Source organism: Hakea prostrata, chromosome 3, assembly GCF_041222555.1.
Source record: "Hakea prostrata isolate BN-2017 chromosome 3, UWA_Hpros_2, whole genome shotgun sequence".
NCBI lineage: Eukaryota > Viridiplantae > Streptophyta > Magnoliopsida > Proteales > Proteaceae > Hakea > Hakea prostrata.
The window spans coordinates 47,505,208-47,577,296 of NC_142602.1; the positions used below are offsets into that span (position 1 = coordinate 47,505,208).

Here is a 72,089-nt window from a genome sequence, read left to right on the forward strand (position 1 = left end):
TGCAACATGGCAAGGTCGTAGCCTATGCTTCTCGGCAATTGAAGGATTATGAGCGGAATTACCCCACTCACGATCTAGAACTTGCCGCCGTTGTCTTTGCTTTGAAGATTTGGAGACATTACCTTTACGGTGAGAAGATTGCCATTTTCACGGATCATAAGAGTTTGAAATACTTCTTTACCCAAAAGGAGTTGAACATGAGACAAAGGAGATGGTTGGAACTAGTCTCCGATTATGATTGTGATATTCAGTATCACCACGGGAAAGCAAATGTTGTTGCTGATGCTCTTAGTAGGAAGAACGAGAAGAAGACTTTGGATTTGAATGCTTTGAGTTTACCATTGTGGTCTTCTATTGAGAGTTTTGATTTGGAAATCGTCCACGAGAATTCTGATTTTATTCTTTACGCCATGACGGCAAGATCTGGTCTTAGAGATAAGATTGTTGCTCTGCGCAGAGTTCGATCAAGAGTTTTTGATCAAAGTTGAGAAGATTTCTTCGAATCCTGAGTCGGACCCCGACTTTGGTATATCCATGGATGGTGCTTTGTTGTTTAGAGGAAGGCTGTGCGTGCACTGCAAGCGAAGAAGTTAAGAAAGAAATATTGAAGGAAGCACACCAGTCGGTCTTTACTATACACCGGGAAGCACCAAGATGTACAAAGACTTGAAGGAACATTTTTGGTGGATTGGTCTAAAGGCGGATGTTGATGATTTTGTTGCCAAGTGTGAGACTTGCCAACGTGTGAAAGCCGTTCGACAACCTCCATCTGGATTACTTCGACCTCTTCCTATTCCTAGTTGGAAGTGGGAGGATATCTCCATGGACTTTGTGACTAGCTTGCCTCGGACAAGTAAAGGCAATGACACTTGTGTGGGTGATTGTTGATAGGTTGACCAAATCAGCCCATTTCATTCCTATGAAGATCACTCATACTACTGGATAAGCTAGCAAGGCTTTATGTGGATAATGTGGTTCGTCTGCATGGTGTGCCATTGAGTATTGTTTCGGATCGTGATCCTAGGTTCACCTCAAGGTTTTGGAATAGTTTGCGAGAAGGCCTTGGGAACCCAATTGAACTTGAGTACAGCTCATCATCCACGGTCGATGGACAATACGAGCGGACAATTCGGACATTGGAAGACATGCTCGAGATCTTGTGTGGTGGATATGGGTGGTAATTGGGATGAACACCTAGCTTTGGTTGAGTTTGCCTATAACAACGGTTATCAAGCAACAATAGGCATGGCTCCATTCAAGGCTTTGTATGGCGGTACTTGTAGGACACCTTTGTCTTTGGGTAGAGGCAGGTGAAAGAAAAGTCTTAGGTCTGAGATGATTGAAGCTACAAGTGCTATGGTAGATATGAAAAGAGAAAGGATTAAGTCCGCTTGATCGAGACGGAAATCTTATCTTGATAAGAGAAGGACCGATTTGGAATTTCAAGTTGGAGAGAAAGTCTTTCTGAAGGTCTCACCAATGAAGGGTGTGATGAGATTCAATGTTAAGGGAAAGCTTAGCCCTCGTTACATTGGACCTTTCGAGATTTTGGAAAAGGTTGGACCTGTTGCGTATCGATTAGCATTACCTCCGCCTCTTGCTGGTGTTCACAATGTGTTTCATATTTCGATGCTCCGAAAATACATAGAGAATCCGGAACACATTTTGCAGCAAGCACCTGAAGGACTTAGTGCTGATTTGACCTATGATGAAGAACCGGCCGAAATCTTGGATAGGAAGGACAAGCAGCTGCGGAATCGCACCATTCCTTTGGTGAAGATTCGGTGGAAGAACCATACCCCTGAAGAAGCTTCTTGGGAGAAGGAAGAAGATATGAAGGAGAAGTTTCCTTACCTCTTTGGAAGCACAGGTACGCTTTCAATTTCGGGGACGAAATTTCTTTAAGGGGGGGAGAATGTAAAACCCAGCCCTAACCTTGACCCGGAAACCTTGTTATTTGTAGGTCCGATGACCCGAAGTAAAGTAAGAAGTCAGCTTTGGGCCATCCCAGTGGAGGACTTGGTGTCTGGCTTTGAATCCATGAAAGTTGATGATGAGGTTCTATTTTTGGAAACTGAATCTGATGAAGATCTGATTAGTTGATGGACTTGGAGTGCTCTCTATCTTGGTTTGAAGGCATTTCTACCTATTAGGTAAGTCACTTGACTTGTGTGCAAAACCCCTTTAGGATTGGATTTGATCTGGACCTTCAATTCCCTGTTTTGGTCTTCTTTGTCGGCATTGGTCGTTGATTGGTCGTTGGGCCGATCGACCAATCCACTCGACCAATGAGTGCTTGTCTTTGGCAATTAGGTTGTTCTTGCTCTATTTAAGTCCAATCTCGAGTCCACTTCGTATTTGCTGCCTCCAAACTCTCTGGAGCAGACCAAAGACCTCTGCAAGTCATCTCTCTTGCATCCTTGGTGTTTTCTTGACGGATCTTCGTCGAAACTCTTCTTTTTGCATCAAAAGGTATGTCTACTCTCTCTTCTTCTCCTCCATCTTTGTTTTTCTTTCCTTTTTGAGTTGAGACAGTAGAAGAGATGCTGCATTCTCTGTTGCAAACATCTCTGAACATGTTCTCATGATCATCCTAAGGATTTGAGGCTAGAACAATGATCTTAACCATGATCATTGCAAGCTTTTGAAGGAATCATGATCAAACCATGATCTAATCTTTGTTAAACTTCTAATCTGAATTCTGATCTCTTTGGATCTTCTATGTTGATCATGTTAGTAGTTAATTACTGTGTTTTCCTTCCATGATCCATAATCTATAGATCTCTAGTGTTCTCTTCTACCTTACTATGTGTTCTTCATGATGCATGGTAGTTACATATATGGTAGGTTTTATTTCCTTATTTAGATTTATGCTTCTAAGCCTTGTTCCTTGAAGATCTAAGTATGTTTTCATGATACCTTTACCTGAAGCAATGATCCATCCTCCTATTGTTCTTGTCTTTGTTTTCTATTTCAAATTCATCAAGATCCATGGTTGATTTAATTATGGTAACTTTTTGTTTCCTAATTTGGATCTTGATATCTTGATTTGATTGGTGTTTTGAGGTCCCCTATATGTTAGAATACTACTGATGTAGTCTACCCCTTGATTAGTACCCTTTTGAACCACCAAATTCGGATTTCATATCTTAAAACTTTGATTTTATAGGCTCTATCTGCATTGGTCGATGATTGGTCGTTGGACCGATCGACCAATCCACTCGACCAATGAGTACAGCAACTCCGGAATTGGTCTATGTTGGATGTTTTGGTATCTTTTCTGTTAGGGATCTTTCCTAATATGTTGTATATACTTGTTTAGGACCTTCTTCTCAAGTTTGCCGAGATCTTACTTGACTTCTTAGGATTCCTTTGCGAGTTATAAAAGGTAAGGATGGTTATTTCCTTAATTACATAGATAGCATGAATCTAGTTTCTATATTTGAATATCATAGATATGATTCCTAAATTAGATTCTTACAATGATATACTACTGTTGCATAACTTTGATTACGGTAGCATTACTTATTCATATTAAATTGATTCATGTATGATTTACTTACCAATGTTATAAAAGTGATTGTAATTATTGATTTCTTTCCATATATGAAGTTACCATATATGTGATGGTATGAATTGATGCATGTGTATGCTTAAGTATGGTTTGGAAAGGAGAGGTGTCCTTTTGACACTTCTGTTCTTGGACTACTACGGGAATATTATGGGATGTTTCCGGAGATGCCCTCTGGACACCTTCCTAAACTGTTGGATGACATATCTAGGATTGTCTAGTAGTGTTTGGCTAGGATGTCTTGTTATGTCGGACCCTAATCGGAGGGGTATTGAGACCGAACGACCCGTGGTAGCAATGGGGATTCATGGGCGCTCAAGACCGGTAACCAACCCGTGAGAGGACAGGGAATCACATTGTGGGGGCCATTTATTGGTAGGGTTGCATATGGTTAGACTTGGGCTCACGGGCGCTTAAGACCGGTAACCAACCCGTGAGAGGACGTGAGAGCTTCCCGTTTACCATATGTGGATGATCAATAGGGTTGATGAGTCCGTAGTCAGGGACTATGAGGACTCTAGTGTGAAGGATACCGGAAAGGATCGTCGGGGGACGAGGAATGGAAGTATCTGGATCTGACTTGATGTAACTAAGTAGAAGACTTGCATTTGGCTAGGTTTTACCACGACATGCGCCAGTACTTATACCAAATGGTTGTGAGAGAGTGTGTTGACTTAACCCCCTGCCATGGTTTGTCTGAGGGATGAAGGACCCATTACCAATCGGCTGCTCAAGACCGGTGAAATGATCCGTGAGAGAATCCAAGATATCTTAAATGGTTGAGGATGTGAGTGGACCTTCCTAAAGAAGTACGGTGCTATGACTTAAAGCATGTCTGCCAATAGAGACCAGCATACATAGAGTTAGATTCATTCATTCATTGCTTGTCTCATATCATATTGCATTTATGTTTGTTCGGAATCCTGCCATTTATGTTATTATGGATTTTTAAGCGCCTTCTTGAGTTTCTTTGAAACTCATTCCTTTATTGTACAATGTTGTTAGACTATCCTGCAGTCTTGAGTACTATGACGGTCCCTATGAAGAAGCGCAAGGCGAAGAGGCATATCTCCGAGGAAGGTGATTGCGGTTACCACAATTACTACGAAGATCCCGCAGTGGTTATGCTCCGTACGATGCTTAGTCCGACCATTGAGTGGAAGCGTCCTTGTGCCATTTATGAGATTTACACTTACAAGGATGTTGTCTATAAAGTGGAGAACAATTTAGTTACCCAATGTACTAGCTACTGGGATTAGATTTTATTTAGTTTATTCTCTTTAGAGCTACTTTTCCGCTGGTTGTAAAGTGGGATTTTTGCCTCACTTTACTTATCTGTTTGATACTCTGATTATATCTATTATTCTGATTCATTTATGATTCATTCTTTCTTTATTGGATCTATGATTTATCTTCCGCACTTTTATTATGATTGTTCATGATTATGTTATTGTTTATGTGGGAGGTTGATCACTCGATACCTGATCTTCGGGCTGTGGATCACACTCTCGGGTATGCCAGATAGGGTACCGGCTGGGAGGGCGTGACAATGGGGGCCTCACGGCAAGACTAGGTTGTGGTCCAAGGCCCAACTAGTCAAGTTGCAGCAGTTGGTGATCCCTTCCCACCTAACTAAATTGGATTAAGTAAAATTATCTCTACACGAAAACCTAGGCATTCCACATGTCACATCCTCCCAGCCGGTACCCTATCTGGCATACCCGAGAGTGTGATCCACAGCCCGAAGATCAGGTAGCGAGTAATCAACCTCCCACATAAACAATAACATAATCATGAACAACAATAATCGATGTGCGAAAGATAAACCATAGATCCAAATAAGGAAAGAATGAATCATATATAAATCAGAGTACTAAATATAATCAGAGTATCTAAATCAGATAAGTAAAGTGAGGCGAAATCCCACTCTACAACCAGCGGAAAAGTAGTTCAAAAAGAGAATAAACAGGATAGAATCTAATCCCAATAGCAGGTACAATAGGTAACTAAATTGTTCTCAATCTTATAGACAATATCCCTATAAGTATAGATCTCATAAATGGCACAAGGGCGCTTCCACTCTATGGTCGGACTAAGCATCGTACGGAGCATAACCACTCGCGGGATCTTCAGTGTAATTGTCATAACTGCAATCACCTTCCTGGAGATATGCCTCTTCTCCTTGCGCTTCTTCATACGAGCAGTCATGATACTCAGAACCTGTAGAATAGTCTAACAAACATTGTACAATAAAGGAATGAGTTTCAAAGAAACTTAGTAAGGCAGTTAAATCCATAATAACATAAATGGCAGGATTACAAAACAAACATAAATGCAATATGGTATGAGACAAACAATGAATGTATGAATCTAACTCTATATATGCTGGTCTCTATTGGCAGACATGCTTTAAGTCATAGCACCGTACTTCTTTAGGAAAGTCTCAATCACTCATCGTCAGTTGGTAATGGGTCCGACATCCCTCGGGACATTCCATGGTTGGGGGTATAGGTCACCACTCTCTCACATAACCATTGGTCTAAGTACCGGCGCATGTCAGGGTAAAGCCTAGCCAAATGCAAGTAATCTACTTAGTTACATCAAGTCAGATCCAGATACGTCCATTCCTCGTCCCTGACAATCCTTTCCGGTATCCTTCACACTAGAGTCCTCATAGTCCCTGACTACGGACTCATCAACCCTATTGATCATCCACATATGGTAAATGGGAAGCTCTCACGTCCTCTCACGGGTTGGTTACCGGTCTTGAATGCCCGTGAGCCCAAGTCTATCCATATGCAACCCTACCAATAAATGGCCCCCACAATGTGATTCCTGTCCTCTCACGGGTTGGTTACCGGTCTTGAGCGCCCATGAATCCCCATTGCTACCACGGGTTGTTCGGTCTCAATACCCCTCCGATTAGGGTCTGACATAACGGGACATCCTAGCCAAACACTACTAGACAGTCCTAGATATGTCATCCAACAGTTTAGGAAGGTGTCCAGAGGGCATCTTCGGAAACATCCCATAATATTCCTGTAGTAGTCCAAGGACAGAAGTGTCAAAAGGACACCTCTCCTTTCCAAACCATACTTAAGCATACACAAGCATCAATTCATAACATCACATATATGGTAACTTCATATATGGAAAGAAATCAATAATTACAATCAACTTGTATATAACTGGTAAGTAAATCATACATGAGTCAATTCAATATAAATAAGTAATGCTACTGATATCAAGACAGTACCACAGTAGTATAACATTATAAGAATCTAATTAAAGAAATAAATTAACAAGATTCAAATATAGAAACTAAGATATGCAATTTATGTTGTTAAAGAAGTAACCATCCTTACCTTTTATAACTTGCAAAGGAATCCTAAGAAATCAAGTAAGATCTTGACAAACTTGAGAAGAAGGTCCTAAACAAGTGTATACAACATATTAGGAAAGATCCCTAACAGAAAAGATATCAAAACATCCAAAACAGACCAAATCTGGAGTTGCTGTACTCATTGGTCGATTGGATTGGTCGTCTATCGCCTCAATCGACCAATGAAGACAGTGGCCTACAAAATCAGAGTTTTAAGAAATAAGATCCGAATTTGGTGGTTCAAAAGGGTACTAAACAAGGGGTAAACTACATTGGTAGTATCCTAACATATAGAGGACCTCAAAACACTAATCGAATCAAGTCTTCAAGTTACAAATTAGGAAACAAAAAAGTTACCATAATTAGATCAATCATGGTTCTTGAAGAATTCAAGATAGAAATCATAGACAAGAACAATAGGAGAATGAATCATTGATTTAGATAAAGATATCATGGAAGGCATACTTAGATCTTCAAGAAAATAGACCTAAGAGCATAAATCTAAATAAGGAAACAAAACCTACCATAGATGTAACTATCATGATTCATGAAGAAAGCATGGTATGGTAGAAGAGAAACAACTAGAGATTGATAGATCATGGATCACGTAAAGAAAACACAACAATTGACTACTAACATGATCAATATAGTAGATCTAAGAAGATCAGAATTTAAATCAAAAGATGAACAAAGACAAGATCATGATTTGATCATGATTCCTTCAAAAGCTTGCAGTGATCATGGTTAAGATCATTGCATTAGCCATTAATCCTTAGGAAGATCATGAGAGACAAGTCCAGAGATGTTTGCAACAGAGAATGCAGCATCCCCTCTACTGTCTCAACTCAAAAAGGAAAGAAAAACAGAGATGGAGGAGAAGAAGAGAGTGTAGACATACCTTTGATGCAAGAGGAAGAGTTTTGACGAAGATTCGTCAAGAAAAAAACACCAAGGATGCAAGGGAGATGACTTGCAGAGGTCTTTGGTTCGTTCCAAAGAGTTTGGAGGCAGAAAATACGAAGTAGACTCGAGATTGGACTTAAATAGAGCAAGCAAGACCTAATTACCAAAGACAGAACCCATTGGTCGAGTGGATTGGTCGACTGGTCCAGTCGACCAATCAGTCGACCAATCAGTTCGGCAACTCCTAAACAGGGAATTGAAGACCCAGATCAAATCCAATCCTAAAGGGGTTTTGCACACATATCAAGTGACTTACCTAATAGGTAGAAATGCCTTCAAACCATGATAGAGAGCACTCCAAGTCCATCAACTAATCCGATCTTCATCAAGATTTAGTTTCCATAAATAGAACCTCATCATCAACTCTCATGGATTCAAAGCCAGACACCAAGTCCTCCACTGGGATGGCCCAAAGCTGACTTCTTACCTTACTTCGGGTCACTGGACCTACAAATAACAAGGTTTCCGGGTCAAGGTTAGGGCTGGGTTTCACACCACAACTAGGAGAATATAGACAGAACATATGATTCACCAGAAAAAAAAATAGTATGACAAGTGACGATATCAGGGGAACCTTTAAATATCCCAATAGCTTAATTGGCATTCAAAACTTGGAGTGCAGATCGTCTCCCCTCATCTGTGCTCCCCTGACGGTTTTCAACCACAGAATACAGGGGCCCCCACAAGGTGATGCGTTCTAGTTTTTAAAATTTTTATTTTATTATTTTTCACTTGTTGGCTCCCATGTATTTGTGGTTATAAAGCCGTCAAAGGAGCACTCAATGCTCCCCGTCAGGGGAGATGATCCACACTCTACAACGTGATGCATGTCAATTAGGGTAGTTGTCATATAATTATTGAGCACTTATGAATAGTGGCTTGAGAGAATCCCATTGCCCCCCTTTTTTCTTTGTTGCCAGGGGTAATGAATCCCATTGGACCTCACAAACCCCAAGCTCGCTCTATCAAGATCCTTACCTAATACCTCGAAAATATGAAATTTACAAATTCGTAACTTCAATGACCAATGCTATTTTAGGCTCAAATTTAACATCCGATGCCTCATTAGCTCATGCTGCTCCTGAAAGAATACCTTTGATTAAAAGGATAAACCCTAGACAAATAGCATGATAACTTCAATAATCTAATTGCTGAATCAATTTGTTCAATTAATACATGTGAAAATTAAGAAGTATTTTTTAAAATACTTTCTTTGATTCCTGCATTGATCTCACTAACGGAAAATAACGTAGTTAGTAAAAGATTGTTTTGGCATGACCTAATAGAGTTCGTCTCACCTCTCCATCAAGGGAGAGAGGCACGTCCTCCTCTGATGCTTTTCTACTGCACAATGGGGATAGGACCCATATCTAAATAACAAAACAAATCACAAGTGAAAGCTTTAGTAAATTCTACATTAGTTCGATCCCTATTGTATTGTTGAGAAGCATATAGCTCGCCCTAGGATGGTGATGCAGACTCGCCAGACACCCCATCCTTCAGTGGCCAAATTTGGGAGAAAACGACAACAACAATTTATTTTGTTTCGAAAGAGGCATGTGTCATGTGGGAAATTCAGAGTTTTTACAGGCTATTGAGCTCCTGAAACAAGTTGTTTTTCCCTACCCCTTTTCATTGTATACAACTCTTATCTTACCTCCAAAAGAGTTAGCATGGAGAGTTTAATTTAAATTTTCCTTTTGCCAAAAAGAAAAAAGACAAACCGTTTAGTGTGCCAAAAACAAACCTTAACATCATTTCAAAGGTGTTAACGTCTTAGAAGAAATGACCATTATACCTAGGGTTTCAAAGCCCACGGAGCGGTAAGGAAAGTAGCCGCAAGAGAGGAAGCCAAACCGGCCTGTTGAGGGAAACCTTGATTATATGCGCTGGAGAAAGCGAAGGCAAGCTCTATTTGGCCTGAAGAATTGGTTTCCCATAATGAATAGACTAGCTGGAAGAAAAAAATTGCCTATTGAGTACTTGATTAGGTACCCCAGTACCTCAGAAGCGCCTCAAGGTGCATTTAGCTGCTTACATGATTGTCTAGATATTCCCCACTCCATGTCATGACACCTTCGCTCAACAAATTTTCCTGCCCATTCAGATGCATCGCCCTTTCTATTGTCATCTACTATCCCTACTGGAATTTAGAATTATACCCCATATCCTCTCCTCAAAGAACCATACATGTTGGTAAAGAGGGAAATCACCAATGTTGATTGTTCAGCGGAAACCACCCGAGAGAGAGGGGGGGGGGGAAGCAAATATCCTTGAGGTATTTGTAATCGATTAAGGGTAGAAGATGTAATTGATTGCAAATTTAGGAGGTCTATATGTAATTTTCCCATTTTTCTTTTAGAGGAAAAAGTCGGTAAGGAGGTTCAAAAGTGTTGTCACCTTGTAAGAAATTCAGAGAAGTCGATATTGGGTTTACGCTCCGAAGATGTGAGGTGCTTCCCTCAAAACCTAATGTCTTGGATTGGATTCAATTTGGACACATTTCCCTTCTAGTTTTCCTTTACTTTCCCAGCCTTGAGGAGCTTAAAGATTGTGGAATTTTTCTTTTAGGTAACTTATTCACAAAGAAACATGGTGTAATTTGAGTAGAAGAGGATGCAGGCGCTTTATTGCAGTATTTCTTGAATTATCCAGAGGAAACTAAGAAAAATTTAGAAGAAATTTTCCGATCATGGTCATCATATGAAGGGTTACTGCATACTTAAAGTTCGGGACCATAAATCTAGGTCTTGGAAGAGAATCTGGAAACAGTTCCCCAACAAGATGAAGGGGGAAAAATCGATGAGGTATTCCTCTTCTCATAATCTCTCTTAATCTGTGTCTTCCAAACTTCTTTTGAACTCTCGTCTACTCCATCCCTATTAACTCTTGTGGGCTGTATTTTTTGCCTCATCATTTTGAAGTTTTGCTTCCGTTTCATTTTATTTATTTTGTCTAGATCGTTATGGTTTGACAACTGAGAAACCAAGGACTGGTGAAGGGCATTAGTAGCTTCAATGAGTACCATTGTCAGACTTTTGGTTTGTAGCTTTCTGGGAGATTCTTTTTGGGTCTGATGTTCATCACATCTTGATTACATCCTCAGGGAGCTTTTATAAGATCAACATAAGCTCTTTGCCCCAGTACCGAGAGATTGAGACCGAATGCTTGCATCCTTGGCAAATCTCCAACTTAGGTTCGAAAAAAAAAAGGATTTAGAATCGGGTAGAGCCTGGGGTCTCATTTTATAAATTAGCAAAATAACATAAAAAGAAAAACTTGTATTTATAGATTTTAGCCCTAAATGATCGTTCACAATTGTTAGATTTATTTGAGCACATGTGTTGAGATCATAAAAATCGTTTGAACATAAGATATGGGTATTAGAATCATTTTAAAATTTTGATTTTACTTTAACTTTATTTGAACCTTACTAGTGATCTTCTACGGTCATTAACGGAATGGCCCTTGTGGTTTCTGAAATAGTAGTGGGTTAAATAACACCATGAACAAGCCCCAACTTATGAAACTTCTTTTTCTCCTCTCTGCCCCTCACAACTATTTAAAATTTCTTCTATTTCCTTCTCGAAATTTTGAAAATTTCCACTGACCCTCTTTCATGTGTGAAATATCAAGTAGCCGCCATTGGAGAAAATTTTAAACCCTAAAGATAACGGGTAGAAAACTTTTTGTGTCGTGTGCAAAATATCGGTGCTTGGCTCTTCCGATGTTAAATCTTGGCTCCATCCCTTGGTGGAAGATATACAATTTTTACCCATGTGTCCAAAAACTTTGAACTGAACATCCCCTTCAGGCTTGTCTTGGTCTTTTTTTTATTAATTTTTTTACCCAATGTTTCATCCAATAAATTTATTAAAAAAATGTTTAGGTATCCCAAGTAGAAAAGGTTCGGGTTAACCCGTGGATTAGGTGGTTCCAAGTTTACTCCCATGCAGTTTTGGTAGCCCCCATTTCTCGGGTTGGAATCCCCTCTGCTCCTCTATTTCTCACATTTGGCAGTTATGTGCTCTTTGACATGAACATGGGACTGCTACCGGCTTCTGTCCGGTAGTGGGAAAGGATCATGAAGAGCTCCTGCTAGACTAGCTGGGCCTTGGGCCACAACCTAATTTAGCTGTGAGCCCATGGAAAACACTGGCAGGCCAACCCTGTGACTTTTAAAAAGTTAAATCATGTGAATTTGCCGTTCCAAAGCTGATTATCAAATGCAATGAGACTGAGTGAAACTCAATGATCAAATTTTAAATGGTTTTGAATAGTCATGTCGTCTCTTAGTGTGATGATTATAAATTGTCAAACAAGTTTATTTTTTTAGTATGAAAATTTTCCTTCGGTTTCCTTCAATTTTCGTTGCAACCAAATTAACCCACTGTCAAAGTTTGAACACTCACAAAGGGAATACAAAATGTCATTATATTAACCTTTGACTCAAGTCAATATCAGTAGAAACACATGTTTATACAAGGTCTCATATGCTTTTCTCCTTTCATAGTTGCAGCTTTGTTGGGGCCAGTTGAACTAGCACACCCAAATCTGTCTACCCAAGGAATCGCTCTTTGAAAGGATACACAAGCAATCAAAGACATTTGTGCAGGAGGAACAATTGAATTAGACTTTAAAGCACGAGGTTGGACTTTGAACACCAGAAGCAACACCTTTTGCATTCTTACAAATAGAAGTCACATCACCTGCCGTAGATTTCAAACTAATACCAGCGAGCTCTACTCCTTCACAAGGTACAGCTTCACTACATGAGATGCTGACTGCTTCCTTTGTGGGGGTCGTACCCTTGATGTTTCTGAACTTAATGTCTGTCAGCTTCACACGTGAAGGCTGTTGCATTGGGTAATGTCGACACATACCATTAGTAATCATGGAGACAATGTAATTACATAATCAATCTTCAACTAAAAACATGAGGTAGAGTGATCAAGATCCCTTCTTGCAAACTGATTGACCTACCTCTCTCCCACCAAACACAAAAAGGGATGGTTGTGTAAGAATACTTACACCAACCTAGCCAATGAGAGCTCTCCCACAACCAGACTTGATAGTCTTATTTGGTGGGGAGCGTCAATGTATTGATTTGATGAAATGAGGGCGGTTATGATAAGGTGCAACGTGTTAAGACTTACGAGAGAGATTGTCAAAGAGTCTATATAAGTTTAGATTGGGTAGTACTATCCCACAGGTGTGAAGTGTTATTTTTTTTTTTCTTTTTTTGGGGGCTTTTATTGAACTTACCTTAGAGTCGCATTGTGCCTTGTCACAATATTGTTGGGTGACGATGATGGGGTTTTTTACATCAGTCATGGTAATATCCTCGAATATAACATTAGAAACTGTGTTAGCTTCTGATGCTGGCCATGTTTTAATCCGAACGCCATTATCAGTACCAGTCAAGGTACAACCGGTCACCTTCAAACCATTCACTGCCTTTTCACCTGGATACCTCCCGAGGCTTCCCAAGCTACAAAAGAAAGTAAAAAAGAACATGGTTAAAGTCAAATGAAACAAGTCTCATCCTTTGTTTTTTCTTTTATTTATCTATTTCTTTTATTTTTCTTTTTTCTTTTTTTTTGGGTGGGGGGGTGTGTGGGGGCGGGGAGGAGGGGTGTGTTGGGGTGCGAGTTTGCCTAAACCTGAGCACAACCCTAGGAGGCCCTATCTAAACCCAAGCCCATCACACTGCTGCTAGGGCCAACCTTACATTTAACCCTGCCAAGCCCAAGTGTAGTAGGTTTTCCCAGCAAAATTTCGGCCTTAACTCACCTTGGTTATCATGTGCCCATTAAGTCATGGAAAATACATTGCCCATAGGACCCTACTTGGGCTAAGCCCAAGCTTTAATGCACATAATTATCATGGAAATGGAAAAGCTAGTCACGGACCATTTTATATTAAAGCCCGTATTTTAGTATATATGAAACCCAGCCCACACCTAACATCAAGTACAGGCCCGGTCCAACCCTGTTTGCTCTCAGGCGGGCTTGGGGTAGTTGGGTTTTTCCTTGACACCCCTGTATCATTTTAGATCATCTGCACAAATCAGTATGGAGTTCCACGTAAGTATTTAAGCATGATTATCTTGTAATATACCTAATGCCATGACCCGGTCCACATTTCACATTGGTGACGGCAATGTTGGAAGTTCCCGCTCCAATGGACACGCAGTCGTCACCGGTTCCAATCTCACTGTCAGTAACGGTGATGCCGGACGAATCACCAATGTGCACACCATCAGTATTTCGACTCCGTACCGGGGCTTGAATCTTGACATCACGGATGGTAAAGTCACTACATTGACTGACAACCATGTGAAATGCCTTACTATTAATACTAGTTATGCCGCTTAATGATCCACCGGTAATCGATGACAATTGCAAGCTCTGCAACAAAAGTGAAAGACAAAGGGAAATAAATATCAAGTTTCCAATTGTTCTCATGTAAAATTCCAATAACTCACAGTTTGGGCCATTTTGCAATTTGAATTGGCACTGTGAACACAACTTGTGGCCCAAGACTTTTCTCCTTGACCATTCAGAGATCCACCGGCTCCACTGATATTCAACCCACTCAAACCTCTGAATGTAATCCATGCACCATCAGATCCTGAGGCTGGCGGAGCTATTAATTTACCACTTATCTCAACATGTGGAGATTTGCTGCAAGGACCGACAAATGCGACTGTACCAACCAAGAAGTCTCCTTTTGGGACCAAAAGGGTAGATTGCGCCGAAGATTTACAAGCAGCAGCCCATGCAGCAAGGAATGCCTTACTATTATCCGTTTTTCCATCAGAGACTGCTCCATGCTTGGTGACATCAAACACTGTACCCCCTGGTCCCGATGCTGATGATGGTGATGTAGCCTGTGGTTCCGGTGCTGATGATGGTGACGTACCCTTTGGTTTCGGTGCTGACGATGGTGACGTACCCTTTGGTTCTGGAGCTGCTGATTGTTTTTTATCATTTGATTTGAGAAGCCGAAACTCAACGGTTCTGGCTTCACCCTCCCATAAAAGGAAGCATAATAAAAAAATTAACATAAGATCCGTGACTGAGCCCATTATTAATTTCCCCTCGCCAAATAAAAATAAATAAAAAAATGTGGCAAAGATAATGAGCTGGGATCAAGTAGAACCTTGGACCTTCTTTGGGACAAGAGGCTCAAGATGTCACGCCCTCCCAGCCGGACCCCGGCATACCCGAGAGTGTGATCCACAGCCCGAAGATCAGGTATCGAGTGATCAACCTCCCACATAAACAATAACATAATCATGAACAACCATAACAAGAGTGCGGAAGATAAATCATAGATCCAATAATGAAAGAATGAATCATAAACGAAACGGAATAATAGATATAATCAGAGTGTCAAACGGATAAGTAAAGTGAACAAAATCCCACTTACATCCAGCGGAAAAGTAGCTCGAAAGAATAAACTAGATAAAGCTAATCCCAGTAGCAAGTACATTGGGTAACTAAATTATTCTCCACTTTGAGACGACATCCTTGTAGGTGTAGACTCATAGATAGCACAAGGACGCCCACTCAATGGTCGGACTAAGCATCGACGGAGCATAACCACCCGTGGAATCTTCGAGTAATTGTGGTAACCGCAATCACCTCCCGGAGATATGTCCTTCGCCTTGCGCTCTCATAGGGACCGCATAGTATTCCGTCACGCAGGATAGTCTAACAACATTGTACAATAAAGGAATGAGTTTCAAAGAAACTCGGAAGCGTTAAAATCCATAATAACATAAATGGCGAGAATTCGAACAAACATAAATGCAAATGATATGAGACAAACAATGAATGAATGATTCTAACTCATGTATGCTGGTCTCTATTGGCGGACATGCTTTAAGTCATAGCACCGACTTCTTTAGGAAAGTCCACTCACATCCTCAACCATTAAGATATCTTGGATTCCCTCCAACCATTAAGATATCTCGGCGACCGATTGGTAATGGGTCCTTCATCCCTCGGGACAAACCTTGGCGGGGGTTAAGTCAACACACTCCTCACAACCATTTGGTATAAATCGGCGCATGTCGGGGTAATACCTAGCCAAATGCAAGTCTTCTACTTGGTTACATCAAATCAGATCCAGATACTTCCATTCCTCGTCCCCGACGATCCTTTCCGGTATCCTTCACACTAGAGTCCTCATAGTCCCCGACTACGGACCACCAACCCTATTGATCATCCACATATGGTAAACGGGAAGCTCTCACGTCCCTCACGGGTTGGTTACCGGCTTAAGCGCCCGTGAGCCCAAGTCAACCATATGCAACCCACCAATAAATGGCCCCCACAATGTGATTCCTGTCCTCTCACGGGTTGGTTACGGGTCTTGAGCGCCCATGAATCCCCATTGCACCACGGGCGTTCGGCTCAATACCCCTCCGATTAGGGTCGACATAACAGGACATCCAGCCAAACACACTAGACAATCCATATATGTCATCCAACAGTTAGGAAGGTGTCCGGAGGGCATCTCCGGAAACATCCCATAATATTCCCGTAGTAGTCCAAGGACGAAGTGTCAAAAGGACACCTCTCCTTTCCAAACCATACGTAAGCATACACATGCATCAATCCATATCATCACAATATGGTAACTCCATATATGGAAAGAAATCAATATTTACAATCATTTGTATAACATTGGTAAGTAAATCATACATGAATCAATTCAATATGAATAAGTAATGCTACTGTAATCAAAGTTATGCAACAGTAGAATATCATTGTAAGAATCTAATTTAGGAAACATATTAATGATATTCAAATATAGAAACTAGATTCATGCTATCTATGTAATTAAGGAAATAACCATCCTTACCTTTTATAACTCGCAAAGAATCCTAAGAAATCAAGTAAGATCTTGGCAAACTTGAGAAGAAGGTCCTAAACAAGTATATACAACATATTAAGAAAGATCCCTAACAGAAAATATAGCAAAGCATCCAAGCAGACCAATCGGAGTTCTGTACTCATTGGTCGAGTGGATTGGTCGAGTGGTCAGTCGACCAATCGCGACCAATGCGGACGATAGCAGAAAATCGAGTTTGAGATATGAAACCGAATTTGGTGGTTCAAAAGGGTACAAATCAAGGGGTAGACTACATCAGTAGTATTCTAGCATATAGGGGACCTCAAAACACTAATCAAATCAAGGTATCAAGATCCAATTTAGGAAACAAAAAGTTACCATAAATAAATCAAACATGGATCTTGATGAATTTTGAAATAGAAAACAAGGACAAGAACAATAGGAGGATGGATCATTGCTTTCGGTAATGAAAACATGAAAACATGCATAGGTCTTCATAGAATAAGGCTAGAAGCATAAATCTAAATAAGGAAATAAAACCTACCATATATGTACTATCATGCATCATGAAGAACACATAGTAAGGTAGAAGAGAACAACTAGAATTCTATGGATTATGGATCATAGAAAGAAAACACAACCATTAACCACTAACATGATCAATGAAAGAAGATCCAAAGAGATCAGAATTCAGATTAGGAAATTAACAAAGATTAAATCATGGTTTGATCATGAATCCTTCAAAAGCTTGCAATGATCATGGTTAAGATCATTGTTCTAGCCTAAATCCTTAGGATGATCATGAGAACATGTTCGGAGATGTTTGCAACAGAGGATGCAGCATCTCTCACGCTCAACTCAAAAGGAAGAAAAACAAAGATGTAGGAGAAGAAGAGAGAGTAGACATACCTTTTGATGCAAAAAGAAGAGTTCCGACGAAGATCCGCCTAGAAAACTCCAAGGATGCAAGAGAGATGACGCAGAGGCTTTGGCGTCCGAGGGTTTGGAGGCAGCAAATACGAAGTGGACTCGAGGTTAGACTTAAATAGAGCAAGAATCAACCTAATTGCCAAAGACAGCACCCATTGGCGAGTGGATTGGTCGACGGACGACCACCATAACAAGGCCAAAACGGGAATTGAAGCCCGGATCAAATCCAAACCTAAAGGGGTTTTGCACACAAGTCAAGTGACTACCTAGTAGGTGAAATGCCTTCAAACCAAGATAGAGAGCACCCAAGTCCATCAACTAATAGACTTCATCGGATCGTTTCCATAAATAGAACCTCATCATCAACCTCATGGATTCAAGCGACACCAAGTCTTCTGGGATGGCCCAAAGCTGACTTCTTACTTTACTTCGGGTCATCGGACCTACAAATAACAAGGTTTCCGGGTCAAGGTTAGGGCTGGGTTTCACACAAGCGATCCCAACTCCAATGGATATCTGGTAGACTTGATTCAAGTTGTAATGCTTGTGGAGTGATTTGAAATTTATAACATGAATTTTCATCCTAATTTTGGAAAAATTATTTCAACCCAATAATTGGGAGAGAGAATTCCCTTGAACTAACTATTGTTGTAGATTATAATTTTGCGGTTGAAAATCGACATCCAAATATGGATTGGTTGCCCTTTTCATTCGGAAGAAATAGAATAAAGTTAGGAAGAAATAGAATTAAGAAGGAAAAGGTTATATACGGTTTTATTTGGTCAATTTTTAATCTTCCATTGATAAATTGAAGGACTTGGATCCTCTACAATGCTTAGTGCTTCACCAATCCGATCGACAACTAAGACATTTCCTTGTATAGCACTACATGTAAAACAAAGATCTTGACTGTCCAATGTGTGACTTGTAATATACAACCCTATTCTAACCTTGACCCTGACCCGGATCCACTGTTGTATTCAGGTCCGAGGGCCCGAAGTGGTGGAAGAAGAGATTTATGGACCATTCTGATTGATGATCATGATTCGGAGACCGAGCCCATGGACATTGACAATGGTACCCCTTGCTTAAATGCATTGTCAGTGTTTAAGGAAAGTCTGCGCATCGGAGAAGATTAATATGGTTGATGTACCAAATGACCTCCTGTGCACAATCCGAAGGTATTCCCCGAAACTAGACTTGTTGATTGAATTGTGGAAGAAAACCTCACTCAATTTGACCTTGTATAGCCTTTCAAATCCCTACTTGAAGTTGCTGTTCTAAACCTGAGTTTTCTGCTGAAAACATTTTGGTCGATCATTTTGGTCGATACCATCGACCAAGGACCATCGACCAAAATGTCCCAGTCTACCAAGTTAATGATTCCATGGAATATTCCTTTTCTATTTAATATGACCTCGAGCCTTGAGCCTTTTGCAATCATTTTTTTCACCTGGGAACGTGGGGAGAGCTTCCCAAAGCAGCTCCTTGGTTAGTGTGAAGGGTATCTCATCAAAGACACTTAGTTTATCATTGATTCTTGCCTTCATCTTCTACACTAAGGTATGACTCTTCATTCCACTCTCTACCCTACCATTTCCTACTCTTTTCTATTGTCATCTTGCTGATGGGACATTTGGAATGGTGCTGCAACCTTGCAACCACCACTCCAAGTGCCTACTCATGCTCAATCCATGATTCCCTTAGCCATTCATTGATGCTAATGCTTATATCTCATGCCTAGCATATGTATTCCATGATTTACCTATTAACATCATACCATTTGATATCAAACTGAGCTATAGAGTATATTATGTTCATGTTTAACATTGCCATATGATTCCAATCGAATTTCTATTAGTCCCTCTAGCTATTGCATGCTATTCCTCATCAATGCAATCAATTCCAACTCATGCCATGATGTTTATCACTTGAACTTGATAGCTCAAATTGGGGCTTTTTATTTACACCATTGGATTGGGTAAATTCCTTGATTTATAGTGTCCTACTACTATTATTAAGTATGCCTCCAAGTTTCAGATTGATCCGAACACCGGAAGACTCATTTCGGACCAAAATCCCCAAAATCCACTATTCTGCCCGAGGATTATTTTGGTCGATCATTTTGGTCGATACCATCGACCAAACCATCGACCAAAACCATCGACCAAAGTTGTTGTCTGACAAACAACCTTGGTCGATTTTGACTCAAATGACATCCGATCTTCCCGACTTCTTTTCTAACTTATTATTGATGTTTGTTTAGGGCCTTAACAATTCTATTGGACTATTCTTGGTATTCTCAATTCATCATCAACTCATCCAAGGTAAGGATGGTTATACCCATAAACATATAAGTCATCAAATATTGAACTATGCTTTGTTCAAAGAATGAAATCCCTAAATTTCTTTCAATCATTATGATACTGATACATATGTGTTAGAACAGTAACATTTAAATCTTTATACATTTGCTGTGTTACTCTATCATTTTGATTTGCTTATGTTTATAATGATTCGTTTCAATATCATGATTTGAGTACTATTATGAATATGCATTGGATGCATGAGAAATGATGAGATCTGATGTGTGATTGCTTACGTATGACTTGGGATTGGAGGGTGTCCTTCTGACACTTCTGTCCTTGGGCATCGGAGGGAATAGTATGGGATGTTCTCCGATGGTGCCTATCGACACTTTCCCGAGTTATTGGATGACATATATAGGAGTGTCTAGTTGTGTGGCTAGGTTCATCCTTGTCGTGTCAGACCCGAATCGGAAGGGCATTGAGACCGAACAACCCGTGGTAGTGTATGGTTGGATGGGCGCTCTAGGCCGGTAGCCAATCCGGTAGGGGACATAAACCATGCTACGGATACCTGAAAGGGGCCATTTATTGGTAGAGTTGCATATGGATAGACTTGGGCTCACGGGCGCTCAAGACCGGTAACCAATCCGTGAGAGGACGTGAGAGCTTCCCGTTTACTATATGTGGATGACCAATAGGGTTGATGAGTCCGAAATCCGGGATTTCGCTGACTCTAGTGTGAAGGATACCGGAAAGGATCGCCGGGGGCGAGGAATGGATGTATCTGAATCTGACTTGACCGACTGAGTAGATGACTTGCATTGGGCTAGGCTTTACTGTGACATGCGCCAGTACTTGACCAAATGGTGATGTGAGAGAGCGGTGACCGATTCCCCTTACCATGGTTTTTGATGACTTTACCGATCTTCCCCGGGCATTCCCAAGATATGGAAATGGGAGAGTGACTGACGACCCAGAGAAGTACGGTGCTATGACTTAAAGCATGTCTACCTTAGAGACTAGCATTCATAGAGTTAGGCTCATATCTGCATCATATGTTCCATATCACATTGCATTATTATATGTTCTAAATGTGTATGATTTCTAATTATGGAATAACTTCCTTGCTGAGTTCTTCGAACTCATTCCTTTTGTGCAAATGTCTTAGATTACATTCCAGGTACCGAAGATTACGATGGCACCTTATATGAGGCGGACTATGATTCCACATACTACCCTACGGGTAGTGGCGTCGGTGAGGATTCGTATATTGGAGCCGAGGAGGATTATTATTCGCACCAGGGTTAGCCCCACAGTTGTGCGGGAGCGGCAGCGCTGGGTTTACTTCATCCGTACTGTTGAGGAGACTACCATTAGTATAGAAGAAACCCTAGCATAGTGCCCCATTCCCCTGGTGTATTTGTGGAACCTTGGATTTTGTAATTAACTTGTCTTTGAATTATTCCGGTGATACTTGGATATGTAACTAACTTGATTTAATACTTTTCCGCTGCTCTGAGAGGGTGACTACCATACCTTCTCACCCTTTATGATTTTGATCATACCTTATTTATTATCTATATTCCGCACTCTGATTTAGTTAATCAAGTCTTATTCATGATACTTGATATTAGCTGTTTTTACCATTGTTTATTACTGTTCATGATTGTGTTATCGTGTATGTGGGAGGCATGGACCTTAGATCATTGATCCTTGGACTTTGGATCACATCCCGGGTATTCCAAATGGGGTACTGGCTGGGTGGATGTGACATGACTGCTCAACCTTAAACATAAAAGAAGTCTTAAGCATGCTTAGTATTTTATTATTCTATTTTACTGAATATCGGTATCTTCTTTCTCTTGGTAAGAAGGAAGTCCAACACACTCTCAAAGAAACAAACAATGTTGCAAACTCTCTCGCAACGTAAGCTTTAAAGCATGGTGTTTCTTTCTTTGATACTCCCCATCCCCCTCCCCCATAAGAAAAAATAACTTTGATCATCCCTTACCGGCAAGAGCAACTAACAGGGACGCAAAGTACTGGCAACTATTGTCACGCCCTCCCAGCCGGTACCCTATCTGGCATACCCGAGAGTGTGATCCACAGCCCGAAGATCAGGTATCGAGTGATCAACCTCCCACATAAACAATAACATAATCATGAACAATCATAACATGAGTGCGGAAGATAAATCATAGATCCAATAAAGAAAGAATGAATCATAACTGAATCAGAATAATAGATATAATCAGAGTATCAAACAGATAAGTAAAGTGAAGCAAAAATCCCACTTTACATCCAGCGGAAAAGTAGCTCTAAAAGAATAAACTAGACAAAATCTAATCCCAGTAACAAGTACATTGGGTAACTAAATTATTCTCCACTTTATAGACAACATCCTTGTAGGTGTAAATCTCATAAATAGCACAAGGACGCTTCCACTCAATGGTCGGACTAAGCATCGTATGGAGCATAACCACTCGCGGGATCTTCAGAGTAATTGTGGTAACCGCAATCACCTTCCTGGAGATATGTCTCTTCGCCTTGCGCTTCTTCATAGGGACCGTCATAGTACTCAAGACTGCAGGATAGTCTAACAACATTGTACAATAAAGGAATGAGTTTCAAAGAAACTCAAGAAGGCGATTAAAATCCATAATAACATAAATGGCGGAATTCCGGAACAAACATAAATGCAATATGATATGAGACAAACAATGAATGAATGAATCTAACTCTATGTATGCTGGTCTCTATTGGCAGACATGCTTTAAGCCATAGCACCGTACTTCTTTAGGAAAGTCCACTCACATCCTCAACCATTTAAGATATCTTGGATTCTCTCACGGATCATTTCACCGGTCTTGAGCAGTCGTTTGGTAATGGGTCCTTCATCCCTCAGGACAAACCTTGGCAGGGGTTAAGTCAACACACTCTCTCACAACCATTTGGTATAAGTACTGGCGCATGTCAGGGTAAAACCTAGCCAAATGCAAGTCTTCTACTTAGTTACATCAAGTCAGATCCAGATAATTCCATTCCTCGTCCCTGACGATCCTTTCCGGTATCCTTCACACTAGAGTCAGCGTATCCTATGGCACCAACCAACTCGGACTACGGACTCATCAACCCTATTGATCATCCACATATGGTAAACGGGAAGCTCTCACGTCCTCTCACGGGTTGGTTACCGGTCTTAAGCGCCCGTGAGCCCAAGTCTAACCATATGCAACCCTACCAATAAATGGCCCCCACAATGTGATTCCCTGTCCTCTCACGGGTTGGTTACCGGTCTTGAGCGCCCATGAATCCCCATTGCTACCACGGGTCGTTCGGTCTCAATACCCCTCCGATTAGGGTCTCGACATAACAGGACATCCTAGCCAAACACTACTAGACAATCCTAGATATGTCATCCAACAGTTTAGGAAGGTGTCCAGAGGGCATCTCCGGAAACATCCCATAATATTCCCGTAGTAGTCCAAGGACAGAAGTGTCGAAAGGACACCTCTCCTTTCCAAACCATACGTAAGCATACACATGCATCAATTCATATCATCACATATATGGTAACTTCATATATGGAAAGAAATCAGTAATTACAATCACTTGTATAACATCGGTAAGTAAATCATACATGAATCAATTTAATATGAATAAGTAATGTTACTGTAATCAAAGTTATGCAATAGTAGTATATCATTGTAAGAATCTAATTTAGGAAACATATTAATGATATTCAAATATAGAAACTATATTCATGCTATCTATGTAATTAAGGAAATAACCATCCTTACCTTTTATAACTCGCAAGGAATCCTAAGAAATCAAGTAAGATCTTGGCAAACTTGAGAAGAAGGTCCTAAACAAGTATATACAACATATTAGGAAAGATCCCTAACAGCAAAGATATCAAAACATCCGAAACAGACCAAATCTGGAGTTGCTGTACTCATTGGTCGAGTGGATTGGTCGAGTGGTCCAGTCGACCAATCAGTCGACCAATGCGATAGAGAGCCTATAAAATCAGAGTTTTAAGATATGAAATCCGAATTTGGTGGTTCAAAAGGGTACTAATCAAGGGGTAGACTACATCAGTAGTATTCTAACAAATAGGGGACCTCAAAACACTAATCAAATCAAGGTATCAAGATCCAAATTAGGAAACAAAAAGTTACCATAATTAACTCAAACATGGATCTTGATGAATTTGAAATAGAAAACAAAGACAAGAGCAATAGGAGGATGGATCATTGCTTTCGGTAATGAAAACATGAAAACATACATAGGTCTTCATGGAATAAGGCTTAGAAGCATAAGTCTAAATAAGGAAATAAAACCTACCATATATGTAACTATCATGCATCATGAAGAACACATAGTATGGTAGAAGAGAACATCTAGAAATCTATAGATTATGGATCATGGAAAGAACACAGTAATTACTACTAACATGATCAATCAAAAGAAGATCCAAAGAGATCAGAATTCAGATTAGAAGTTTAACAAAGATTAAATCATGGTTTGATCATGAATCCTTCAAAAGCTTGCAATGATCATGGTTAAGATCATTGTTCTAGCCTTAAATCCTTAGGATGATCATGAGAACATGTTCAGAGATGTTTGCAACAGAGAATGCAGCATCTCCTCTACTGTCTCAACTCAAAAAGGAAAGAAAAACAAAGATGGAGGAGAAGAAGAGAGAGTAGACATACCTTTTGATGCAAAAAGAAGAGTTTCGATGAAGATCCGTCAAGAAAACACCAAGGATGCAAGAGAGATGACTTGCAGAGGTCTTTGGTTCGTTCCAGAGGGTTTGGAGGCAGCAAATACGAAGTGGACTCGAGATTGGACTTAAATAGAGCAAGAACAACCTAATTGCCAAAGACAGCACTCATTGGTCGAGTGGATTGGTCGACTGGCCCAGTCGACCAATCAGTCGACCAATGTCGACAAAGAAGGCCAAAACAGGGAATTGAAGGTCCAGATCAAATCCAATCCTAAAGGGGTTTTGCACACAAGTCAAGTGACTTACCTAATAGGTAGAAATGCCTTCAAACCAAGATAGAGAGCACTCCAAGTCCATCAACTAATTAGATCTTCATCAGGATTCAGTTTCCATAAATAGAACCTCATCATCAACTTTCATGGATTCAAAGCCAGACACCAAGTCCTCTCTTGGGATGGCCCAAAGCTGATTTCTTACTTTACTTCGGGTCATCGGACCTACAAACAACAAGGTTTCCGGGTCAAGGTTAGGGCTGGGTTTCACAACTATGAAGATAACCCTGATGATCCCTCGAGCGATCAAGTTGCGTACTACGATTAGACGTAACTTAGAGTTGGAACATCTATGTTGGATGATGAAGTCCACTATTTTGAAGATGTTATCTATAGGATAGAAAACTCATAGTTCAGTTTGACTTTCTTTCTTTGTTTTCCTTTAAACTCAGTTGTAATTCTTTTTATACTTACGCACTACATTTCCGCTGTAACTGTGGGGTGAGTTTCCGCCTCACTCTACTTCTTTTTTATGTGATTACATCTGGTATCATTTTCCGCACTCTGATTATACTGATATTCATTTCCTGATTAGATCTTTTGTTTATAATATTATTGTCACATCCCGCCCAAATACACCCAGCCTATACCCTATTTGGGTTACCCGGGGGGGTCATCCACAGCCCAAAAGATCAAGTTTAGGAACGATCATATCCGTTTAGCACAATAACATAATCAAAAGCAAGAACAAATCATTGTATTCTAATAAGTTAACAATAAAAGTCAAGAAAGGATCACAGAAGGATCACTAAAGAATATCAGAGTGCGGAATAACAAGATACCAAATCAAAAGACAACTGTAGAGTATAGTGGAAATATACCCCACAACATATGCGGAAGGTAGATTGAAATCTAAAGCAAGCTCTAAGCTAATACAATTAAAATAAAAGTCTAGAAGAAACAAGAGAATCTAATCCACATCTCCAGTCGGCTCTTCTTCCTCTTCAGTCTTCATCCTCTTCACTTTAGGGTCATGCTCTTGAAGCTTCATATCAGCATCTAGCGCACGATCCCATCGGCGAATAAGACGATGCCGGCTGCCGTCAATGGGAGTCGTTAGTGCAGCCCAAATCCGAGTGTTGGCTGCCTCGCTGTTCATTACCTTGTCCAAGGACATCCGGAGCTGTACCATGTAAGGAAAGGTTCTCCGTGCTGGTGCACGGGTTCTCTTTCATACCTGCAATGTCATCTAAAAACAAGTCCCCCGAAGGGTAAGCTCAAAAGAACTTAGCAAGTAATCCAAACACAATAAGCATCTTCACATGCATTCACAAACAAACATATATGAAATGATATGAAACAATATATAAGCATCTTCACATGCATTCACAAACAAACATTTATGAAATGATATGAAACAATATATGCAAATATACTTCTAACTCTATATATGTATGCTGGTCTCTATTGGCAGACATGCTTTAAGTCATAGCACCATACTTCTTTGGGTAGGTCTCATCTCACAACGCCGGTTGGCAAAGGGTCCTTCATCCATCTTGGAAAATCCATGGCTGGGGTTAAGTCACCGCTCTCTCACATAACCGTTTGGTCTAAGTATTGGCGCATGTCAAGATAAAGCCTAGCCCAATGCATGTCTTCTACTTAGTCATATCAACTCAGATCCAGATACGTCCATTCCTCGCCCCTGGCGATCCTTTCCGGTATCCTTCACATTAGAGTCAGCATAGTCCCAGACTACGGACTCATCAACCCTATAGGTCATCCACATATAGTAAACGAGAAGCTCTCATGTCCTCTCACGGGTTGGTTACCGGTCTTAAGCGCCCATGAGCCCAAGTCTATCCATATGCAACCCTACCCATAAATGGCGCCCACAATGTGATTCATGTCCCCTCACGGGTTGGTTACCGGTCTTGAGCGCCCAGGAATCCCCATTGCTACCATGGGTCGTTCGGTCTCAATACCCTTCCGAATCGGGTCTGATATAATAGGGAATATCCTAGCCAAACACTGCTAGACAAGTCCTAGGTATTGTCACATCCTCCCAGCCGGTACCCTATCTGGCATACCCGAGAGTGTGATCCACAGCCCGAAGATCAGGTATAGAGTAATCAACCTCCCACGTAAACAATAACATAATTATGAACAATAATAATAAAAGTGCGGAAGATAAACTATAGATCCAAATAAGGAAAGAATGAATCATATATAAATCAGAGTACTAGATATAATCAGAGTGTCTAAAACAGATAAGTAAAGTGAGGCAAAATTCCACTCTACAACCAGCGGAAAAGTAGTTCTAAAAGAGAATAAGCAAGACAAAATCTAATCCCAGTAGCAGGTACAATGGGTAACTAAATTGTTCTCAACTTTATAGACAACATCCCTATAAGTATAAATCTCATAAACAACACAAGGGCGCTTCCACTCAATGGTCGGACTAAGCATCGTACGGAGCATAACCACTCGCGGGATCTTCAGTGTAATTGTGGTAACCGCAATCACCTTCCTGGAGATATGCCTCTTCTCCTTGCGCTTCTTCATAGGGTCCGTCATAATATTCAGTACCTGCAGAATAGTCTAACAAACATTGTACAATAAAGGAATGAGTTTCAAAGAAACTCAGTAAGGCAGTTAAATCCATAATAACATAAATGGCAGGATTTCAGAACAAACATAAATGCAATATGGTATGAGACAAGCAATGAATGAATGAATCTAACTCTACATATGCTGGTCCCTATTGGCAGACATGCTTTAATTCATAGCACCATACTTCTTTAGGAAGGTCTCAATCACTCATCATCAGTTGGTAATGGGTCCGGCATCCCTCGGGACATTCCATGGCTGGGGGTATAGGTCACCACTCTCTCACATCACCATTGGTCTAAGTACCGGCGCATGTCAGGGTTAAGCCTAGCCAAATGCAAGTCTTCTACTTAGTTACATCAAGTCAGATCCAGATACTTCCATTCCTCGTCCCTGACGATCCTTTCCGGTATCCTTCACACTAGAGTCCTCATAGTCCCTGACTACGGACTCATCAACCCTATTGATCATCCACATATGGTAAATGGGAAGCTCTCACGTCCTCTCACGGGTTGGTTACCGGTCTTGAATGCCCGTGAGCCCAAGTCTATCCATATGCAACCCTACCAATAAATGGCCCCCACAATGTGATTCCTGTCCTCTCACGGGTTGGTTACCGGTCTTGAGCGCCCATGAATCCCCATTGCTACCACGGGTCGTTCGGTCTCAATACCCCTCCGATTAGGGTCTGACATAACGGGACATCCTAGCCAAACACTACTAGACAGTCCTAGATATGTCATCCAACAGTTTAGGAAGGTGTCCAGAGGGCATCTCCAGAAACATCCCATAATATTCCCGTAGTAGTCCAAGGATAGAAGTGTCAAAAGGACACCTCTCCTTTCCAAACCATACTTAAGCATACACATGCATCAATTCATATCATCACATATATGGTAACTTCATATATGGAAAGAAATCAATAATTACAATCACTTTGTATATAATTGGTAAGTAAATCATACATTAGTCAATTCAATATGAATAAGTAATGCTACTGTTATCAAGATTATGCAACAATAATATATCATTGTAAGAATCTAATTAAGGAAACAAATCAATGATATTCAAATATAGAAACTAGATTCATGCTATCTATGTTGTTAAAGAAGTAACCATCCTTACCTTTTATAACTCGCAAAGGAATCCTAAGAAATCAAGTAAGATCTTGGCAAACTTGAGAAGAAGGTCCTAAACAAGTGTATACAACATATTAGGAAAGATCCCTAACAGAAAAGATACCAAAACATCCAACACAGACCAATTCTGGAGTTGCTGTACTCATTGGTCGAGTGGATTGGTCGACTGGTCCAGTCGACCAATGCAGACAGTAGCCTAAAAATCAGAGTTTTGAGATATAAAATCCGAATTTGGTGGTTCAAAAGGGTACTAATCAAGGGGTAAACTACATCAGTAGTATCCTAACATATAGGGGACCTCAAAACACTAATCGAATCAAGCCATCAAGATCCAAATTAGGAAACAAAAAGTTACCATAATTAAATCAACCATGGATCTTGAAGAATTCAAGATAGAAATCAAAGGCAAGAACAATAGGAGAATGAATCATTGATTCGGGTAAAGGTATCATGAAAAGCATACTTAGATTTTCAAGGAAATAGGCTTAAAAGCATAAATCTAAATAAGGAAACAAAACCTACCATATATGTAACTATCATGATTCATGAAGAAAACATGGTATGGTAGAAGAGAAACAACTAGAGATTGATAGATCATGGATCATGCAAAGAAAACACAGCAATTGACTACTAACATGATCAATATAGAAGATCCAAGGAGATCAGAATTCAAATCAGAAGTTAAACAAAGACTAGATCATGGTTTGATCATGATTCCTTCAAAAGCTTGCAATGATCATGGTTAAGATCATTGTTTTAGCCATTAATCCTTAGGATGATCATGAGAGACAAGTCCAGAGATGTTTGCAACAGAGAATGCAGCATCTCCTCTACTGTCTCAACTCAAAAAGGAAAGAAAAACAGAGATGGAGGAGAAGAAGAGAGTGTAGACATACCTTTGATGCAAGAGGAAGAGTTTTGACGAAGATCCGTCAAGAAAATCACCAAGGATGCAAGGGAGATGACTTGCAGAGGTCTTTGGTTCGTTCCAAAGAGTTTGGAGGCAGCAAATACGTAGTAGACTCGAGATTGGACTTAAATAGAGCAAGCAAGACCTAATTGCCAAAGACAGCACCCATTGGTCGAGTGGATTGGTCGACTGGTCCAGTCGACCAATCAGTCGACCAATGCAGACAGCAATTCCAAAACAGGGAATTGAAGACCCAGATCAAATCCAATCCTAAAGGGGTTTTGCACACATATCAAGTGACTTACCTAATAGGTAGAAATGCCTTCAAACCATGATAGAGAGCACTCCAAGTCCATCAACTAATCCGATCTTCATCAAGATTTAGTTTCCATAAATAGAACTTCATCATCAACTCTCATGGATTCAAAGCCAGACACCAAGTCCTCCACTGGGATGGCCCAAAGCTGACTTCTTACTTTACTTCGGGTCACTGGACCTACAAATAACAAGGTTTCCGGGTCAAGGTTAGGGCTGGGTTTTACAGGTATGCCAGCCAATAATCCGGGAAAGTGTCAAAGGGCAACATTGGAAATATCCCATACTATCCCCAATGATGTCCAAGGACAGAAATGTCAAAAGGACATTCCCCAATCCCAAATCATACCTAAACAATCACAATCATAATTCAATCATATCATCCGCGACAGATATCTCATAAAATAGAAGAGTATAATAAGACAAGATTAAATGAATAAGAAACATACATGAATAAGTATTCATTCATGATCAAGTACATAAAGTAAATAAGGAAATAAGATCCTACTGTACTTACATCATTCATATCATAATGGAAAGTAACATAACAGTAGCTAAATCATGCATTCATGTCATAATACATAAAGACATGTAAATAGGCATATTGTGAGTTGGAATACTCACCTCGTAATCCGAACTTATAGTCTTCAAATAAAAGATTAGAGAATAGATCCAAAATCACCTAAACAAGCTTGACAAAACATGTATAGGTCACAAGAAGTGATTCCAAAAGATTGGGGTCGAAATGGATCAAAAACAAAGTTGCTGTCACTGCGGGTGGATTGGCTGGGTTGAGTGCTCCAGTCGACCCAGGCAATCAGCCCAAGAGCAAATCCGAAAATAAAAAGAGAATCTTGATCCGAAACCTATGCTACACAAACCGGAATGCGACGAAACTTGGAGAGATTGTCTAACACAGTAGTCTAAGACTTAAAAGCATAATTTAGACATCAAATCACCATTAAAACCATTACTTACTAATTTAGAATCATAGTTTCTATTTTAGAAAACAAGACTTTCTAATTTGGAAAACAACATGGTTTTCATTGAAAATAAGCTATGAATGAGAGAGATGAACTAGAGATGATGAGACCTCATTCTAGTATATGAAGACAGTAAATCAAGAGTAAGAATGATCATAGAGATGCAATATCTTCCTCATAATCTCAGATCAGAGAAGAGAATGATCCTAGTAAGAATGAATCAATAGCATAATAGATTGAATACTAACCTTTGATTGAAGAACAAGAGAGAGAAAGCTTGAGAGTTGAATGTAGATCTTTTTCCACACCAAAGGAGGCTTGGAGATGAGTATCCTTCGTTCTCTAGGTGTTTTGGAGGCTAGGGATACTAAAAACACGAAGTTATGAGGTATATATAGCAATAAAGACCTAAACAGAAGATTCTGCTCGAATTCTGTTTGCTTGGGTCCAGTGGGTGGGTAGCATGGCCCAGTCGACCCAGCCAGTCGACCCAGGCTGACAGCATAGCCCAAAACAGGGATTTGAGGGCCTTTCTCTTATCGGAATCAAACGAAATTTTAAACACAACAACTATAACTTACCTAGCATAGGAAAATGACTTTAAGTCATATCTAACCATGCTCTAAGGTCATCAACCAATCTTCTCTTCATCAAGGTGCATTCTCTTTTCTAAATCAACCAAGCTCTTTAAGTAGGGAATTCCATCATCAATTTTCTATGGGTTTTCGAATCTACACTAAGGGAGAGATCCGACTTGACTTCCTAGGACCTTCTAAACATATCAACACCATACTCAAGGTCCAACTTCAAGGTCAAACATCAAACAACTTTTTCTTCATCCAAAACAAATAGGGTGTCTAATTTAGGTTTTGGGTTGGATTTCACAATTATACTTGATTTTATCTGTTCATGATTATGTTATTGCATATGTGGGAGGATGATTTCCTCGATACTTGATCTTCGGGGTTGTGGATCACACACTCGGGTATCTCAGTTAGGGTACCGGCTGGGGGGATGTGATAGTCTGTTTAGTCATAGAGAGCCTGATGGAATTTTTCGTCGGCTATAGCAAGCCAGGCGGACTTTCGTCTGGTTCTGACTTAGCCCAATGGCTATTTTTTAAATGGCCATTTTTGAGACGAAGCTCCGTCTGGACTGAAAACTGGAGAAAAATTTATCAATTTTCTATCCGTTGGGGGTTGGGCTAAGGCACTCAAATGCCATGTATATAAGCCCAATTCACCCCATTTGAGACTTTGAACCTTGCCAATTGATCAACTATTCCCCAAGTTCTCTCAAGCTCTCAAATTACAAGAAATCAATTTGGGTTTTGCCCTCTCATCCTCACCAACCTTGAAGAACATACCAAGGTATTAAGCAAGCTTGAGGTGATTGAAGGTGTTGGTGGTCATTCATTTCCATTTGAGCATACACTTTCATTGCATCACACTCGCACAAGAGGTAAAGTGTCACACCTCTAGTTTGGTAACATCCTTCTCTTGTATATTGCTTGTCTTCAATTCTAAGTCTAGGTAGATTAGAATTGGTTTTGGGTGCTCTTGCCCATGAACAAAGATTGAAGAGGGTGCTCTTGCCCTAGTATAAACAAAGATTGTAAATGGTGCTCTTGTCCTATTTAGAACAAAGATTGTAAAGGGTGTTCTTGCCTTATTGACCATAGATTGTAAGGGTTGGATCTTTACCCATTATATTGAAAGAGAATCACTAGTGGAAATCTCTCTTGAGGCCAAAAGGGGAGTGAACATATACTTGTAAAGTCAAACCACTATAAATTCTTGTGTTGTGGTTGATTGCACTATCTTATTACATTGAAATTTACAATTCATCTTAAATTTGCAATCAAATCAAAAAATTGGGCAATTCCACTAGTTGCAACCTATTCACCCCCTCTAGGTTGCTTTAACACGGACCATATTTAGTATGAGACCGTAAGACTTCGCATTGGGCCTAGAGTTATCCTTGACACACGCTAAATCTCATGCCAAACGGTGATGTGAGAGAGTGGTGACCTATACCCCAACCATGGCTTGACGGAACTTTACCCAACAACCGTGGAAAACCCAATAAGTCTCTTGTTGAGGAGAGAGACTGAGACCGCTCAAGGTGATTGGTGTTTAAACTTAATGCATGTCTACCATAGAGACTTCATGATAGAGTTAGGAGTATACATCATAATCTTGCATTTATATATTCTACTAAGTCTCTAACATAGAAGCAAGAACACATAATCTATGTAGTTATGGTAACAACCGTCCTTACCTTAAGTCACGATGATGATAATCCAATAATCTCAAAAGAATGATCCAAAGATGGTAATAAGACCCTAGACAAACATAAATGAAAGGTTAGAAAAGAAATCGGGAAAATTGGAGGTCGAACGGATCAAAACGGAGCAAGGTTGCTGTCAGCAACAAGTTTGGTCGATAGTCCTTGGTCGATGGTATCGACCAAAAGGATTGACCAAAATTCACTTCGGGACAGAATAGTGGATTTTGGTCCGAAATTGGTCTTCCGGGGCTCAGATCGAATCCGAAACTTGGAGGGATGATTAATAACAATGTAAGAACACTACCTAGCAAGTATTATCACAATCCAATGGTCCAAATGAAAACCCCCAAATTGAGGTCCTATGTTCTAAAGACAAGAATCCTAGCATTCATGAGAAATTGATGTAATTGAAAGGGAAGCTAGAGAATTAGTTGGGGAACAGGTTAGGAACATGATTACAATCATTCGCAAGCCAGAGATTAGACTAATCATACTCCACATCTCAGTTTAGTATAAGAAATCAAGTTGTTAAGCAAGGAATCATGGTAATGTATATGTAAGGATCAAGATGCAAGTGAGGCATAGCAAGAATGAAGGAAAAACAAGTATAAATGGGAAGAGACATTCATGGCAAGGTGTTTGCAAGGTTGCAGCACCTTGGCCATGGTCTCATTTGTAAAAAGAAGAAGAGAAGTGGGTAGGATAGAGAGCAAGAGAAGGAATCATACCTTGGAAGATGATAGTTGGAGAAAAGAGACAATGATTATTGTAGAAGATCATCACCCAAGCCAAAGAGGAGCCTAAGAGGAGCCTTCCCACGTTCGCAAGTGTTGAAATGAGTAAAATATCATTCTAGGTTTGAGGTTTCACTTAAATAAAGGAAGGAATATCCAAAAAGCATATTTTTCTTGATTTTGGGTAACTTTGGTCGATGGTCTTGGTTGATGATATCGACCAAAAGGATCGACCAAAATGTTTCTCAGCAGAAAAATAGGTTTAGTTCAGCAACTTCAAGTAGGGTTTCGAAAGGCTATACAAGGTCAATTTGAGTGAGGTTTTCTCCTACAAGTCAATCAAGAAGTCTAATTTCCAGAAATACTTTTGGATCAAGCATGGGTGTTCATTAGGTCCAACAACTAAGCTCACCTTCTTCGATGTGCAAGCAGGATTTGCCAGACATAGTTCAGCAACTTCGGACAGGGATTTGGAGGGCTATATGAGGTCAAATGGAGTGGGATTTTCTCCTACAAGTCCATCAAGAAGTCTAGTTTTAGGAAATATAATCGGATTGAGCACAGGAGTTCATTTGGTATTTCAACTAATTCACCCCTCTTTGGTGCGGAGATTCAAAACTAACACTAACAATGCTCTCAAGTGAGGGGAGGGGCATCATCGTCAATGTTCATGGGCTTGGGCTCCAACACCAAATCATCAACCAAAAGGGTCCACAAGTCTCTTTTACCCCCACTTTGGGTCTTTGGACCTACAAACATAACAGATTCCGGGCCGGGAGCTCTTGTGGTGTAAAGCTCAAAGGAGTGGTTGAAAGTAATAAAGGAAGAGTTGGAGTCGATGAAAGTTAATCATGTCTGGGACTTGGTTGACTTGCCGCCGGGCCGAAAGGCAATTGGGAACAAGTGGGTTCTCAAGATCAAGAGAAAGGCGGATGGATTTATTGGGTTTATCTCAAGAGACCTACATTGAGAATGTCTTGACAAGATACCAGATGCACAACTACAAACCAATTGATACTCCAGTGGAGAAGGGTTTGCATTTGAGCCTAGAAATGGGTCCTAAGACTCCAGAGGAGAAACCCAAGACGGAAAGAGTTCCATATTCCAGTGCAGTGGGTAGCCTTATATACGCTATGATGTGTACTAGGCCAGATATTTGATATGCAATGGGTTTGGTTAGTCAGTACCAATCAAACCCAAGCATAGAGCACTGTAAAGCAGTCAAGAGGATATTGAGATATCTTAGAGGTGCTATGTTACCAAGGAACATATTTGTCGTTGGTTGGCTATAGCGATGCTGACTGGGCTGGAGACATTGATGAGTGCAAATCAACCTCTGGATATGCTTTCTTGTTGAATGGCGGGGCCATTTCATGGTGTAGCAAGAAGCAGACTTGTATATCCCTCTTGACCATGGAAGCAGAGTATGTGGCATGCTCAGCTATGGTTCAAGAGGTTGTTTGGTTGAGGAGATTCCTTCGACATACTAGAATTGTAAGATCTTTACTCCATATTATCTCTAATATCAAAAATCTCCTTATTCCTGAAAAATACACAAAAATACTCAATTAGCTCTCTTTAATTAAATAAGTATGGGGAATTAAATCAAATAAATAATGGTAAATGCATGCTTATTACGACTAGACTAAGACCTATATGGTGTTGAGATGGACATACGTTCTATTGTATATACAATGCTCCACCATAGCACGTATATCATACTATGTGTGCTTAACGATCATTGGAATTGAGAGGATGGATCCCTACTCCTCTTATTGTGTGAGTCCTGGACCTTATGGTCCATTAGTGTTCTTAGTGACTTTCGACGACATCATGAAACGAAGGGTTGATGTGGCTACTTTGGGGTGTTACCTATGGTCATGATTGATTCGACCTAAAGGAGCACTACCGGGAAAGGAGTCAATCCTAAGTGTAGTGATGGTCTAGGGCGAAAGGAAATGTTTGATTCAACTGCACCCTAAAAGTGTTTGTTGGCACCAACTGTATGTGTTACAGTAGTGAACATTTTAAGGACAAGAAGGTGATCTCTCAGAGGAATCGAGATACCTTTAGTCTGGTGAGTTTGAATAAACCTAGGACACTATGTTATACTAATGCTTATTTGATATGTTTCTTTGAGTGATGTGTGCCATTCTGGCCTTCTGGGAAGGTTTCTAGTTTGGGGCTCACACGTGCAGGTATATCACCGGTCGCACGACCCATTTTGCCAGTATGACTTGTAGATGTTAGTGTCTGGGACACAAGTGGTCTATGTATCTGGGATACATAGCGAAGATATCAATATATATGTATCATAGCGAAGAGATCAATATATATGTATATCTGGGATATACATATGTGTCTGGGACACAAGAGGTCTATGTATCTGGGATACATAGCAGAGAGATTGAATGTGTATATCTGAGATATACATGTGTGTCTGAGACACATTGAGATATTTACACTTGCCCTTATGCAAGTGGGAGCTGTTGGAATTTATTAATATAATTAATAAATTAGATGCCCAAGGGTAAATCTGGAAACTCACAATAAGGGCGTTTACAGAATATAGGTTATATATTTGTAATCACTGCATTACTTGAGTAAGTGTGATTTCATTCATACGAGATTTCTTCCAAAGAAATGACGGCTCCCATCTCTCTCTCTCCCTCTCTCCAAGAAATGCAGGAAGGTGAAACCCATTGGAGGTTTCCTTCCTTTGCTTTAGATCACTCTCCCATCTCCTTTCTACACGGCATTTGGTTTGTGGAAATTATTCCCTTTCCTAGTGATTGTGGAATCGCCCCGGTAGAGCTTTGGTGGTGGAACGGGAATGTGGATCTAGATTTACTTCCGCTGCATATACTTCTTATTTGGTAAAGCGAATCTAGGTAAGGATCTTTCCCCTATCAATTATAGATTTGAATATATATGGAGTATTACCTACAAAAATATCATGCAAAACAAATCTAACATGCTTAAGTAATCGAATCGAATGAATGATCATGGTTTCATGAAGATTTCACAAGAATCATGACGAAGATCAATACGAACAACATAAAACTTTAAGAATGAAAAGAGATTGTAGAAGAGATGGTTGCAAGGATGCAACAACTTTTTTATAGTCTCAATCATTAAAAATAAAACATAGCAGGAGTAGATCAATACAACACAAGAGAGATTACTAACCTTTTATTGAAGAATAGGAGATGAAAAGCTTGAAGTCTTGCAAAGTTCTTCACAAACACCAAGGAGAGGCTTTGAGAGAGTCTTCCCACGTTCTCTGAGGGTTTTAGAAACAATGGAAGGTAAGAAACTCATACTTCTATTATATAGAGCACCAACAGACCTAAACAGAAGATCCTACCAGATTCTGACCCTATTGGTCGATTGGTCCAATCGACCACCTAGTCGACCAAGCTAGCTAGCAAGGCCAAGACAGGGAATTGAAGGCCCAACTCAAGTCCAAAACTAAAGAGCTTCTCCCAATACAACATATGACTTACCTAGTATAGAGAAATGCCTTCGAATCATATCCAACTGTACTTCTAGTCCATCAACTAGATTCATCTTCAACAAGGTGCAGTTTTCTTTCCAGTTCTGAACAAGCTTCCAAGTATGGAACACCATCATCAATTTCCATGGGTTTTGGGTCAAACACCATGCCTTCCACTGAGATGGTCCATAGTTGGCTTCTTCCTTTACTTCGGGTCTTTGGACCTACAAACAACAGGGTTTCCGGGTCAAGGTTAGGGCTGGGTTTCACATTTTCGCCCCCCCCTTAAAAGAAATTTCATCCTCGAAATTGAAAGCGTACCTAAACTTCCAAAAAGATGAGGAAACTTCTCCTTCATATCTTCTTCCTTCTCCCAGGAAGCTTCTTCAGGGGTATGGTTCTTCCACCGAATTTTCACCAAAAGGGATGGTGCGATTCCACAATTTTTTGTCTTTTTTATCTAGAATTTTGGCTGGCTCTTCATCATAGGTAAGATCAACACTAAGTCCTTCGGGTGCCTGCTGTAGTATGTGTTCCGGATTCTCTGGGTATTTCTGAATCATCGATACATGAAACACATTATGAACTCCAACAAGAGATGGAGGCAAGGCCAAATGATATGCGACAAGTCCAACCTTTTCAAGAATCTCGAAAGGTCCGATGAAACGAGGGCTAAGCTTCCCCTTAACATTGAATCTCATCTCACCCTTCATAGGTGAAACCTAAAAGAAAACTTTCTCCCTAACTTGAAATTCCAAATCGGTCCTTCTCTTATTAGCATAGGATTTCTGTCTTGACTGAGCAGACTTAATCCTTTCTCTAATCATATCAACCATCGCGTTTGTAGGTTCAATCATTTTCAGACCTAAGACTTTTCTTTCACCGGTCTCAGTCCAGTGCAAGGGTGTTCTACAATTGTTACCATACAAACCCTTGAATGGAGCCATGCCTATTGTTGCTTGATAACTATTGTTATAGGCAAACTCAACCAAAGCTAAGTGTTCATCCCAATTGCCACCCATATCCACAACACAAGATCTAAGCATATCTTCCAAAATCTGAATTGTCCATTCAGATTGTCGGTCAAACTGTGGGTCATGAGCAGTACTCAAATTCAACTGGGTTCCCAAGGCCTTTTGCAAACTATTCCAAAACCTTGAGGTGAACCTAGGATCATGATCAGAAACAATACTCACTGGCACTCCGTGCAGAAGAACTATATTGTCCACATAAAGTTGAGCTAGCTTATCCAAAGTATGAGTGATCTTCATAGGAATGAAATGGGCTGATTTGGTCAACCTATCGACAATTACCCATACAATGTCATTACCTTTGCTTGTTCGGGGTAGGCTAGTCATGAAGTCCATAGAGATATCTTCCCGCTTCCAACTAGGAATAGGAAGAGGCTGAAGTAATCCAGATGGGGGTTGACAAACGGCTTTCACATGCTGGCAAGTCTCACACTTGGCCACAAAATCTTCTACATCAACCTTCAAACCAATCCACCAAAAATGTTCTCTTAAGTCCTTGTATATCTTGGTGCTTCCAGGGTGTACTGTGAAAATAGACTGGTGTGCTTCCTTTAAAATTTCCTTCTTGATTTCAACATCTGAAGGCACACAAAGTCTTCCCTTAAACAGTAGGGCACTGTCCATAGATATACCAAAGTCAGGATCCAAATCAGGATTTGAAGAAATCTTCTCAATCTTCTCTTTTAGTTCTTGATTAGAAGCTTGTAGAGCAACAATTTTGTCTATAAGGGTGGATCTTGCCGACATAGTAGAAAGAACAAATTTGAACCTTCAAGGACAATTTCCAAACCAAATTCCGAAATTGAAAACAACAATGGTTGACTCAAAGCATTCAAATCAAATTATTTTCTTTTACTTTTCTTGCAAAGAGCATCAGCAACCACATTCGCCTTACCAAGGTGATACTAAATGTCATAGTCATAATTAGAGACCAATTCTAACCATCTTCTTTGTCTCATATTTAACTCCTTTTGGGTAAAGAAGTATTTCAAACTTTTATGATCCGTGAAAATAGCAATTTTCTCATAGAGGTAATGTCTCCAAATCTTCAATGCAAAGACAACTGCGGCAAGCTCCAAATCATGAGTGGGGTAATTCCGCTCATAATCCTTTAATCGCCGAGAACCATAGGCTACGACTTTACCATGTTGCATCAACATGCAACCCAAACCAATCTTTGACTCATCGGTATAGACTGTTAAACCGCCAGAGTCATCAGGTATAGTCAAAACCGAGGCACTTGTCAATCTATCTTTCAACTCTTGAAAATTCTTTTCACAAGTGTCAGACCAAACAAACTTCTCTTCTTTTCTAGTTAGCTTAGTCATAGGGGCAGCCAACCTAGAAAAGTTCTTAAGAAACCTTCTGTAGTATCCCACCAATCTAAGAAAACTTTTTATTTCCATCACAGTCTTTGCTCTTTGCCAATCGGCAACTGCTTGTAACTTTTAAGGGTCAACATGAATACCTTTAGCTGAAACCACATGACCAAGAAAAACTACCCTTTTGAGCCAAAAATCACACAAGCTGAACTTAGCATAAAGCTTCTTTTCTCGCAGTCTTTGCAAAGTGAAATTTAGATGCCTTACATGCTCTTCTTCATTATTCAAATAAATCAAGATGTCGTCGATGAAAACTATCATAAACTTATCAAGCACATCATGAAATACTCGGTTCATAATGTCCATGAACACAACAGGAGCATTAGTTAAACCGAAAGGCATGACTCTAAACTCATAATGTCCATATCTTGTTCTAAAAGCTATCTTGGAAATATCACTTGACTTCACTTTCAACTGGTGATATCTAGATCTCAAGTCAATCTTTGAGAACATGGCTGCACCTTTCAACTGATCGAAGAGGTCATCAATCCTGGGCAGGGGATATCTATTCTTGATGGTCAACTTGTTCAACTCACGGTAATCAATGCATAGACGCATACTACCATCCTTCTTCTTAACAAACAAAATCGGAGCTCCCCAAGGTGATACACTAGGCTGTATAAAACCTCTATCTAAGAGCTCATTCAGCTGGTTTGGTAGTTCTTTCAGTTCGGTAGGAACCATTCTATACGGAGCTTTAGATATCGGAGCAGCTCTAGGGATTAGATCAATAGAAAACTCAACATCCCTATTAGGGGGCAGCCCTGACAGGCATCAGGAAAGACATCAACAAAGTCATAGACAACCTTGACTTCTTTTATCTTCTTCTTTTCCTTAACCTTGCTTTCAGATGAAGCATCTTCCACTAATGCACAGACTTGCATCAATGCGGTCAAGGTATTCTTACCAATTCTTCCTCTTTCACCTTGAAATTAAAAAACTGAACTTCCACAAATCTGAAATTGAATTCTCTTTGAAGAACAAAGAATTTCAGCTTTATGGGCTATCAACCAATCTGATGCGTCCAATTTTGTTTGTCCTTGGATCTCCACGTGATGTCCTGCAAAACGAAAGCGTCAGATGTGGCCCGACCGCTGGGGTCGGGAGTCCACCTCCGAAGGCTAAGTCATTTGATGAACTTAATCACAAACGGCTCTGCTAGAAGCACAGAGCTAATGAATGAAGAAACGGGAAAGGTGATCTAGATAGCAGGACGCTGATAGTTTGGATCTATCAGTATGTATCTAAACCTGAGTCTCAGATAGTATTCTTTTTGGTCAATTGATCCGTCCCTCACCTTGTATGGTAGTGAGGATTATATAGAGTGTACCTTCGAATCTCCTTCGTTGGATGCACTCGAGCCTTCTTCGGGTAGTCGTTGGATCTTATCAATGAGATCCGTTGAGCGATAGACTTCTACTAGTTTGGGCTAGTAGAGGACTCCTGAGATAACCGTTAGGTTATGCGATAGTTATCCCTTTGATGATGATTATCCGCAGCCGTCAGTTTGAGTCTGCTGTCATCAGGGTGATTACCCTAATCCATAAGTAAGACAAGATATCTTGGGTCTGCCGAGGTAATTGGGTAAAGTCCTCATCAAAACCATGGTTGGGGATTAAGTCACCACTCTCTCACATCACCATTGGTATAAGTACTGGCGCATGTCGCGGCATAGCCTAGCCCAATGCAAGTCATCTACTGAGTCGTATCATGTCAGATCCGGATACTTTCCCTATGGCACCGACCAACTCGGTTCCGAATCCTTCACACTAGAGTCACCGTATCCTATGGCACCGACCAACTCGGACTACGGACTCATCAACCCTATCGGTCATCCACAAATGGTAAACGGGAAGCTCTCACGTCCTCTCACGAGTTGGTTACCGGTCTTGAGCGCCCATAAACCATACTCTACCACGGGTCGTTCGGTCTCAATACCCTTCCAATTCGGGTCTGATACAACAAGGATAATCCTAACCATACACCTAGACAATCCTATGTATGCCATCCAATAACCCGAGAAAGTGTCGATGGACACCTTTGGAGAATATCCCATACTATTCCCTCCGATGTCCAAGGATAGAAGTGTCGGAAGGACACTCCTCAATCCCAAGTCATAAGTAGTCATTCACAAGTTCAATCTCATCATATCATATCAGTTCAATAATTCATCATATAATTAAAGACATGTCATAACATGATTAATCATATACATAATCATAAAGGATAATTAAGCATGATATTCCAAATGACATATAACATGCAATTACTGATAAAATGCGTATAATAGTCATGCATGGTTAAGGAGTACACATAGGAAATATATCTATTGAGTTCTCAAAGTATAAGCATGTTTACATAATCAATGTACTTGAGTTAACGACCATCCTTACCTTAATCGAGTTGTAAATAAAATCAATGATCACCAATAATAGTCCCAAAAGTCAGTGTCGGTACCCTAGACAACATACAAGTAACATCAGAGAAGAAAACAATCGAATCGGGGGTCAAACGAAGCAATTCGGCCAAGTACAGGGATGTAACCATCTCTTGGTTGGCTGGCTTGGTCGACTGTCAGTCGACAAATACTTGTTAACCATGGGCAAAATTGAAGACTTGATCCGAAACTGACCTTCCAGTGCTCCGATCGACACGAAATTTGGAGGGCATGATTATAATAATATGAGGACACTACACACTAAATTTCATGACGATCCAACAGTCCAATTAAAAATACCCAATTCGAAGCCTTATGTTCTATATGATAAATATCAATAATCGAATTGGAATTGATTGAAATTGTAAAGAATGATGGGAATCAATCAAGGGAATGTTAAGAATCAAGTTAGAATCATGAATTCATAATAATCTAGGCTTAATATGCATCTACATATCAGTTTTAAATCAAGAATATAGGTTGAAATGAAAGGAATCAAAGCAATGAAATGTAAGCAATCCTAATGGGAGCATAACATAGCAAGAGTGGGGTGATAATCATGGAATTGAAAGGGGAAAACTCATGGTTAAGTGTTTGCAAGGTTGCAGCATTTCAACCATGGTCTTAAGATCATAAATTGATAGATAAATGAGTAGATTAGAAGAAGAATAACAGGAATCATACCTTGAGTTGATGATTGAGGTGTAATACTAATGATTGGAGTCAAAGATCTTCACAAACACCAAGAAAAGCCCAAGAGAGTGTCCAACCACGTGCTCTGGAGTGCAAATGATTAGTTTAGGTCCTCATTCACGAGTTCCAAAAAGGTAGGGGCAAAATGGGAAGTAATTTTGTAAATTTTCGAAATCCATTACTGCTGGTCGACTGACGCAATCGACCAAGGCCTGACAACAACTTCAAGAGTGGATTTGGAAGGCTAGACAGATCCGAATTGAGTTGGGTTTTATCCTACAAGTCAATCAACAAGTCTAGTTTCAAGAAATACCTTCGGATTGATCATGGGGGTCCAAAAGGTGCTTCAACTAATTCAATCTTCTTCGATGCGCAGATTTTCACTAAACACTGACAATGTGCTCAAGGGGCATCATTGTCAATGTCCATAGGCTCTAGATCAAGCATCGAATCTTCAACGAAGAGGGCCCACAAGTCTCTTCTACCTCCACTTCAAGTCTTCGGACCTGCAACAGTATAAAATCCGGGCCGGGTCAGGGTTAGGATAAGGCCGGATTTTACATTCTCCCCCCCTTAAAAGAAATTTCGTCCTCAAAATTGAAAGCGTACCTGTGCTTCCAAAAAGATGAGGAAACTTCTCCCTCTTGTCTTCTTCTTTCTCCCATGAAGCTTCTTCCGGGGTATGGTTCTTCCACCGAATCTTCACCAAAGGGATGGTGCGATTCCGCAGCTGCTTGTCCTTTTTATCTAGGATTTCGGCAGGTCCTTCATCGTAAGAAAGATCGACACTAAGTCCTTCAGGTGCTTGGTGTAGTATGTGTTCCAGGTTCTCTACGTATTTTCGAAGCATCGAAACATGAAACACATTGTGAACTCCAGCAAGGGATGCGGGCAAGGCCAAGCGGTATGCAACAGGTCCAACCTTCTTCAAGATCTCATAAGGTCCAATGAAGCGAGGGCTAAGCTTTCCTTTCATATTCAATCTCGTCACCCCTTTCATAGGTGATACCTTAAGGAAAACTTTCTCTCTAATCGGAAACTCCAAATCGGTCATTCTCTTGTCGGCATAAGATTTCTATCTTGACTGGGAAGACTTAATCCTTTCTCTAATCATGTCGACCATCGCATGATTGAGGGGGAGTGACAGACGACCTAAAGAAGTATGATGCTATGGCTTAAAGCATGTCTACCTTAAAGACTAGCATACTTAGGGTTAGAATCATATATCATCATTGTCTCATATCATCTTGCATCATTTCGTGACTTGTATCATATGAATTGTGTATTATGAAACCACTTGCCTTGCTGAGGTCTTTTGAACTCATTCCTTTTGTGGAATTTGTTAGATTATCCTACAGGTGTAGAAGACTCTGATGGCCCACTCTACGACCCGAGCTATGATCCCACATACTACCCTTCGGGTGATGGCTACGATGAGAGTTAGGATTATTGTGCCGACGAGTATTATGGTTCGTACCAGGGTTAGCCCCACCATGGTGAGGGAGTGGCCGCGCTGGGTTCACTTCATCCACACTTATGAAGAAACAATCATTAGGATAGAAGAAACCTTCGTGTAGTGCCCCATTTCCCTGGATGACTGTTAAACACTTGATTATGTTGTTTTCAACTTATATGGATTTACTCTTGATATTAGTTGTAACTAAATTTGATTAACAACTTTTCCTCTACTAGGCTGAAACAATATCTTTAAGACGGTGTTCAGAACAAGGTATGGACATTATGAATTTAAAGTTATGCCTTTTGGTCTAACCAATGCTCCTGCTTGTGTTCGGCCCTCATGAACCGGGTATTTCATGATGTACTCTATAAGTTTGTAATCGTTTTCATTGATGACATCTTGATCTACTTGAAGATTGAGGAAGAGCATGTGAAACACCTGAACTTCACATTGCAAAGGTTGAGAGAAAAGAAACTCTATGCTAAGTTTACCAAGTGTGACTTTTGGCTCTCAAGGGTAGTGTTTCTTGGCCATGTTGTTTCAGCCGAAGGTATCCGTGTTGACTTGGAGAAGGTACAAACTGTTACCGATTGGGAAAGACCGAAGACCGTGACTGAGATAAGAAGTTTCCTAGGATTGGCAGGATACTATCGGAGATTTATTGAGAACTTTTCTAGGTTGGCTGCCCCTATGACTAAGCTAACTAGAAAAGAAGAGAGGTTTGTTTGGACCGAAGCTTGCGAGAAGAATTTTGAAGTGCTGAAAGTTAGATTGACAAGCGCCCCGGTTTTAACTATACCTGATAGTTTCGGTGGGTTGACAGTCTACACTGATGCTTCCAAGATCGGTTTGGGTTGCGTGTTGATGCAACACAACAAGGTTGTGGCTTATGCCTCTCGGCAATTGAAATATTATGAGCGGAATTATCCCACTCATGACTTAGAGCTTGCCGCCGTTGTTTTTGCTTTAATGATTTGGAGGCATTACCTATACGGTGAGTAGATCGCTATCTTCACAGATCATAAGAGTTTGAAATACTTCTTTATCCAGAAAGAGCTGAACATGAGACAAAGAAGATGGTTGGAGTTGGTTTCTGACTATGATTGTGACATCCAGTATCACCCAGGTAAAGCAAATGTAGTTGCGGATGCTCTTAGTAGGAAAGGTCAAAGGAAGGAATTGAACTTGTGTGCCTTGAGTCGGCCTTTGTTGTCATCGATGTAAATGTTTGGTTTAGAAGCGGTTCCTGAGGGTTCGGATTGTATTCTTTATGCCATGACGGCAAGATCCACCCTTAGAGACCGGATTGTTGCTTTGTAGAGTTTTGATCTTGAGTTGAAAGAGAAGATTGAGAAGATTGCCACAAATTTAGAAATGGACCCTGCTTTTAGTACATCTTTAGATGGTACCTTATTGTTTAGAGGTAAATTCTGTGTGCCTGCTGTTGATGAAATCAAGAAGGAAATATTGAAAGAAGCACACCAGTCGATCTTTACAATACACCCTTAATTACCAAAATGTACAAGGACTTAAGGGAACATTTTTGGATGTTGTTTCTGGTGAAGGTATTCGTGTTGATCCCGAAAAGGTACAAGCAATTTCTGATTGGGAAAGACCGAAGACTGTTACGAAAATAAGAAGTTTTCTTGGTTTGGTAGGATATTTAAGAAGGTTTATTGAGAATTTTTCTCGGTTGGCTGCTCCTATGACTAAGTTGACTAGAAAGGAAGAGAAGTTTGTTTCGTCTGACGCATGTGAGAAGAATTTCCAAGAATTGAAGGTTAGATTGACAAGTGCCCCGGTTTAACTATACCTGGTAATTCCGGTGGTTTGACAGTCTACACTGATGCGTCGAAGATTGGTTTGGGTTGCGTGTTGATGCAACATGGAAAGCTCATAGCCTATGCCTCTTGGCAATTGAAGGATTATGAACGGAATTACCCCACTCATGACTTAGAGCTTGCCGCAGTTGTCTTTACTTTGAAGATTTGGAGACATTACCTCTATGGTGAGATGATCACTATTTTCACGGATCATAAAAGTTTGAAGTACTTCTTTACCCAAAAGGAGTTAAATATGAGATAAAGAAGATGGTTGGAATTGGTCTCTGATTATGATTGTGACATTCAGTATCACCCTGGTAAGGCGAATGTGGTTGCTGACGCTCTTAGCAGGAAAAGTCAGAAGAAAGTACTGGACTTGAATGCTTTGAGTCAACCTCTGTTGTCCTCGATTTTGGATTTTGGTTTGGAAGTTTTCCCTGAAGGTTCGGAAGTTGTTTTGTCTGCTATGACGGCGAGATCCACCCTTAGAGACCGAATTGTTGCTCTTCAAGGTTCTGACCTGGATTTTAAGGAGAAGATTGAGAAGATTTCTTTGAATCCTGATTCGGATCCTGACTTTGGTATATCTATGGATGGTGCCTTATTGTTTAGAGGAAGACTTTGTGTGCCTGCTGATGAAGGAATCAAGAAAGAGATTTTGAAGGAAGCACACTAGTCGATCTTCACAATACACCCTGGAAGCACCAAGATGTATAATGACTTAAGAGAACATTTTTGGTGGATTGGTTTGAAGGCTGATGTTGATGATTTTGTTGCCAAGTGCGAGACTTGCGAGCGTGTGAAAGCCGTTCATCAACCTCCATTGATGATTATCGGTAGGGTTGCATATGGTTAGACTTGGGCTCACGGGCGCTCAAGACCGGTAACCAACCCATGAGAGGACGTGAGAGCTTCCCGTTTACCATATGTGGATGACCTATAGGGATGATGAGTCTGTAGTCAGGGACCATGAGGACTCTAGTGTGAAGGATACCAGAAAGGATCGCCAGGGGCGAGGAATGACATATCTGGATTTGACTTGATGTAACTGAGTAGGAGACTTGCATTTGGCTAGGCTTTGACCCTGACATGCACCACTACTTAGACCTATGGTGATGTGAGAGAGTGGTGACCTATACCCCCAGCCATGGAATGTCCTGAGGGATGCCGGACCCACTACCAAAAGGCGTTGTGTGATGAGACCTTCCTAAAGAAGTACGGTGCTACGACTTAAAGCATGTCTGCCAATAGAGACCAGCATACATAGAGTTAGAATCATATTGCATCATGTGTTTCATGTCATATAGCAATTTACTTTGCTTTGAAATTCTGCCATTTATGTTGTTATGGATTAACTGCCTTACTGAGTTTTGTTGAAACTCATTCCTTTGTACAATGTTTTGTTAGACTACTCTACAGGTACTGATGACTATGAAAGTCAATTCGAGGAAGCACAAACTGAAGAGGCATACTACACGCAAGGTGCTGGCAACCATGAGGATTACGTTGAGGATTCCTCAAGTGGTTTTGCTTGTTACCAGGATTAGCCCTGGTGTGGAATGGGAACGTCTGAGCATAGTTGATGAAGTCTACGTTTATGAAGATGTTCTCTATAAAGTAGAATAGACTTTAGTTTAGTATGTTTCAGTTTTCTTTCCTATTTTAGATACAGCTGTACTCTTTCTTTTGATTTACGAACTACTTTCCGCTGGTTGTAGAGTGGGATTCCGCCTCACTTTACTTATTGATTTAGACACTCTGATTATCTTTCGTACTCTGATTATATACATGGTGTATTCTTTCCTTATTTGGATCTTTGGTTTATCTTTTGCACATTGATTATTATTGTTCATGATTATGTTATTCTCTATGTGGGAGGTTGATTACTCGATACTTGGTCTTCGGGGCTGTGGATCACACACTCGGGTATGCCAGGTAGGGTACCGGCTGGGTGGATGTGACAGAGTGGTATCAGAGCCCAAAGTTCGAGGAAATCCTAACCACATAAAACAATAACGGAACAGTCATAGATCTAAACTGACTCCTCTACTCCTAGAAGTGAATAATAGAACACTTGGATTAGAAACTTAACCAATGAAGCATAACTGAACATTTTTGAATAACATACCATAATTATACTTAAACAAATGTCACTTAATGCAATAAAAGAAAAGTGCATAATACACAATAATTAAGTGAAACAAAATGAACTTCATTAATTTCAAAAGCTTTTACAACAATTACATCAAATAATGCATAAATGGAAATCCTAATGTATAGTCTATCTAGGTGATCTCCTCTGATCTCTGTATGCTTTGAAGTCCTCTACTAGCTGTGTCACCTGATGCTCTATCATATCCTGTCATGACTCCATCCTCTCATACATCTGCTCTTGTCTGACCTCCATCCCTCTAGCATGGAAGTCATCGATCTCATCTGTGCCCCAAGATCTGAAGTCTCTAGAACTGCATGAGAAGGGCCACCTGTCTCAAGTGCGATGAAGGAAACTCGGTGATGCACCGGCTCAGCCTCGTGCATCTCTGTATCATCTCCGGCCTGATCATCACTATCAGGACCGATATCCTCTCCTCCATTCTCTGACTCATCCTCCTCATCCTCTGTCTCCTCATCATCCTCATCCTCTGGACTAGGAGATCTCATTGTCTGTCTTAGCCTCATCTGGCGAATGGTCCTAGTCCCGATCGTGTATCCCTGAGAACCAGTGTCCACTAGTGTATCCTCGAAACTCACTCTGAAATTCTGGAAGATCAAAGTCAATAGCCTCCCATAGAAAAGGTTCCGCATGCTAGGCCGCAGAACCAGGTCCAACATGACCTGCTAAATGATGTAGGAGAGATCTATCTCGAAGCCCATGTAGATGCGGTAGATGACTAAGGCCTCCATCACTGTGACCCGATGGTGATGTCCAGCCTTCGGCATAATATTTCAGCCGACAATGCGACCAATAATCCGTGCTGAATCAATCATTCGCCCATTGGTCCACAGAGTGTGGCATCGACGACTATCCCATAGTGTAGAGCAAATCTCGTGCAGCTCATACGGCATCAAGTAACTGTCGATCCCTGCCCTCGCAGGTATCCACACACACTGCCGTGGGTAGTAAGGAACCCGCAAGATCTCAGCCAATGATCTCGTGTTGAAAAGGATATGTGTCTAAAGGAACCTGCTCCTGAGGACTAGCCGAAGAGGATGTCCTGGACCCCGAGACTCCTCTGTGTAAGTAAGGTTGCTGAAGAACAACCTCACTAGCTCCGGATATATAGGAAGATCCTCGGTGAAGAGCTGTGTCCACTGCATAGTGTCGAATCTCTGCCGAATCCTAAAGACTCTGAGCTGACGTAGGTGAAGTAGACATCCCAGCTCGATGCTGCAGTAACTGAAGTAGGCCTCGTACAAGAACTCGGCCTGTGGTGTATCGAACATGTCTGGTCTCCGAACCTCCTGTCTAGGCTCTGAAGGAACCTGACCTCTGCCCCTGAGTGCCCCTACAATACGACCACGGCATCTACGTCGTCCTCGCCCTCCTCTCTGCATAGTGTATGTTTGTGGAAGAGACAAAAGACATTGCCAGTTAGTGCTATTTCATGATTTCAACCAAAGGGTATTTTCGTAATTTTTTGGAAATTTTCAAATTTGGGGAAAATTTGATTTGAATATATTAACATGTGCACTGTCACATCCACCCAACCGGTACCCTATCTGGCATATCCGGGATGTGATCCACAGCCCCGAAGATCCATAGTTCAGAGACCACATCAGCCACATCGACAATAACACAATCATGAACAATCAATATTAAGCTACAATCAATAAAATAGAATTCAGGAATAAGATATCATGGATAATCAGAGTGCGGAAATAAATATCAAATCAGATAATTTAAGAAGGCAGTGGGCGGAATCCACTCCTTCACCATGCGGAAGTGAGGTCAAAATCTAGTTAAGTACAAGTCTCAAGTTATGAAGATAAGTTAAAGTTATTACAATTCTTCTAAGTTTAACTGTCACAAAAAGAAGGGGTAACTACTCATAAGTCTCCTCCAAAATGGATATGTCCTTTTCAAAGGTGAGGACCATGGAGATCCAACATGACTGCTCCCATACAACTCCAGGGCTAACCCTGGTACGCCGGGAGATCTTCTTCGGTATGGTCACCGAAGTCTTCAATATAGCTAGCCTCCGGATAGTAGTATGAGGTATCCGGCTCTGCCTCAGGGAGGGTGCCATCAGAGTAATCACCTGAAGAATAGCCTAACAAAATATTGCAACAGAAAAGGAATGAGTTCAAAAGAACCCAGCAAGGAAGTTATTCCATCACACATAAACCACAAGATAATCATAACATGATGCAGATGATATGAAGCATATAATGCAATATGATTTTATTCTAAGTATGCTGGTCATCTATGGTAGACATGCTTTAAGTCATAGCACCATACTTCTTTAGGTAGTCTCAGTCACTCATCACCGGGGGAAATTGGGTCCTGCATCCCTCTCGGACAAATCCATGGTTGGGGGTTTCGGTCACCACTCTCTCACATCACCGTTTGGTCTAAGTATTGGCGCATGTTAAGGTATAGCCTAGCCCAATGCAAGTCATCTACTTAATCATATCATGTCAATTCCAGATACGTCCATTCCTCCCCTCTCGGGATCCTTTCCGGTATCCTTCACACTAGAGTCACGAATATTACTCACCGGACTCATCAACCCTATTGGTCATCCACAAATGGTAAACGGGAAGCTCTCACGTCCCTCTCACGGATCATTTCACCGGTCTTGAGTGCCCGTGAGCCCAAGTCTAGCCATTTGCAACCCTACCAATACATGACCCCTTTCGGGTAACCGTAATGCAATTTATGTCCTCTCACGGAGTGGGTACTAGTCTTGAGCGCCCACAATCCACACTACTACCACGGGTTGTTCGGTCTCAATGCCCTTCCGAATCGGGTCTGATATGATAGGGACATCCTAGCCATACATCTAGACAAGTCCTATGTATGTCATTCAATAATCCGGGAAGTGTCGATGGACACCTTCGGAGAACATCCCATACTATTCCCTCCGATGTCCAAGGACAGAAGCACCAGTAGGGTACCCCTCAATCCCAAGTTATACTTAAGCAATCACATGCCCAAGTTCATCATATCAGTTCACAAGATACAACATCATAATAAACATTCAATTCATGATATTGACATAAGTCATCATATATTGAAATTGATAAACATGATAAGACATTGAAATAACATGATGTAAACACAAAGCTACTGTTGAAAGACATATGTAGCAAGTCTAACATGATAAGAATATGAAATAGAACTATATTTACTAAGTTAGGGATACCAAGTCAAAATTCCATGTCTTAGGTGATTATATCGATAACTATCCTTACCTTGAATTGGAGAAGAGAATGGTCCAAGATCACAAGCAAGTGGCCCAAATAGCCTAAAGTCCTAAACAAGCATATATGAAAGGTTAGAGAAGAAATCAGAACAATTGGAGATCAAACGAATCAAAGCTAGGCAAAAGTTGCTGACAGCAACTCTATTGGTCGATACATTTGGTCGATAGTATCGACCAATAGTATCGAAGAAATCAATTCTAGGACAGCAAGCTAGCTTTTTTTGGATTCTTGCCTAGATTTGGTCTTCCGGGTCTCGGATTGACACGAAACTTGGAGGATAGTCTAAGCACAACATGGGGATACTAATTATCAAGAAACCTTCATAATCCAATGGTCGATTTGGAAATCCCCAAATCGACATATTAAGGTTAAGAGTTGTAGGTCATGGCATTGGCTACATCTCAATGCAAATTAGGGGAAAACATGGGGGATTAGGTAGGGAATCGTTTAGAAGTAACATGGAACACATATGCAAGGCATAGATTAGGTTACTCCTGAGCTTCATCTCAGTTTTGGTAAATAAAGCAAGTTGGTAAGCAATAAATCATGGAAATGTGTAGTTAATGATCATGAGGTGAATCAATCATAGTCATATCGGTGAAAACATCATTGTATGGGGTTTAGAAGGTTCATGGCAAGGTGTATGCAAGGTTGCAGCACCTTGGCCATGGTCCCAACAGTAAAATAGAGAAAACATGAGTGAGAAAGTGATTAGGAGAGAGAGAGAGTCATACCTTTAAAGTGGAACAAGAAAGTAGGAAGGAGTGGTTGGCAATGATTGATGAAGAAGATGCTTCACCACTACCAAGGAGGAGTTTTTGGGAGGCTCTCCCACGTTCCCAGATGTTAAAAATGCGAGAATAGGGCTCCAGTCTCGAGGAATAAATAAATAGAAAAGAATATTCCAAGAATCTTTAAATCTGGGTTCAGCAAACTTGTTGGTCGATACATTACTATCGACCAATAGTATCGACCAAAACAGTTTCTGCAGAATTTCACAGAATAGTTCAGCAACTTTAGGTGCAGACTTAGAGGGCTATACAAGGTCAATTTACATGAGGTTTTCTCCTACAGTTCACTCAAGAGGTCTAGTTTTAGGGAGTACCTTCGGATTTTGCACCGGAGTCCGTTTGATATCTCAACTGTCTCACTCTTCATCAGTGCGCAGATTCTAACCTAACACTGGTAATGTACTCAAGGAAGGAGCAGCATCATCAATGTCCATAAACTGGAGTTCCGACATTACGTCATCAACCAGTAGGGCCCACAAGTCCCTCCTACCACCACTTCGGGTCTTCGGACCTACAAACACAACAATGACCGGGTCGGGTCAAGGTTAGGTAAAAGCTGGATTTTACATGCACAATACTTGGAATTGCATGATCATGAACTTTATTTGAAGTAAATCGATCAAAAACTTGGTTAAAAGTGGAAAATTCAGCAAGAAGGAAATTTGGGGATTTTGCAATTTAGGTCAAAATGGAATTTTTGAAAAGTTGAAATTGGTTGAATCAAATTATATGGACATATCTATAATATCATCTTGAGCATGTAGCATTTGATTTCGTGCAAAAACTCCAAGCGGTTTGTGAGAAATCGAATTTTTTCTAAAGTTAACGATTTCGGTACGGAAACGTTATGAGACGTGCAAGAATGTGTTAGAACTTGTTGTCTATGCATGTCATTGTGTTTAAAACCTAGGGTATATGTTTCTAAGTATTCCTAAGCATGATTTCTAACATTGGATACAAGCAAAACATGGTTTTTGTTGAAATGCAAGCATGAGAAGATGAAAATGGAAGAAGGAATGAAAGATTTACCTTGTATGTGATGAATGTGTGTTAATGCGTTGTTGTTGAAGCACCAAAACACCTCAAGAACACTTGGAAGAACCTTTGGAGACTTTCCCCAGAGCTCTCTCACTTTTGGAAGAAGATAGAATGAAGTTAGAATGAGGAAATGAGGCTTAAAATGCGAATTTTCGTATTTTGTGAGCATTGGTTGACTCATTGGTCGACTGGCCCAGTCGACCAATGGACCCAGTGACCTTATTTTCTGTTGAATTTTTGGAAAGTGTGATTTTTGTCCTATGGATTAATGTTTGATGACTATATGGATGTATTTAAGCATGATTTAAATCATTTGGACTTGTGGATTATGATGAAACTTCAAAATTCAGTGTTTTTGATGTTTTCAGTTTTTGCAGAATGGTTACTCTGAGAAGTGGACATGGTGGATCTAGTAATAATGGTGGTCATGATGAGATACCTCATGGAGGTGGTGAGATACCTAATGGTGGTCATGATCAGTAGACCAAGAATGATGATCAGGGTACCCATGACATACCCAGTGCCCCGAATGTTGGAAGCTTTCGTGATATTGCCAATATCATGGGCAAAATGATGCAGCAGCAAGCGGCTCAGTTCAACCAGGATCTGGCGGGTTTCATGACTCTTCATAATGAGACTCGTGCTGGTGCTAATGTGAATCCTCATGCCGCAGTCCTGAATGCGGGAGGTTTAGCTGGAACTCCTCATACTCGCCTGATGGAGAGTTTTCCTGAAGATGCAAGTGCCCACTTTCACTTGAGTTACTAACAACCCCTTGTTTCCTAACAAGTGGCTTCATGAGTTGGAGAAGGCTTTTCGACATCTGCAATGTTCGGAAGCTCAGAAGATTCTGTTTGCTACGCAGAAGTTGCAACATGAAGTTGACGCATGGTGGACTTCCACTCGGCCTATTTTGGAAGGTTTGCATGCAGGTGTTGTAACTTGGGAGTTGTTTAAAGAAGCTTTCTGCATGAATTACTTCCCTGAGGCGGTGAAAGATGCGAAGGAAGCTGAGTTTATGGTTCTCACACAAGGATCTATGTCTGTGTTGGAGTACCAACAGAAGTTTGAGGAGCTTCATTTCTTTGCTCCTGATTCTCTAATGCTTGATCTCGCTAAAGCGAAGAAGTTCTTCAAAAGGATTGCGCCCGGCCATTAAAGCTTACCTCACTATTCAGCCTATTGTGAGCTATGCCCAAGTGGTGCAGAACTCGAAGAAGTTGGAGGAAACTGAGAAGGAGAATGCACATGTGCAAAGGCCATGACAGCCTAGGAACCCAGGATTGATGGATCATAATGATCGACGTTTTGTGAGACCTACACCCTACCCCACTCCTGCTTTTCAGCCTAGGAGTGTAGGTCAGAGCCCTGGTTTTCAGCAGCCCAGCAAGTTTAAACAGTATGGCGGGAATCAACCACCAGTGAATGCTAGTGCTAGGCCTGTGAATGCGAATCCTAGGCCTTTTGTTTAGAAGCCCCCTGTTGCAGCTACTCCAGTTGGACCCAACAATCCTGTTTGCTTTTTCTGTAAGCAAGCTAGTCATTTTGCTCTTGCCTGTCCGAAGCGGCCTGCGCAGCAGCCTACTCCAATGGTGAAGAATGCTCCTGCTCCTCCCTCTGGTAGAGTCTTCAGTATTTCCAGTACTAAACAGGATGCAAGACATGATGTGATTACAGGTACATTATTAGTCGCTTCTATTCCTGCATTTGTCTTATTTGATATGGGTGCATCTCATTCATTCATGTCATCTGCATTCATCAAGAAGACTGACCTAATCCCTGAGAAATTGTCTAGTTGTTTATTGATTAGTACACCTACTGGTCCTGTTGTGAAATTAGATAAAGGGTTAGTTAAATGTCCTGTGTTGATTGGTGAGAAGAACTTGGAAGCCAATTTGGTACTTCTTGATATGAAGGACTTCGATGTCATTTTGGGAATTGATTGGCTAATAGCCCACAAAGCTGTGTTTCTTTGTTCCTCAAGGAAGATTCAGTTCCGTATTTGTGGAAGTCCGGTCTTTGAATTTCAAGGTGAGAAAAGAAGGGTTTGTAAGAAGATACTGTCTGCATTGATGCAAGTCTATGCCCTAGTGGATGATGCTTCATCTGAAGATAAGGGTAAAGTGGAGAAAAGAGTTGACGAAGTCAGGATTGTCTGTGACTTTGTTGATGTCTTCCCTGATGATCTATTGGGAGTGCCTCCAGATAGGGATGTTGAGTTTTCCATTTTGATCTCTTCCCTGGTGCCGCTCCGGTATCTAAGGCTCCATATAGGATGGCTCCTCTTGAGTTGAAGGAGTTACAAAACTAGTTGAATGAGCTCATTGATAGAGGTTTCGTACAACCTAGTGTGTCACCTTGGGGAGCTCCGGTTTTGTTTGTCAAGAAGAAAGATGGTAGTATGCATCTGTGCATCGACTACCGTGAGTTGAATAAGCTGACCATCAAGAATAGATACCCGCTTGCCAGAATTGATGATCTCTTCGATCATTTGAAGGGTGCAGCTGTGTTCTCGAAGATTGACTTGAGATCTGGATATCATCAGTTGAAAGTGAAGCCAAGTGATATCTTCAAGATAGCTTTCCGAACAAGGTACGACCATTATGAGTTCAGAGTCATGCCTTTTGGTTTGACTAATGCTCCTGCAGTGTTCATGGACCTCATGAACCGAGTATTTCACGATGTGCTTGATAAGTTTGTGATTGTCTTCATCGACGGCATCTTGATCTATTTGAAGAACGAAGAAGAGCATGCGAGCCATCTAAGTTTCACTTTGCAAAGATTGCGAGAAAATAAGTTGTACGGCAAGTTTAGCAAGTGTGATTTCTAGCTCAAGAGAGTAGTATTCCTCGGCCATGTGGTTTCAGCTGAAGGTATTCGTGTCGATCCTGAAAATGTTCAAGCGGTGGCTGATTGGGAAAGACCGAAGACGGTGACGGAAATAAGAAGTTTCCTTGGATTGGCGGGTTACTACAAAAGATTTATTGAGAACTTTTCTCGGTTGGCTACTCCTATGACTAAGTTGACTAGGAAAGAAGAGAAGTTTGTTTGGTCTGACGCTTGTGAGAAGAATTTCCAAGAGTTGAAGGATAGATTGACAAGTTCCCCAGTTTGACTATACCTGATAGTTCCGGTGGTATGACAGTTTATACTAATGCATCAAAGATTGGTTTGGGTTGTGTACTGATGCAACATGGTAAGGTCGTAGCCTATGCTTCTCGGCAATTGAAAGATTATGAGTGGAATTACCCCACTCATGATCTAGAACTTGCCGTTGTTGTCTTCGCTTTGAAGATTTGGAGACATTACCTGTACGGTGAGAAGATTGTCATGCTCACGGATCATAAGAGTTTGAAATACTTCTTTACCCAAAAGGAGTTGAACATGAGGCAAAGGAGATGGTTGGAACTAGTCTATGATTATGATTGTGATATTCAATATCACCCTGGTAAGGCAAACGTTGTTGCTGATGCTCTTAGTAGGAAGAATCAGAAGAAGACTTTGGATTTGAATGCTTTGAGTCTAACATTGTTGTCTTCTATTGAGAGTTTTGATTTGGAAGTTGTCCCTGAGAATTCTGATTCTGTTCTTTCTGCCATGACGGCAAGATTTGGCCTTAGAGATAAGATTGTTGCTCTGCAGAGTTCTGATCAAGAACTTATGGACAAAGTTGAGAAGATTTCTTCGAATCCTGAGTCGGACCCCGACTTTGGTATATCCATAGATGGTGCTTTATTGTTTAGAGGTAGACTGTGCGTGCCAGTAAATGAAGAAATTAAGAAGGAAATATTGAAGGAAGCACACCAGTCAGTCTTTACTATACACCCTGGAAGCACCAAGATGTACAAGGACTTGAAGGAACATTTTTGGTGGATTGGTTTGAAGGCTGATGTTGATAATTTTGTTGCCAAGTGTGAGACTTGCCAACGTGTGAAAGCCGTTCGTCAACCCCCATCTGGATTACTTCAACCCCTTCCTGTTCCTAGTTGGAAGTGGGAGGATATCTCTATGGACTTTGTGACTAGCTTGCCTCGGACAAGTAAAGGCAATGACACTGTGTGGGTGATTGTTAATAGGTTGACCAAATCAGCCCACTTCATTCCTATGAAGATCACTCATACTCTGGATAGCTAGCTAGGCTTTATGTGAACAATGTGGTTCGTCTGCACGGAGTGCCAATGAGTATTGTCTCTGATCGTGATCCTAGGTTTACCTCAAGGTATTGGAACAGTTTGCAGAAGGCCTTGGGAAACCAATTGAATTTGAGTACAGCTCATCACCCACAGTCGGATGGACAATCTGTGCGAACAATTCAGACCTTGGAAGACATGCTCAGATCTTGTGTGGTGGATATGGGTGGTAATTGGGATGAACACCTAGCTTTGGTTGAGTTTGCCTATAACAACAGTTATCTAGAAACAATAGGCATGGCTCCATTCAAGGCTTTGTATGGAAATACTTGTAGGACGCCATTGTACATGACTGAGACGGGTGAAAGAAAAGTCTTAGGTCCTGAGATGATTGAAGCTACGAGTGCGATGGTTGATATGATAAGAGAAAGGATTATGTCTGCCCAGTCAAGACAGAAATCTTATGCTGATAAGAGAAGGACTGACTTAGAATTTCAAGTTGGAGAAGAAGTTTTCTTGAAGGGTGTGATGAGATTCAATGTTAAAGGAAAGCTTAGCCCTCGTTTCATTGGACCTTTTGAGATTTTGGAAAAAGGTTGGACCTATTGCTTATCGATTAGCATTACCTCCGCCTCTTGCTGTAGTTCATAATGTGTTTCATATTTCGATGCTTCGGAAATACATAGAGAATCCAGAACACATTTTACAGCAAGCACCTGAAGGACTTAGTGTTGATCTTACCTATGATGAAGAACCGACCGAAATCCTGGATAAGAAGGACAAGCAGCTACGGAATTGCACCATCCCTTTGGTGAAGATTCGGTGGAAGAACCATACCCCTGAAGAAGCTTCTTGGGAGAAGGAAGAAGATATGAAGGAGAAGTTTCCTCACCTCTTTGGAAGCACAGGTACGCTTTCAATTTCGAGGACGAAATTTCTTTGAGGGGGGAGAATGTGAAACCCAGCCCTAACCTTGACCCGGAAACCCTGTTGTTTGTAGGTTCGACAACCCGAAATAAAGCAAGAAGTCAGCTATGGGCCATCCCAGTGGAAGACTTGGTGACTGGCTTTGAATCCATGAGTGTTGATGACAGTGTTCCATTTATGGAAAATGAATCTTGATGAAGATCGAATTAGTTGATGAACTTGGAGTGTTCTCTATCATATTTTGAAGGCATTTCTACCTATAAGGTAAGTCACTTGGTGTGTGTGCAAAACCCCTTTATGTTTGGATTTGATCTGAGCCTTCAATTCCCTGTTTTGGACTTGCTGTCCTGATTGGTTGACTGATTGGTCGACTGAACCTATAAAATCCAGCTTTTACCTAACCTTGACTCGACCCGGTCATTGTTGTGTTTGTAGGTCCGAAGACCCAAACTGGTGGTAGAAGGGACTTATGGGCCCTGCTGGTTGATGACGTGGTGTCGGAACTCCAGTATATGGACATTGATGATACTGCTCCTTCCTTGAGCACATTGTCAGTGTTAAGTTAGAATCTGCGCACTGATGAAGAGTGAGACAGTTGAGATATCAAACGGACTCCTGTGCATAATCCGAAGGTACTCCCTAAAACTAGACCTCTTGAGTGAACTGTAGGAGAAAACCCCATGCAATTTGACCTTGTATAGCCCTCCAAGTCCACATCTAAAGTTGCTGAACTTTTCTGTTAAATTCTGCAGAAACATGTTTTGGTCGATACATTTGGTCGATACTATCGACCAACAGGTTTGCTGAACCCAGGTTTAAAGATTCTCTGGAATATCTTTTCTATTTATTTATTCCTCGAGACTAGAGCCCTATTCTAGCGTTTTCAACATCTGAGAATGTGGGAGAGCCTCTCAAGAACTTCTTCTTGGTAATGGTGAAGCATCTACTCCATTAATCATTGCCAACCACTCATTTCCACTTTCTTGTTCCACTCTCAAGGTATGACTCTCTCTCCTAATCACTTTCTCACTCATCTTTTCTCTATTTTACTGTTGGGACCATGGCCAAGGTGCTGCAACCTTGCAAACACCTTGCCATGAGCCTTCTATACCTCATACAATGATGTTTTCACCGATATGACTATGATTTATTCACCTCATGATTATTAACTACACATTTCCATGATTTATTGCTCACCAACTTGCTTTATTTACCAAAAGTGAGATGAGACCTATGATTAACCTATTCTACACCTTGCATATGAGTTCAATGTTACTTCTAAGTGATTCCCTACCTAATCCCCTATGTTTTCCCCTGATTTGCATTAAGATAGAGCCAATGCCATGTTTAACAACTCTTGACCTTGATAAATCAATTTGGGGATTTCTAAATGGACCATTAGATTATGTTAAATTCGTGATAATTAGTGTCCCTATGTTGTGCTTAGACTATTCCCCAAGTTTCGTATTGATCCGAGACCCGGAAGACCAAATCTGGGCCAAAACCCAAATAGCCAGCTTGCTGTCGGAAATCTTCTTGGTCGATGCTTGTTGGTCGATACTATCGACCAAATGTATCGACCAACAGAGTTGCTGTCAGCAACTTTTGCCTAGTTTTGATTCGTTCGATCTCCGATTGTTCTGATTTCTTCTCTATCCTTTCATATATGCTTGTTTAGGGTTTTAAGACTAATTGGGCCACTTGCTTGTGATCTTGGACCATTCTCTTCTCCAATTAAAGGTAAGGATAGTTATCGATAAAATTACATAGGACATGGAATTTTGACTTGGTGTTCCTAACCTAGTGAGCATAGTTTCTATTTCATATTCCTATCATGTTAGACTTGCTACATATGTCTTTCAATAGTAGCTTTGTGTTTACATTATTTTATTTCAATGTCTTATCATGTTTATCAATTTCAATATATGATGACTTATGTCAATGTCATGAATCGAATGTTTATTATGATGTTTTATTTTGTGAATTGATATGATGAACTTGCGCATGTGATTGCTTAAGTATAACTTGGGATTGAGGAGTACCCTACTGGTGCTTCTGTCCTTGGACATCGGAGGGAATAGTATGGGATGTTCTCCGAAGGTGTCCATCGGCGCTTTCCCGGGTTATTGGATGGCATACATAGGACTTGTCTAGATGTATGGCTAGGATGTCCCTATCATATCAGACCCGATTCGGAAGGGCATTGAGACCGAACGACCCATGGTAGTAGTGTGGATTTGTGGGCGCTCAAGACCGGTAACCACCCCGTGAGAGGACATAAATTGCATTGCGGTTACCTGAAAGGGGCCATTTATTGGTAGGGTTGTAAATGGCTAGACTTGGGCTCACGGGCAGTCAAGACCGGTGAAGTGATCTGTGAGGGGGACATGAGAGCTTCCCGTCTACCATTTGTGGATGAGCAATAGGGTTGATGAGTCCGGTGAGTAATATCCGTGACTCTAGTGTGAAGGATACCGGAAAGGATCCCGAGAGGGGAGGAATGGACGTATCTGGAACTGACATGATATGATTAAGTAGATGACTTGCATTGGGCTAGGCTTTACCTTGACATGCGCCAATACTTGTGCGAAATGGTGATGTGAGAGAGTGGTGATCGAAACCCCCAACCATGGATTTGTGCGAGAGGGATGCAAGACCCAATTCCCCCCGGTGATGAGTGATTGAGACTACCTAAAGAAGTATGGTGCTATGACTTAAAGCATGTCTACCATAGATGACCAACATACTTAGAGTAGAATCATATTGCATTATATGTCTCATATCATCTGCATCATTTTATGATTATCTTGTGACTTATGTGTTGTGGAATAACTTCCTTGCTGAGTTCTTTTGAACTCATTCCTTTTCTGTTGCAATATTTTGCTAGGCTACTCTGCAGGTGATTACTCTGATGGTACGTTCCCTGAGGCGGACCCGGATGCCTCATACTACTATTCGGAGGCTAGCTACAATGAAGACTTCGGTGACGGTACCTGAAGCAGATCCTCCGGCGTATTAGGGTTAGCCCTGGGATAGTATGGGAGCAGCCATATTGGGTCTCTGAGGTATTCACTATCGAAGAGAACATATTTATTGTGGAGGAGACTTATGTGTAGCTACCCACCCTCTTTTTGTGACAGTTAAACTCAGAGGAATTGTAATAACCTTAAATTAAATTTCATAACTTGAGACTTGTACTTATTTATATTTGACCTCACTTCCACTTATTTGAAGGAGTGGATTCCGCCCACTGCCTTCTTAATTTATCTGATATGATATTTACTTTCGTACTTTGATTATCCTTGGTATTTCATTTCTGAATTCTTTGATTATCAATTGTTAGTTTAATATTGATTATTCATGATTGTGTTTTCGTCGATGTGGATGATGTGGTCCCTGAACTATTGATCTTCTGGGCTGTGGATCACATCCCGGGTATGCCAGATAGGGTACCGGCTGGGTGGATGTGACAGAACCAGTCCACCAATCCAATTGACCAATGGGTTCTGTCTTTGTTAATTAGGTCTTGCTTACTCTATTTAAGTCCTATCTCGAGTCTACTTCGTATTTTCTGCCTCCAAACTCTTTGGAACGTAGCAGAGACCTCTGCAAGTCATCTCCCTTGCGTCCTTGGTGTTTATCTTGCCGGATCTTTGTCAAAACTCGTGTTCTTACACAAAAAGGTATGTCTACACTCTCTTCTTCTTCATCATCTTTGTTTTCTTTCCTTTTTGGGTTGAGATAGTAGAGAAGATGCTGCATCCTTTGTTGCAAACATCTCTGTACTTATCTCTCATGATCTTCCTAAGGATTAATGGCTAATGCAATGTTCTTAATCATGATCACTGCAGGCTTTTGAAGGAATCATGATCTAAATCATGATCTTGTTTTCGTTCATCTTTGATTCAAATTCTGATCTTCTCAGATCTATTTTATTGATCCTATTAGTAGTCAGTCACTATGTTTTCTTTACATGATCCATAATCTATCAATCTCTAGTTATTTCTCCTTTATCATACCATGCTTTCTTCAAGAATCATGACTGATACATCTATGGTAAGTTTTGTTTCCTTATTTAGATCCATGTTCTTCAGTCTTAGATCTATTTTCTTGAAGATCTATCCATGCCTTTGATGATTTCTTTATCACAATCAATGATCCATCATCCTATTGTTCTTGTCCATGATTTGTACTTTGAATTCTTCAAGAACTATGATTGATCTATTTATGGTAACTTTTGTTTCCTAATTTGTAACTTGAAGACTTGATTTGATTAGTGTTTTGAAGTCCTCTATATACTAGGATGCTACCATTGTAGTTTACCCCTTGTTTAGTACCCTTTTGAACCACCAAATTCGGTTCTTATTTCTCAAAACTCTGATTTTGAAGGCCACTGTCTCGGTTGGTCGATTGATTGGTTGACTGAGACAGTAGACCAATCCAATCAACCAATGAGTACAACAACTCTAGATTGGGTCTGTTTTGGATGTTTTGATATCTTTCCTTCTAGGTATCTTTCCTAATATGTGGTATACACTTGTTTAGGACCTTCTTCTCAAGTTTGTGAAGATCTTACTTGATTCTTAAGATTCCTTTGCGAGTTATATAAGGTAAGGATGGTTACTTCCTTAACTACATAAATTGTATATCTTAGTTTCTATATTTGAATCTTGTTAGTTTATTTCTTTAATTAGATTATTACAATGTTATACTACTGTTGTATTGTCTTGATATCAGTAGCATTACTTGTTTATACTAAATTGACTCATGTATGACTTACTTACAAGTTCTATACAAGTTGAATGTTATTATTGATTTCTTTCCATATATGAAGTTACCATACATGTGATGTTATGGATTGATGCTTGTGTATGCTTAAGTTATGGTTTGGAAAGGAGAGGTGTCCTTTTGAAACTTCTGTCCTTGGACTACTACGGGAATACTATGGGATGTTTCCGGAGATGCCCTCTGGACACCTTCCTAAACTGTTGGATGACATATTTAGGACTGTCTAGTAGTGTTTGGCTAGGATGTCCCGTTATGTCAGACCCTAATCGGAGGGGTATTGAGACCGAACGACCTGTGGTAGCAATGGGGATTCATGGGCGCTCAAGACCGGTAACCAATCCGTGAGAGGACAGGAATCACATTGTGGGGACCATTTATCGGTAGAGTTGCATAAGGTTAGACTTGGGCTCATGGGCTCTCAAGACCGGTAACCAACTCGTGAGAGGATGTGAGAGCTTCCCGTTTACCATATGTGGATGACCTATAGGGTTGATGAGTCCGTAGTCAGGGACTATGAGGACTCTAGTGTGAAGGATACCGGAAAGGATCGCCAGGGGTGAGGAATGGACGTATCTAGATTTGACTTGATGTAACTGAGTAGGAGACTTGCATTTGGCTAGGCTTTGACCCTGACATGCACCACTACTTAGACCAATGGTGATGTGAGAGAGTGGTGACCTATACCCCCAGCCATGGAATGTCCCGAGGGATGCCGGACCCACTACCAAAAGGCGTTGTGTGATGAGACCTTCCTAAAGAAGTACGGTGCTACGACTTAAAGCATGTCTGCCAATAGAGACCAGCATACATAGAGTTAGAATCATATTGCATCATGTGTTTCATGTCATATAGCAATTTACTTTGCTTTGAAATTCTACCATTTATGTTGTTATGGATTAACTACCTTACTGAGTTTCTTTGAAACTCATTCCTTTTGTACAATATTTTGTTAGACTACTCTACAGGTACTGATGACTATGAAAGTCAATTCGAGGAAGCGCAAACTGAAGAGGCGTACTACACGCAAGGTGCTGGCAACCATGAAGATTACGTTGAGGATTCCTCAAGTGGTTTTGCTTGTTACTAGGATTAGCCCTGATGTGGAATGGGAACGTCTTAGCATAGTTGATGAAGTCTACATTTATGAAGATGTTCTCTATAAAGTATAATAGACTTTAGTTTAGTATGTTTCAGTTTCTTTCCTATTTTAGATACAGCTGTACTCTTTCTTTTGATTTACGAACTACTTTCCGCTGGTTGTAGAGTGGGATTCCGCCTCACTTATTGATTTAGACACTCTGATTATATACATGGTGTATTCTTTTCTTATTTGGATTTGGTTTATCTTTTGCACTTTGATTATTATTGTTCATGATTATGTTATTGTCTATGTGGGAGGTTGATTACTCGATACTTGGTCTTCGGGGTTGTAGATCACACACTCGGGTATGCCAGGTAGGGTACCGGTTGGGTGGATGTGACAGAGATGGTCTTGTTTATTGTTTCCAGCATGTCCTAATCTTCTATGAGATACTGCACCTTTCAGTGCCAGAGGTCATAATTCCTCTCATTCAACTTATCTCCTTTTGTAACGATGCTCTTGGTAGCAGCCATTTATTGTAAAATCCGACCTTATCCTAACCCTGACCTGGCCCAGATTTTGTACTTTTGTAGGTCCGAAGAGCTGAAGTGGAGGTAGAAGAGACTTGTGGGCCCTCTTTGTTGAAGATTCGATGCTTGATCCAGAGCCTATGGACATTGACAATGATGCCCCTTACTTGAGCACATTGTTAATGTTTAGTGAAAATCTGCGCATTGAAGAAGATTGAATTAGTTGAAGCAGCTATTGAACCCCCGTGCTCAATCCAAAGGTATTTCTTGAAACTAGACTTGTTGATTGACTTGTTGGAGAAAACCCAACTCAATTCGGATCTGTCTGGCCTTCCAAATCCACTCTTGAAGTTGCTATCAAGCCTTGGTTGACTGCTTGGTCGACTACCAGTCGACCAGTAGTTATGAATTTCGAAAATTCACAAAATTACTTCCCATTTTGACCCTACCTTGTTGGAACTCGTGAATGAAGGTCTACCCCAATCATTGGCACTCCAGAGAACGAAAAGTGTCTCTCTCTTGGGCTTTCCTTGGTGTTTGTGAAGATCCTTGACTCCAATCATTAGTTTCCCGCCTCAATCATCAACTCAAGGTATGATTCCTCTTATTCTTCTTCTAAGGTACTCATTATCCTATCAATTTATGATCTTAACCATGGGTTTCCCCCTTTCAATTCCATGATTATCACCCCACTCTTGCTATGTTGTACTCCCATTAAGATTGCTTACATTGCATTGCTTTGATTCCCTTTATTTCAACCTATTCTTTAGTTCAAATTGAAGTGTAGGTGTATGCTAAATTGAATTACAATTGAGTCATGATCCTAATTCAATTCTTATCATCCCCTTAATTGATTCCCCATCAATTATTACTATTGCAATCAATTCCAATTCTATCTGTGATGTTTAGCATATAAAACATAGGGTTTCGATTTGAGTATTCACAATTGGACTGTTGTATTGTGATAATTTTTGGTGTGTAATGTCCCCATATTGCCATAATCATGCCCTCAAAGTTTCGTGTCGATCGGAGCACCGGAAGATCAGTTTCGGGCCAAATCCTCAATTCTGCCCATTACTATCAAGCTTTGGTCGACTGACAGTCGACCAAGAAAGATATGAAAGCATCCCTATTTGTGGCCGAAATGCTTCGTTTGACCTCCGATTCGATTGCTTTCTTTTCTAATGTTGATTATATGTTGTCTAAGGTACAACACTGACTTTTGGGGCTGTTATTGGTGACTCCTAATTCTATTCCCAACTCGATTAAGGTAAGGACGGTCATTACCTCAAGTACGTTGATTATGCAAACATATTTATACTTTGAGAACTTAGTAGATATACTTCCTATGTGTAATCCTTAACCATGCATGGCTATTGTATGCATTTTATCAGTAATTGTACGTTACATGTCATTCACAAAATCATGCTTAATTTTCCTTTATGGTTATGTATATGATTAATCATGTTATGATATGCCTTTGTTTTTATGATGAATTATTGATTATGTATGATATGATGAGATTGAACTTGTGAATGACTACGTATGACTTGGGATTGGGAAGTGTCCTTTCGACACTTGTGTCCTTGGAACCTGGAGGGAATAGTATGGGCTATTCTCCAAAGGTGTCCATCGACACTTTCCCGGGTTGTTGGATGACATACATAGGATTGTCTAGGTGTATGGTTAGGATTATCCTTGTTGTATCAGACCCAAATCGGAAGGGTATTGAGACCAAACGACCCGTGGTAGAGTATGGTTGATGGGCACTCAAGACTGGTAACCACTCCGTGAGAGGACTTAACCATACTGTGGATACCCAAAAGGGGCCATTTATTGGTAGGGTTGCAAAGGGATAGATCTGGGCTCACGAGCGCTCAAGACCGGTAACCAACCCATGAGAGGACGTGAGAGATTCCTGTTTACCATTTGTGGATGACCAATAGGGTTGATGAGTCCGTAGTCCGAGTTGGTGGTAGCCATAGATACGCTGACTCTAGTGTGAAGGATACAGAACTGAGTTTGTCGGTGCCATAGGGAAAGTATCCGGATCTAACATGATACGAATGAGTAGATGACTTGCATTGGGCTAGGCTTTGCTGTGACATGTGCCAATACTTATACCGATGGTGATGTGAGAGAGTGGTGACTTAATCCCCAACCATGGTTTTGATGAGGACTTTACCCAATTACCCCGGCAGACCCAAGATATCATGTATGATTGAGAGGGAGTGACAGACAACCTAAAGAAGTATGGTGCTATGGCTTCAAGCATGTCTACCTTAGAGACTAGCATATTTAGAGTTAGAATCATATATCATCATTGTCTCATACCATCTTGCATCATATCGTGACTTTTATCGTATGAATTGTGTATTATGAAATGACTTGCCTTGCTGAGTTCTTTTGAACTCATTCCTTTCGTGCAAATTGTAAAATTATCCTGCATGTGTAGAAGACTCTGATGGGGCACTCTATGAGACGAGCTATGATCCCGCATACTACCCTTCGGGTGATAGCTACGATGAGAGTCAGGATTATAGTGCCGAGGAGGATTATGGTTCGTGCCAGGGTTAGCCCCACCGTGGTGAGAGAGCGGCCATGCTGGGTTCACTTCGTCCACACTTATGAAGAAACATTCATTAAAATAGAAAAAACGCTTGCTTAGTGCCCCATTTCCCTGGATTACTGTTAACACCTGGATATGTTGTCTTAACTCTTATGGATTTATTCTTGATACTAGTTGTAACTAAGTTTGATTAACCACTTTCCACTATTATTGAAGGAGTGACTCCTGATCACTCTTTCTCTTTTGAGATTACTTTTATGTGTAATTGATACTTGATAATTTCCTCACTCTGATTGATTATCTTTTCTTATTCACTTGATCTATTTATTACTTACTTTAAACATTGATTATATTGTTCATGATTATGTTATCGTGTATGTGGGAGGCATGGCCGCTCGATCTTGATCTTCGGGCTGTGGATCACATCTCGTGTATGCCAAGATAGGATACGGCTGGGTGGATGTGACATTTATACTAGAGACAATATATACGTCAAGGATGACTTCAACTATTCTAGCATAAAACACAACACAAGCAACAGCAACTCACACTAGCATAGTCAACCTATGGGATAAGCATTTAAACCAAAAGAAATGCTAACAAACATCCAATCAAATTCATACTCACATAGACTTATATACTAGTTTCATTCTGTGCTAGAAACATGATTAAAAGACTCACAATCAAAATTATTTTACTAAAGTAAAACACCCAATCATGTTTATGCTATGAAGTGGTTCAAAAAGAACACTTCTACCTCAGTAGCTCCCACTTAGCCCCATTAGGCTCTCAATGCCCAAACATCACTCAGAGTGTCGAGCTTATGGTGTGCAGTAAGTTAGAAACACATTCTGAACTAGACAAACCACAGTCTCAAAATCCGTCTCCCAGACGGTCTCCCTTCTAACCAGATAAAAATTTTGTCTGGTCCTCTGTGACTAGACGGACTGCTATTTCTGCGAAACCCAGCCCTAACCTTGACCCAAAAACCCTGTTGTTTGTAGGTCAGAAGACCCGAAGTAAAGGAAGAACCAACTATGGGCCATCACAGTGGAAGGCATGGTGTTTGACCTAGAACCCATGGAAGTTCATGATGGTGTTCCATACTTGGAAGCTTGTTCAGAACTAGAAAGAAAACTGCACCTTGTTGAAGATGAATCTAGTTGATGGACTTGAAGTATAGTTAGACATGATTCGAAGGCATTTCTCTATACTAGGTAAGTCATAGTATGGTGTTCCATTCTTTAGGTTTGGACTTGAGTTGGGCCTTCAATTCCCTGTCTTGGCCTTGCTGACTAGCTTGGTCGACTGGGTGGTCGATTGGACCAATCGACCAACAGGGTCAGAATCTGGCAGGATCTTCTGTTTAGGTCTGTTGGTGCTCTATATAATAGAAGTACGAGTTTCTTAGCCTCCTTTGTTTCTATTGGTGCTAAAACTGTCGGAGGCTTTGAACTGTAATCTTCGCACCAAATCACTCAGATCTAGATCAATCTGGTTTGCTCCACAGTGAATCGATCTCTCGCTCCTGAAAAATAGAACACTAGTGAGAAACGGAGCCAATCGTCTTGATCGACCCGTCTCCGACGATCTAGTTAGTTGTTGATCAGAAGTAGTGTTTTTCAGAGCTCTCAGAGAGCTTTAATGGAAAATAAGCAAGAAGAGTGTGAATATTCGAATGACCTTACCTTTCATCAGAATCTTGGCTCTATTTATAGGCTTTAATACGTTGTCTCTTATCACTGATGATCGTCGGATGGAAAGTATAGATCGAATGGCTATGATTAAGCCTTTGTTTAACCTTCGAGTGGACCCTTAAATTCATTCATCTCATCAGTTGAATCCGGTTGAACTTGGTTAGACTGGTATAAACCGGAAGTGGATATTTTAGTCACAACACAAGCCCCCAAGCTTGCTGATCAGGTCGGACTTATATGAGACTCTGGTCAGGAGGTTTGAATCTTTCTGATAGATGACTTTGAATTATTCCGTATCTTGTATTGGCTGTGAGAATTCTTCAGTACTTGAGCTCATCTCAAGTTATGAGGGATTATTTGAACGATGGGTTCATCCTTCAATTGAGAAAATTGCTTTTTCATCCAATCTTGATCTTCTCTTGCATTTGGAAAATGTTCAGCCCCCAAATAATTTTAGAAAGGAAAAAATGGGCGACGGAATAGAATCTTGAGGTTGAAAGGAACATAGAGGGGGCAGCAATCTTTGACCTGCTGCACATCTGACCACATACTATACTTCTAACCACTTGTTGTATTTCTGACCACTTGCTGTATATTTGATCAGTTGCTGATGAAGTATTCTTAAGAAAGAGTGGCTGATGAAGCTTTTTGAGAAAATAGCTGACGAAAGCCTTAATAACTGATCAGATGCCTTCAGAGAAAACTGCTGATGAGAGCCTCAATAGTTGATCAGAAGTCTTTAGAGAAAACGGCTAACAAGAGCCTTAATAGCTAATCAGAAACTTTCTATCCTTAGACAATAGTTGAAGAGAGTCTTAGCAACTTTGATTAGAATCTTCAATATAATCTGCTTTAGGATTAATCTTCTTTGTGAGAAATTTTCTTGATCAGCTCCTTTGCTCTTGATCAAAAGGCTGCCTTGGAAAGCTGGCTACTTGAGCCTAACTTCGGAAAGTCGGGACCACCCTCGAAAGGAATGATCCATGATTAAGCTAGCATGACCAGGCCTCGGAAGGCTGGCTACTTGAGCTTGACTTACGTAAATTCGGGATCACCATCGGAAGGAATGATCTGTGATCAGCTTCAGAAAGCATGACCAGGCCTCGGAAGGCTGGCTACTTGAGCCTGACTTACGAAAAGTCGGGACCACCCTCGGAAGGAATGATCCATGATTAGCTTCGGAAAGCACGACCAGGCCTCAGAAGGCTGGCTACTTGAGCCTTACTTATGAAAAGTCGGGACCACCCACGGAAGGAATGATCCGTGATCAGCTAGCATAATCAGGCCTCGGAAGGCTGGCTACTTGAGCCTGACTTCGGAAAGTCGGGACCACCCTCGGAAGGAATGATCCGTGATCAGCTTCGGAAAGCATGACCAGGCCTAGGAAGGCTAGCTACTTGAGCGTGACTTTGAAAAGTCGAGATCACCCTCGGAAGGAATGACCCTGGATCAGCGTTGGAGGGCATGATCAGAAGACTTGTTTGATGAAGAAGACCTTTTGCACGATTGAAGAAGAATCTTTAAGTGATAATAGTTGATAGAAATAGAAATAAATTCTAACAGGAACCTTCTATTGATAGAAATAAGTCTTCAAGAATGATGATAAGTCTTCAAGAATGATAGGAACATAAGTCTTCAAGAATAATAGGAATCTCTGTTCTTGCTATTGATAATATAAGTCTTCAAGAATAAAAGGAACCTCTACTCTTGCTATTGATAATATCTTTTTATATTTGCCTTAAACAGCTTCCATGCGAATCTTTGGTGGTCCTCCGCTATATAGAATATTGTTGGTCAGAAGCCTTCATAGCTGAGATAAACCTTTTATGTGGTTGAGAGAAGCCTTTAGAGAAAGTTGCACAATGATCAATGCTTTAATGTTCAGCCTGTTGTTGGTGCTATTTCTGCCGATCGCCTCGAACCGTAGTTTTCCGCTCCGAACTCCTCAGATCTACTTCGATCTGGTTTGCTCTTCAATTGATCATCCTCTCACTCCTGAAAGAAACAGAATACCAGTAAGAAATGGAGCCGATCGTCTTGATCGGCGTCTCATCTCCGACGATCTAGTCAGTATGGTGTCGATGGTCTTTCAGAACTCTCTGGAGCTTCTAAAAATGCTAGTAATGGAGTTCAATCAGAGTGAGTTTAGAGTTTTGGTTGATTCTAGAGACTTACCTTCTTTCGGCTCTTCCCTCGCTTTTATACTTGCTTTCCCGCTTATAATACTTTTTCAATCATAGCCGTTGGATCATCGCTCCTCTTTGGACGTCGCTGATCATCCTTCCTTTATCTCTCAATCGAACCCAACTAAGATTGGTTTGACCGGTATGAACCGGCAGTGGATATATTAGTTACAACATAGGCCCCCAAGCCTGCTGATCAGGTTGAACCTAAATGAGACTCTGATCAGCAGGTTTTATCATTTTCATCAAGATCATACAGTATTCCTTGTCCAGCTATTACGCCTTTTCCCCAGGTAATCCTCGATTTCTTCAAAACCTTGATGGCGAGTCATCATATCATCATTATCTTGAAAATCGATTTACGACCATGCCCCTTATGAAATTATGTCCTTTGTTTTGGTTGGAGTCATATTACTGTATTCAGCCTCCAAATTATATTAAAACCAGCCGCAATCACTTTCCTGTCAGACTTTTTATGAATTTTCAAATATAATTTTCCAGCTTCCTTAACATTACCGCCGTTTGATCACTAATTTCATCTTTTTCCCATGCATTACCATCATATTGTTCCCTTACCTTTTCACACATCATCCTCATTCTTTT

At 40.7% G+C, this 72,089-nt stretch overlaps 1 protein-coding gene across 1 annotated transcript; it reads right to left on the minus strand.

Annotated features, from left to right (window-relative positions):
- Positions 1–12,545: 12,545 nt before the first annotated feature.
- LOC149022370 (exopolygalacturonase-like) lies at positions 12,546–49,157 on the minus strand. Its single transcript, XM_089147605.1, has 5 exons — positions 48,902–49,157; positions 14,404–14,942; positions 14,037–14,326; positions 13,182–13,407; positions 12,546–12,770 (listed from the first exon to the last, which is right to left on the minus strand). Exons 1-5 carry the CDS (start codon positions 49,155–49,157, stop codon positions 12,546–12,548), a joined length of 1,536 nt encoding a protein of 511 aa, XP_089003731.1.
- Between the last annotated feature and the right edge of the window lie 22,932 nt (positions 49,158–72,089).

Coding starts and splice junctions, on each gene's coding strand:
- LOC149022370 (XM_089147605.1), bottom strand. CDS start 49,157: ATGTTGGACCTGGTTCTGCGGCCTAGCATGCGGAACCTTTTCTATGGG. Junction 14,327..14,403: donor ATTGCAAAATGGCCCAAACT/GTGAGTTATTGG, acceptor CTTTTGTTGCAG/AGCTTGCAATTGTCATCGAT. Junction 13,408..14,036: donor GGACCGGGTCATGGCATTAG/GTATATTACAAG, acceptor TTTCTTTTGTAG/CTTGGGAAGCCTCGGGAGGT.